We start from the raw sequence: 72,089 nt of genomic DNA on the forward strand, positions 1-72,089 counted from the left end.
CGTCTCTGGCCCAACGCAAGCTCTGTTATGTGAATCTGAAATTCAGCGCACTTCCCGAGTGTAGTAGGTGCGTTGCATTTCAAGTTCACTGTGTTACAGGTGCGCTAATCAGACTAGACATTGTTCTTCAGTTTTGGTTTCTGTGTTCATTCTTTTCAGTTCCATTCATGAGTTTTGCTGTTTGTAATCAGTATATCTCTGTTTGAAACCCCTTTCCTTGTTGATATTCCGCCTCCATTTTGAAAAAGAACTGTAAATGTTTTTGTGTATTTGTTGAGTCATTTTCAGTTCTCCTTTGCAAAAAGTAACGTAATTGTACTGTCCTTTCTTGATTTGGAAGTGTCGCAAGTGTCGTTTTCAGTCATAGGAGAGTGTTTGGTTGCTCTTGATAGTCGATTACCCTGTTACTATTGTATTTGGTCTGAATTTGTAGTTATTCTAGTGTCGAAAGAAAGTATTCATTTCCGAATTGTAAAGTGTTGTGATTGTCTTCATTTTTTATTTTAAAAAGAAACTTGTTAGTAATTGTCGCTTGAAGAGTAATTCAGATTTGCCCATTAGCTTTCTTTTTATCATTCACATACTAAGAAAGCCGAAAACAAATACATGCATGTGCATTTTCATTTAGACTGTTTGATTGGATTGATTTAGGACAGTGCATTTATTGTGTGCTCTTTGCTCTTTATGAAAGAATATTGTCTCTCTTTCCTTAGTAGCTAGGATTTTCATTGCACAAAGAAGATAAAACATTGTTTATCATCTTAGATTTCATTTTAGGAATTGTACATCTACATTTCGCGGTGAACCTGAAAGGAAAATTTCTTAAGAAAGATCAACTATAAAATAAATTTAATGAATCTAACAACGCTTTGGAACCTAACACACAACATCTAGAAGTCTAGGCTAGAGACGTATTCCGACGTCGTAAATCCTGGTAACTGTTGTTCTCACTGATGGTTGGGTGATTCCTCCACTTTGAGACGATAAGTGCCAGTACGGACTTGTGCTCCCATGTACCATCGAGTATATTTTGGGAGACCACAATAGGCGTAATACTTTATCCATAGGAAGCCGTGTCTGCCGCCCTATCGATCGCAATGCACTGAACACAACATTCAGGAAGATTGACTGTCGTACCGTAAAAAGTATTTTGTAGTTTTGCGATTGGTTTGGTAATCCATCTACCTAGATTTCCAGAGCAGTCCCTTTTGTTCCTTTTCAGACTCCTTAATGGAAAAGGTCCATCTGAGCACTTGTCACTTTAGGCTCATTATAAATCGAAGGCAACTAGAGTCATCTTTTGTTTTTTCTCAACTCTTTAAAATTGAAAAAACAAGTTGTGTCAAAGCGTCTAAAATTTATTTTAAACAGAATAATCATCACCCTTTCCTACGTTGATCTTAGGTTGAGAAAATGGAATCCACCAACTAAGGAATTCCCCTTGGAGGAAATCCTAGTCCCTTCTCCTCTTGGGGAGATGTTGGTGCACCCCATATGGCCACATTCTTGCTTCCAGGATTGACAATCGGCTTGCCCGTATGGCTCTTCTCAACCTTTGTCGTTCAGAACACCAAAATTCCTGAACAATCGAGTCAGCAACTAGACGAATCTAGAGTTACCCACCAACCTTCTACTTCCTCCAATTCTTCCTCTCCTCCTTCCTCTTCGCTTGATGGGGCTGGTAAAGCCAAAAATCAAGTACCTAAGAAGAAGAAGGAAAAGAAGAAGAAAGAGAAGAAGAAGAAGGAGGGAAAAGCGAAAGGGGGCAACCAAGCATCGTCTAGCGAAAATCCACACACTGCACTGACCAGGCCTAAAGCGCCATGTGCCATTTACAAAGGAGACCACTATCATAGAGATTGTCCCTACATCCCTGGGATCTTAAGGGACTGGTCTCCTCATTTGCGCAACCCGATGTCATCAACCTCTGATGATCATGTTGAAAACACACCGTCGACTAGTGAAATTGAAGCCCCAGGACAAAAAGGAAAATATAGATTTCCTTGTAAACTGTGCGAAGGCGATCATGCCATCCACTGTTGTCCCTTCTTAGACGAGGCTAAAAGAGTTTTGGACGATCGTCTGGTTTCACTGTTATGACTTCCTCCTGGATATAAAAAACTCTTGCCGAGTCCGTCACTAGTTGAAAATCTGACGGACCTGCCCAGGTGGTCAGCCGAAGCGTCTATCATTGAAGACAAACCATCTGAACCCATACCAGACGAAAGTCAAAAGGTCGAGGCGGCAGTTGACCCGGTCTTGCTTTCAGAGGTTCCATCTTCAGATGATACAGTCACAGAAGAGAATAAGGATGACACCGTCAAAATTCTTTTCGTAAGCACGGACTCCGATGAACATGGGGGAAATTTACCCATTCCTTTACCGCAGGAAGGAAGTTCATCAGAGTCATACCCGGTTGTCTATTTGGTCCCACCTCCAAGCAACCTAGTTGTCTCCTTTGACTGGAATCAATTAGGCAGACCCCATTTACCAGCTAGTGTACCATTCCGAATCATTGCTCAAATATATAGAATGGTTATGGCTGGTACCATCATATATGAAGGGGCTTCTGTGAGTATCCTTTCCTCGACTACTTGGAAAGCACTTGGTTCGCCATCGATTTTGCCTGAGATGAGAAATCTAACAGGCTTTGACAAAGGAACCAGTCGACCGTTAGGGATCCTTCCCAATGTGCCCATAACATTGAGAGGGAAAACTATTCATATGAACGTAATGGTAGTCCAAGGACCCCTGGATTATAATCTACTCCTTGGATGAGACTATATTTATTGCATGGGAGCCATTGTCTCATCACTCTTTAGAGTAATGTGTTTTCCGCACGAAGGAAGAGTGGTCAAGCTCGTAGACCAGCTTTCATTTCCTAGATCACGCATGGCAAATAGTCATATACCATCCCTAAATGGTCTTTTCACACAAGGAATGTCTCATCAATCTCCAGTCCGTCCACCTGATGAGCGCGAGTGATTCGGGGGACATGACTGAAATCCAGGGGGCATGCACCCTGGTCTGCTTTGGCAGGAAAACTTCGGGTATAGGGTAGGTTTCCACGAGAGATATATGACTAGTCCGTACTCCCGTCCATGATTGGAAAAGGGGGTTAGACTGGAATAAGATTCCCTCGTCAAAGTTATGTGAGTGGATTGTCTCACCTTTGTCTATTTCGGTAGACATCGCCGAAGAAGTTTTTTGTTTGCGGTGTGAATAGAACAATCTTTGGTAACCTGAAAGAGGTAGACCTTTCCTGATAAAAAAAATGTTTTGTCGGTAGAATGAAAGGTGACCTTGAAGCTTTATTTTATACCTGGGGGCATGCAAAACTTTTGGCGTGCAAGCGAAGAGCGATCATTTATCTGTTTTTTGGATTGGTCGTTTCCTAACTTGCATAAAGAAAGGATGTGGGGCAAAGTTTTGAAAAATTTCCGTTTTTAAATGAGACATTCTTATTATACGACTGGATTAATCGAGCAGTTTTAGCACATAGTTCAAGCTCGTTAAAAAATAAACATGAGTCATGAGCAAATGTTTCTCCCCACGTTTAGGCTCATTAAAACATGAACTATTTCCCGGTAAATAACCATCGTGAATGTAGTACTTCAGCCTTTAAAGCCTTGGTCGTGCTCTCATCATCACCTCCACTCTGTATTGGTCGATCATTCACCTCCATTTGATTGTTTACCCCTTTTGAGGAACAGCTGCGAAGAGTGATACCACTGGCCATCCTTGTAACACTGCCGTGATTGGAAAATTCCAAACCTTACCTGGAATCAGCTGCTACCCAATTTTATCACTCGTTCCTCAAAAGACGAGTCTCCTTTAAGCTCTTTTCAACTGACTCATAAAATATGAAAAGATTACCGAGCCATTGGCCTATCCAGCGCATTAAAGGGACCGGAAGTGCTATCCCTCCTTTAGATTTTAATCTTTTTGGACCTGAGGGATTATTACACAAAAAGATCGAGCTCTTGTTTTGTTCGGCTCGTTAAAAGTATCGAAAATTCATCCCTTCTGTATTGTCTTATACTTTTTCGGACTTAAGGGATTAGATGACGAAAAAGGAATTTTGGAGTTTCCTTTACATCCCTTTTCAGACTCTCTAAAATTGAAAAGGATCGAGTTATCTTTGTCGTTAAACTCGTTAAAACTTAATAGCGACAAACTTGTCCACAGCATACAAGAACGAGTTTCACTATCGCTAGGCTTGTTAAAACATAGCGATGGGTTTGCCCGAAGGGAAAATTATAGAACAAGCATATGTTATCCTCCTCAAGCTTGACAAAAATAAAGAGGTACTGGTCAGCAATGACTGGGGAAAAATTGGGAAGAAAACTTGAAGAAACTTTGTTGGTAGCAAGTCGCTCTTGAACATGACACTTTCACTCCGCATCCAAGTCGGGTTGGGTTGTTTCATTCACCGGTCACATCACCATGGTCCCATCACACCATCCACATTTGGGGTTAATGCTACCAAGCCATCATGTCAGTGTCGCCGATATGTTCAAGAGAAGTCATTCAGAGAATTCACCTATGTCTCACCCGTGACAATACATTTACACTCCATTCTTTCATGACTGCCACCCTGAACCTTATATCACTAGATCATTTTCACCTCCATTAAAATCATTTGCTCCATTCCGTGTCATTGATGTGGGATTCATTAAGGCACTCCTATGACGGATCGCTTCTTGTCGACATCAGCTCATTATCCAAGAAGTCGATCTAGGAACACCCCGTTCAGTACTTTGAAGCTTGCATGCCTCAATGGCAAGTTTCTCACTTCTGGCGACAGGTTTACATCAATGACCTTCGACCGAACGATTTTGCGTGGTGTTCGACGCCAAGTCCTTTATTCACACCACGTGAATTGTACTGCAGTACCTTGAGGGTCATTATCATTATCGGTGATTCCTCTCATGCCTGTTAGCAGCTTACATTATTGGCTGGTAATCAGGCGATGTCTTTCCATGTTCGACTCCAGAACATCTCTCACATGGATAGAATTATACTTTGAGTGAAGATCGAACGAGATTGAAGACCCCGGATCTAGTTTCATCCATCCGGGCTGCAAAATAAAGACATCAAATGTACATCATTGCTACACAGATAATCATCCAATCAAAGGGATGATGACTCTACCAGAATCATCAGTCTACACTCAGACGATTGTTTGTCCTATGTACATGAAAATGAATTTATAAAGCTGAGCATGGGAATGCCCGCCTCAGCTAGATCATGAAAATATTATGAAGATAATGTATTGTATTGTATCTTATTACAGGTCTCCTCCCAGCTTGAAAGAACTTCGGATCCTCATAATAAAGCATTTCACCCGACATCAAAAGATTAACGACCTCATGCTTTAGGGGGCAACTGTTATAGACATTTTTGGGCACTGCAACCCCAAGCATAAAATGTCCATAAACCAAGGGATCCTAAGTCCCTAAAAGTGTTGTTCTAACCCCTAAAGGAACAATGTCAATTGATTACAGCTTCTCCCAGAAGTTCTCCATCAAAAACTGCTCAGAACTGGTCAAAATAGGATCATTTCAGCTGCTCCATAGGCAAAGTGCATTGCATCTCACCTAAGTACACTTTGTGGGTGCGTTGAATTTCAAAAAGCCCTTCTATGGGGTGCGATGGGTGAGAAGTGACAAATGGCAGTGTCAATCCGCGAGGTGGAGAGGCATGGAATCTTCCAGAAACTTCTCCTGTGACACTTGCCTCTCTGAATTCGACCAAGGATGAGTAAGAGATCATCAATCTCCAAGTGGAAGCAAGAACTATCAGAGGGAAGACACTAATAAAATCAGAAGCTGACTCATCTCCCTTACAGATATCTATATATGGATCCCTCATCCCAGAGATCCAGAGGCTAGAATTTTGCATCTTGTAAGGAATTTCTGTTGGTTTCTTGAGACAACATCATAGTGTTGGGTGATCTAAGCTTTGTATGAGGTGAAGAAGGGCTTACTTGCTGAGAGGATGATTCTGGGTCAGAACAACTGGTTGTAACTCCCTTGGCTCTTTCTTGATTATCAATAAAAGCTATTCAAGTTTTCCTCCATACTCTTGTGTCATTTGTGTTTTATGCATTTGTATGGTCAATTTACATCTGATCCTAGATTGTTTATGATTATAGATCCATGTTCTCGTATAGTGTTATGCTACTTTGATTCTACAGGTACTCTATGAAGCTGGACGTACAATGAAGCAAGTAGCGAAGGACTATCAGGAGAGGGAGGCATCGAACTAGGAGATAAGCGCAAGACAGAGGTTGGTCTCCCTTTTTTCTTCTCTCATCTATATTTCATAAAGGAAAAACGAAAGTAGCTTTACTTTGTTTGTTTCTAAGGTAGCTACCACACCTTAGTGGGATAAGCAGTTCTGTGTAGACACTTTTCCTTGTAACACATGTCCAAGTAGTTAACCCTATATCCTCCTGCCCAACCACTGCTAGAACATGATCTACCTCTCTGGTTGGAGGAGGAGGATGAGGATGAAGTTTATTGTACACTACTTTGTGCATTAAAAATCGCAATGGGGGGGAACTGTGAGATGAGGATGATATGATTGAAAATTTGATTCATAATCCACCTCCCAGTGTATCACCATTAGAAGACATAGTAAGAGAAACCTAAAACGACCCCTCAACTAATCTCTATGTGGCCGACCCTACTTCTCCATGTGTCAAAAATATAGATTTCAGCCCAGAAAGAACATTGAAAATCAGTCCATCCCTATCTACTTCCCAGGAGAAGGAGCTATGCAGCCTACTGAGAAAGCATCCAGATGCCTTCGCCTGGAGTTATAAGGAGATGAAGGGAGTGCACCCTTCAATATGTACTCATCATATATACATCAAGGAAGATTGCAAACCAGTCATGCAGCCTCAAAGAAGGATGAATCCAACACTTAAAGATATTTTTAAGGAAGAACTGCAGAAATTGCTTGATGTAGGATTCATCTATCCCATCTCTGATAGTGAATGGGTCTCTCCTTTGGTGCTAGTTCCAAAGAAAAATGGTAAGTGGAGAATCTGTGTCAACTATCAGGAATTGAACAAAGCCACTAAAAAGGACCACTTTCCTTTACCTTTCATAGATCAAGTGTTAGACGGTCTGGTAGGGAAAAAGTTTTTCTCCTTCCTAGATGGGTTTAGCGGGTACAATCAAATTCAAATCATCTCGAAAGACCAATATAAGACCACTTTCACTTGGCCTTGGGCTACCTTTGCATACCAGGTCCTTCCTTTTGGTTTTTGCAACACTCCAACCACTTTCCAAAGAGCGGTATTGAGTATATTTTCTGAACTGGTTCATGATGTAGTAGAAATATACATGGATGATTTTACTCCTTATGGATCTGACTTTCAGGAAGCTTTACCTAACCTAGGAAAAGTTCTAGATAAGTGTATTGAGATGAACCTATCCCTCAGTCCAGAAAAATGTGAATTCTTGATGACTGAAGGGATCGTGCTAGGTCATGCAATATCTCAACAAGGACTACATGTGGACCCCAACAAAATTGCCATCATCCAAAGGGTCCCACCTCCTCAAAAGGTGGGAGATGTAAAAAGTTTCCTAAGCTTAGTCGGATATTACAGGAGATTCATTAAAGACTTCAACAAGATAGCATCTCCTTTGTTTGGCCTCTTAGGCAAAGCTGTTGAGTTCGTATGGTCGGAAAACTGTCAAGAAGCCTTAGATACCTTGAAGAGCAAGCTAGTGATTGCCCCAATTCTCAGAGGCCCAAACTGGGCCCTACCCTTTCAAATTCACACAGATGCCTCAAACAAAACAATAGGAGCATCCTTAGGACAAATTGATGAAAAGTTACCTTATGCCATATACTTTATAAGAAAAAACTTGTCAAAGGTAGAGTTAAACTATACAGTGACCGAGAAGGAACTCCTAGCTATCACGTATTCCTTAAACAAATTCAAACATTATATCACAGGCTATCAAACCTTTGTGCACACTGATCATGTTGCAATTAGATATTTAATGAAAAAACCAAATGTAAATGCTTGCATTATTAGATGGTTGCTTTTACTGCATCATTTTTATTTGACCATTATTGATAAGCCTGGTAAAAAGAATGTTGTTGCTGACTTTTTGTTTAGAGTAAATTTGCCTGCAGGTGAAGGAGGAATGGTGGATGACCAAATGCTAGACGAACACATATTTGCTATATCAATACTCTCTCCATGGTTTGCTGATATAGCAAACTACTTGGTTTCAGCATAGTTCCCACCACACCTGTCCTCAAAAGAGAAGAGCAGGATAGTAAGGAAAAGCGCCCCTTCCACATAGATTGGAGGCAATCTCTTAAAACTGGGCCCAGATCAGATCTTGAGAAGATGTGTGAGGGAGGAGGAAGTCTTTGACATCCTCTTGACCTGTCATGATGGGCCTTGTGGAGGTCATTTTGTAGCAAAAAGAACCGCCTTCAAGATATTGCAAGAAGGCTACTACTGACCCACTCTGCATTAGGATGTGAGGAGATACACGAGATAGTGTGATCAGTGTCTGAGGATGCGGAAACCCACACCAAAGGATGAAATTCCCATGCAACCTCAAGTGACCTTTGAGCCATTTGAGAAGTGGGGCTTGGACTTTGTGGGGCATATTAACCCCCCTTCGAAGCAGAAGCAGTACATCGTTGTGTGCACAGACTACCTGACAAAGTGGGCAGAGACAAAAGCAATCAAAGCAATGATAGAGGAAAAAGTAGCTGAGTTTTTGAGATAAAATATATTCTACAAGTTCGGGTATCTGAGAGAGTTAGTCATAGACCAAGGCAGTCAGTTCACTTCCAGCCTGATTGAAGACTTGCTCACACATCATAAGATCAAGCACAGGACTTCCACCCCTTACCATCCACAAGACAATGGGCAAGTGGAGGTCACTAAAAAATCATTGGAAGGGATCCTAATCAAGGTAGTGAGAAGCAACAGAAAATACTGGGTAGATAGATTAGTTGAGGCCACTTGGGCCTACAACACAACATGGAAGACGACCATCTGGTTCACACCCTATGAACTGGTCTATGTGAAGAAGGTTTCGCTGTCAATAGAGTTTCAATTTAATACCTTAAGGATGGCCACTCAGCTAGACCTAGACCTCAACCATGCACAAAAGGAGAGCTTACTTAATCTCAATGCATTGGATGAATACAGATTGCAAGCCCTTCTCCATACAGAGGTAGTTCAGATTCAGAGAAAGATATGGGATGACAAAAATATCAAGGAGAAGCAATTACAAGAGGGAGATTGGGCACTATTCTATGATTCAGGATACAAATATTTCAAAGGCAAGATGAGGACAAGATGGTTGGGACCCTACACTATGGAGAAATGCAATGACAATGGTTCAGTCTGATCAGAACCATTGATGATGAAGCCATCCCCAAGCTTGTCAATGGACATCAGTTGAAAGTTTACAAGAAACCCCTCTCCAAGCGAGAGTTTATTGAAGACTTGAATAAAACAATGATGGTAGTGGAGCATGTCTTAGCTTCCACCTCACCCACTCAATGAAGAAAAGGAAAATAAAAAAATAAGGACTCAAGTGAAAACCTCCACAAAAAGTCTTTTGAGGCGGCCCAGTGATGTCAAAAAAGGAGGAAAAAGAATAAGATCCCTGGGTGAGAACCTCCCTTGGAGGTGCCCAGGGTAGGAAATTAAGGTAAAAACCTCTCTGAGGCACCCTAGTTGTTTTCAAAAAAAAAAAGAGAGAAAAGAAAAATGAATTTTTATTGCATTGCAGGTTTGCAAGAGGACTACAGGGAGCAGAAGAAGGTGCCAAGGGAACCCTGACATTCAAACCAACATCCATCTCATCTTATCCACACCTTCCTCCATCATTTCTGCCATCTCTTTCACGTCACTATACCTTTTTCTTCCAAAACTGTGTTTTCTACAGGAGGCTCTGGGTTTTCTATAGGAGGCTCCTGTAGGAATTAAAAAGAGCCAAAAGTGTCGACAAAAGGCAGCTTGATGGACAAAAAATCTTCATGAGGAACCTATAATCCCTCCTACCATCTTCAAACCTCCTTGCCATCATTTCCACACTTGCATCACACCCCAAACATCATTATTTTTTCTTCCTGTCCAAGAAAAAAACACAGAAAAACAGTTTCTAGGTTTTGGAAAAACAAAAAAACAAAAATAAAAAGAGGAAAAGGCACCAATAACCTTACCTGAAGCTTACCTACCATCCGTCCATCATTCATGACACCTTTGGTATTACTCTTGAGCTCCAAGCACAGGGAAAAGATGAAGTTTCCAGGGGAGAAGCAGACACAAGAGGTCCTGTAGGAATTCCTGTAGTAGTTGATCCCATAGAAGTCCAGCACCAGTAGCAAGAGAGTGCACACATGAAGGTTGGAAAGGCACATGCAGCTCAACGCTAGCAAAGAAGAACCTACATAACCACACATCAGCAAGCAGAGACAGCATGCATAAAAGGAAATGAAGGCATGCAGCAAAGAAAGCCACAACACCTCACAGTAAATACACTTGGATCACAGGTAAGTAACTAAGTCAGTCCTCTATTTTCATTTGTGTAATTAGAGATCATACGAAGGCAACGAGATGGTTGAGATTGAATGAGGGAAAGGTGGCCAGTTAACTTGGCCACCTTCATTTATTTGACTCCACTTATCCGAGATGTCACCCACATGTGTGCACAGTGAACTCAAGCACAAGATGCCAAGGACAGGTAGTGGGAGGAAGTGTGGAATTCGATGCAATAATGAGGGATGATTACAAGGAGGGGCCATGATGAAAAAGCAGGTGCGGACCAACAATTCAAATATGGCCAATGTACACCTTGCCAGCTCAGCACTCATAACCGAAAATATCCATAAAGGGTAATGAGCACTCCTCCCCGTGTATTCTCACCACCTTTTCTTCATTCTCTCCTCGTAACTCAGCCACAACAATCTTCTTGTGCCCCCACAACCTTGTAACCACCATCCTCCATCATTTTACTCCACATCCTTGCTCTCGGCATTGTCTACAGGAGCACCTACAAGAAATCTACAAGAGGGACATCGGGCTTCTACAGGAGGGGTAGTGAGTCATTTTGAAGGGAGAAAACCCGATTTTTAGCCCGAATTTTAGTCTGGAGAGGTAGGGTTTATGCATGCTGCCTGTTTAATATCAATATATGAAAGAAGTTGTCGTAATTTGAAGATGAAATAAGTATTTAGGAGGGCAGAAAATACATTATAAAAAAAAAATTGTTTATTTAAAAAAAAACATAGTCTCCTCTGTTTTTATTTTTCTCAAAACTCTTTGTCTCCACCTCCATATTTGGGTTTTAAAAAAAGTACAGGCAGTATGACAGGAGGGTCTATGAGAAAGGATCCCACTAACTCCACTAGGATCCATGAACATCCTCAAGTGGTGGACATATTCATAAGGGCAAACTGGATGAATTTCTCTGAGAAATGTTGAGGTTTTGATGATGAAATTGCCCAATAATTTTCTCTCTCTCTAGTCCCTCACACAAGAAATCATGCTACTATAACCATTAGAGGCCTCTCCATGGAAATAACCCCTAATTTCATCAGTAGGGTCACTACCCTTCCTCTTGGGTTGCCTTGGAGTAAAGATGAGAAACCAATTGGCCAGGCTACTAAGAAGAAATTTTTCCAAAAGAATGAAACCCCTATTGAAGATAAAAATGGAATTAGAAGGGCTAGTATACCATATCCTTGGGATGAGGTTAGCTACCAAATAATCAAATACATCTCTTGTGATGGGAGGCACAACCTTGTCTATGGATATCATTTCAGAATCCTCCATGACTTGAGGTATGGCATGAATACTCCAACACCTCAAAAGCTCAGTATCCCTTACTTTCTCCTTTAGTCCCTCATTGACTCTAGCACAAAGGTAGAAGCAGGAAATTCAGGGCAACTAGCTCACCATGGTTTAATCAAAATCATAGTAGAGGAAGCCATCCATACCTTTACACTCCCTATAACATAGGAAGTTTTCCGAAATATGACAGTTGAGGATGACATAAAAGCATTAACCTATGATGTCAGTCCTACTAGTAGTGAGGAGGAAGAACAACAAGGAGGAGAAGATGAAGCTAGTGGTGACACAATAGAACAAGAAAGGAAGGAGGAAGGAAAAGAAATAGAGGAGGACAAAGTTGAAGAGATAGAGAGAGAGACAGAAGAAGGAGAAAAGGAGGCAGAGAAGGCAGAGCAAGGAGAAGAGTCCCCTGAGACTCTGGAAAGAGAAGCAACAGTTGTTGTCACTACCCTCAGTACACCAGTCAAGTCAAAGCAAAAGAGGAAAAGGCAGACCTCCATGTATTTTAGGGCAAGGAAGAGCACAAGAATTAAAACAGGCAAACCTCAGCCCTCTTCAAAAGTTCCCATTACCATTGAAGATTCGCCATCTGCCAAGGTGAGAGAATCTCCTTCTAAGACACCTATAACATATGAAAGGGGGACTCCAAGGTCTTCTACATGGAAGGGAAAGGTAGTACTACGGGACCCAAAACCAGACCTACTGAAGGTTGAAATAGTCCTATAGGAGACACTAGCCAAACTACAGGAGACCCAAAATCTTGAGAAAAAGGTAGGAGGACAGCTATAGATGAAAGAGGAAGCACAAGAGCTATAAGAACCTGACCCCGAGCCTAGTCTTGCCTCCTATTACAATCTACTTGAGGGAGGTAGGATAATCCCACACAAATTTGCAATTCCATTGTTTTTCGAAATTGAGAAAGAAAGAGTGAGAAGATATAGGTGGATGCAGATAGCCAAATCCAAAGGAGTTGAGGATGTTGGCCATATGGAAAACAAACTCAGGGAAATGGGTAGATAATTTAGTGCTCTTAGAGACAGAGAGGCCATTACAAGAATCCACCTTGAAAATGAGAATAAACTACTAAGGAGGTAGCTGCAAGAGAAAGAGACTCAGCTGGCATACATGGCCAGCTTATCCATGGAAGCATTACAATGCAGAACACCAGCCAAATCTTATGGCCTTTATCTGAAGGACCAATGGCTTCACTTCCAAATAAAGACATTGGCACAAAGAGGCACAATGCCTTTCCAGGACTACAGGTAGTTCATGGATCTGTGGGACCAAAGCACCTAAGAGGATAAATCAAAGATGGCAGAGTTCTACCTACACAATATGGCCCTCACAGACATGAATATGTGGGACCCCAATGCCAAGCTACGGGATCTGCAATTAATGGCCATGGCCTCATGGATGAACCATGAAGAATTGAGGGCAGAAGAAATGAAAAGATTGATGATAAAAGAGCAGAATGAGCCATTAATGATAAGAGCTAAGCCATCAGATCCTATGGCACTCATCAGCACACACAACCTACTTGCCAATGACCCTCAGGTTGCCCCTAGATATCTAGCCAATCAAGCACAAGAAATTGCACACTTTGAAGATATGCAAAGGCTAATTGGGGATGACTGTGTGCATGCCTGCATGAGAAGATGGAACACCCTACCCCACAGCTTGCAGATCAGATAATACTGTTCACCAATGAGGTTGAGGGAGGCATTGAAAAGAGTGCCAATGTACAAACACTCCATGCAAAGGCTGAAGGTCAACTGGATTTGCCTCAAACTGAGTCCTCCACTACTATTAGGCATGCTAGAAGGCAGAAGAGAAGGAACAATGGAAGGAAATAGACAGAACAACATGATTTTATGACAAACATGAGAAGACCACATCAGAAGCTTGGGATGTTAGGGAGAACACCAGGGCCATAAAAAAGGGGGAGATTGACTAAGTTGCTCAGAGGATGAGCAACACCTTCAGTAGGGGGTGATGATGAGCCTCATAAATGGTTAATTATATGGGCTCATTTTAACTCCTAACCTAGTCAAATCAACCATTCTCTTAGCTTATTGTATGATTTTCTAATTATATTAATGCGTATAGAGTGAGTTGAGTTAGTTATGATTCCATGTGGTCCAACATGTATTTAATGCATATTATTGATGGATTTCGAGGACAAAGTCAAGGATCCAGTGTGAAATGGCAACAAAAACTCGAAGTAGACAGAGGAGAGGATTTATAGGAGAGAATCCCCCTCATTTATTACTCCTCACTTCGAATTCCCCTTCATTCAGCTCAGAGTACAAGCAGTCGAATCATGCACTCGAAGGCACTCAAGCAAGTGGAATATGATTGAGAGTTGTCTCGAGTTTTGGGAGCCAAGCCTCCCTAATTTTAAGGAAGCTATTGGTAGCCTTAGATGTATAAGTAGAGGGGCCTAAGGCCTCACTAGGGTCAGATTTTTGGTTATGTAAACTCTGCTCAAATTTCAAGCTTATTATTTTGTGACAATTTCATGTAATATTGCTATTTTTTGATAATGAAGATGGAATCATTTTTGAGCCAGCACTGAGTTACCTCAGAGGGCTAAAGCTCTTGGGTTAGGGCCCAATCCAAGTAGCCAAGCTTCTCTTTACTTGTATTTGTATGCTTTACTTCAATTTGTAGATTAATTTGTTGTTAGATGTATTTTTCTTTTATGGTTAAGAATAGTTTGCTTTTGGTGATTTAGTAGTCTACTGTTAGATGTATTTTTCTTTTATGGTTAAGAATAGATTTCTTTTGGTGATTTAGTAGTCAAAAAGATAGAAATAGTGCCTTGGCCTCTCTTCCTCCCTTTGGGACCATGATTTGAGGCAAAGACTCTCTTGCTACCTCAAAAACACAGATTTTCCTCATTCATAGGACTTCTAGTGTTTGCAACTCTTTAGTAGGTTAATAGTCCAGTTTTGCTTTGTTTCAGATCTCCTATATCATGATCACTTCCTGATTTGCAATATTTCTCTTTCATTCTTTCCTTTCTTACAGAATTTCTCAACATTTCCTTTCATAGATCATAGTTTAGACCACTTTAATGCAAAACTCTGATTTTTCTAGATGCACTCATTTCATTGTTTTCTTGATCTTCTTGGTTGACTATCAATTTCTATGCAGCAGATCTCTTCTAGTAGCATGCCATCTTATCAAAAATCACATCCTCCATCTGATCCATGCCCTACAGTTCTCCCAAGCCTCACCTCAATTCTGCCTTAGTCTCCTTCATTTTTCATAGAACTTCTTCCTCTCTCCTTGAGCAAACCCAAACATCTTTCCCTCTCCTGGTGGTTCATGGTAGACCTAAGGAACCCTAACACCTCATTCCAACCTCCATCCACCTTTTTGACCCACTATCACACCCTCAAAATAGCAGAAATTTCTCTCGTCCTCCTCCTGTAGGCCTCCTGTAGTTTCCTTGTTTTCCTCCTGTAGTTTCCCCGTGTCATCCTGTAGTTTTTCCTATAGGCTCCCTTTTTGAAGGCCGAGTGTGGGAAAAACCTCCAGAAGGCCACCTAAGACCTCCTAGGAACCATACAAACCATCTTCTATCCTCCCAAGATCCAAAACCACCCTCTAACGCCACCTGTTCACTACCACACTCACACACAATAAATTCGATGCATGTCAAATTCACATAAAAAACACATAAAAATCCAAAAATATGTTTTTTGCTTATTTACTTCCAGAAATAGCATGGCTAGTTGTTGTTTACTTTCTTGAGTAGGTAATGGCATTGCTTTCATGGTTTTCATAGTGTTTTTGGCAAAAGTAGAATTAGCTTGTTAATTAGGGTTTACTAGGTCTTGCTTCACATTCCAGTCTTTTTCTTTTCTGCAATTAGAATAGCTTCTGTAGAGTAATCTTTCTTTCTTTCATCACACAGAGAGATTCTTCTTAAATATATAGAAGTTGGCTTGAGCTCCTAGTGATCTCGTGTCAGCTAACCAAGTGATAACCTATAGTGAGAACTAGTACTTGTGCATACAACGCCGACGTTTCCAAGTTTGTTACAAACTACCAGGTTGATAAAAGTAAAGTTGGCAGCCTAGGAGTTGCAACATTCTTGCTGCAATACTGACGCTCATCAACCAGATCATCTGTCGTGCATTGAAATAGGAGAGGAGCCTACCAATTTGGAGGAAGGGTTGCATGACACGTAGGTCTTTGCGGTTCACATGGTAGACAACCATTTTGCATAAATTATCCACTTTCTAACTACAAGAACAAACTCCAGAAGGATACACTAGTCAATATAAGAAGGAATTGGTGGTGTGCATGACATATTTTTTTGTTATTGCAGGACACTTATATAAAATGGGATTGGATGAGATACTATGACGCTATGTGCCTAATTTTGAATGAAGCAGTATCTTGGCTGAAGCTCACGGAGGTGATGTGGGAGGCCATTATGAAGAAAAAGAAACATCGCAGAAGATTTTATGCATTGGGTTGTGGTGGCCGACATTGCATAAGGATTCCCAAGCATATTGTAGGGTGTGTGATGCAAATCAAAGGATGAGCAGGCCATCATGAAGGGATGAGCTACCCCTAAATCCACAAGTGTCATTGCAGCAATTTGAAAAGTGGGCAATTGATTTTGTAGGACCAATTTAGCCTCCAGGAAAGAAGACGGGTGCACGGTATATCATCACCAGGACTTAGTATTTGACTAGATGGGAGGAGGCACAACCCATGAAGGATTGTACAGGGGAAACAACAACGAAGTTCCTATTTGAATCTGTGTTGACTAGGTTCGTTTGCCCAAATATTTTTATTAGTGATCATGGTATGCACTTCTTTAATGAAACGATTAGCGCGCTGACGGAAGAGTTCAAAGGTTATGATCAAAAGAGCATGCCATATCATCCTCAAGCCAATGAAATGGTGGAAGTGTTTATTATGATATTGGAGAATGCGCTAACAAAGGTTTGCAATGTATAAAGGAATGATTGGGACGTGTGCATACCCGTTGTGTTATGGGCTTATAAAACTACCTATAAGAAGCTTACTGGTCGACGCCTTTCAGGCTGGTCTATGGCATAGAGGTTGTGATGCCTATGGAGTATATCATACCTAGTGTTATCACAAAATCAACCCCTAATAGGCTACTGATCAGGTAGAACTTGAGTAACTCTTTCAAGCCAACTTTTGGCTGAGGCTTAGCCTCCCCAACCTAAGAGGGCTCTCTCTCAAGATTAAAGATTTTTGATAATGAATTAGATGGCTAACTCTATGAAACAAGTGAAGAAATGTGAATGGTTGAACATGATCAGTAAGCATCCATTGGGCTTATGGAGTCAAGAAATGCTTCAGTATGACAATAAAATTAGCTTTACATGGAAGTCAGCGCATCTAGAGTTCAACATATGAAGGGTACATTAGTAGCATAAAGGAAACCACAGTCTACAAATGTATGAAGGAAGTTAGAGCATAACCAATGAATTCTAAGTATCATACATTCATACTAATGAAAATAAGGATATAAAGAAAAACATAAACAAACCACCATTGCACCATTGAACTCTTTATGAATCCTGAGAAGTAAAGCCAAAGTCTGCATTCATAAAAACATAATCTTCTACAATGGCACAATATGAGTCTTTCTCTGAAAATTTCCAACCCTTTGTGCATCAAATCTTCTCCAATATATAGAGTTCATTTCATGACTTATATTCCTCCTCTAGCATGAGGGGAATTCGAATTTTCAATCAGTGACACCTATTCTAACCATAAAACAAACCTTTAAATGCATTTGACAACTAACTAGCAGTCCTAGAGACCTAATACAACTAGGAGTGTAACTCCTTATTATGATTACAAAAACCTTATCTAAACATTTAAATGCATTCTTTGACATCTTCAACCTCATGAAGTCGAATTTGATGAAGCCTCCCACGTTGTCACCTGACTGCTGATGACAAACCCTAGAAATTAGGGAACATGTTTCCCTATTTTTAGGCTTAAGATCCTTGAAAATGTCACGTGGGACAAAGCCCTTATCTTATCACTCATGAAATATTTTATAAAACTGAAGGAGGCTTTTGTATTCCATGTTGTCTAGAACAAAAACCTCTCTTGGTTTTTTAAAACACTTCTCCAGCTGTCCAGAATATATCCTTGAAACGCACATGTCAAACAGGAAAAATCCGTTCTCTGAATTTTGGGTTTCAAAGAAAGCTTATTATCTCCCAACGGAAAACACTTATGAAGAAATTGAGATAGTTTATTGTATCTGGAGAGTTTATGAAGAGAAACCTCCTTCAAAATTCCAAAATACATTTTCATGTGACCATAAACTGATCTTGAAAAAGACTGCTAAAACCAAAAGACCAAGCTTGACTTTCAGTAGTTTCGTAGCACAAGTTTAACCATACATTCCTCCCACCTCAGAATGAATTTGAAGAAAATGAAAGAGGATTTTGTATTTTGGTATGTCAGGAAGAAAATCCTCTTTCATTTTTCAAAATTGAGTTCTCAGATGCTCAGGACCCCTTCTGGAAGTTGACTAGTAAACGCAGAAAGCAGAGTTTTTTATGCTGAAACAGGCTTTTTTCAGGGATTTCGTAGCGCGCTACGAAAACTCGTAGTTCAGTGATTTCGTAGATAGTTTCAAAATTTCTCTAAAATGATGTGAGATATGACTTCCAAACACCTGGGAAGGCTTCTACAACATGGAATGAGGCTGTCAAACATTATTTGGAAAAGAGATATGACCTTAAAAGACTTCTAACCTTATGACCTAACCCTTAAAGCATGAAATGACCTAGAGACCCTTTAACACCATGACTAGAATAAGGCTCTGTAAATGAGAATGACACTAATTGTGATGAAATGACTCAAAACTTATAAGACTATGACTAGAAAAAGGCAACTTTCCAAAGCTTAGAGACAAATATTTTAGGGTGATAACAGTGGCTCCACTGGGGATAGTGTACCCTTCTGGTATACTAAGAACCTGTAGCTCCAGTGCCGCTATCCATCCTCTAGAATAAAACTCTGAACCTCTGCCCAATTTTCTCCTCAAGCCTTTAATAATTTCTGAACGAAGAATTCAAACTGCACCTACTGAAACAGATGCTTAGTCAACCTACCCTGAGCTTATTTGCAATTTCCTACCTACCTACCCTATCAGCTGCAATCTCCACTTGTAGCTCAAGGAACATGAAATTTCCAATGAAGCCAGTCATCGATGTGGTCTGACACTCAAATCTCTTGACTGCATTCAACCTCAAAATAACCATGATAGTGAGATGACCAAATCAACTTATAATGTATATGATTTTCATAATGCAAATGAAAATGAAACACTGATGTGCAAAATTTTGCCATGTATTCATTTATAGGGTCAAAGAGAACATGGTTATTTTGATAATCATCATAACATTCTATCTCTTCAGACAATTGATCCTCAGCCACACAAAATTCCTTTAATGTGCTATCCAACTGCCTTTCTGCATGATTCCCATAGACAATATAATTTTCCTCACTATTGTGATCATTCTTTGAAGTAATCTACTGCAAGGAATTACATAAATGATCAACCTTTTCCTCTACCTGAGGGTTATAAAAATTTTCTTCCAGTATTTCTTCTTGTTGTGTGTAATCATTTTCATCTTCATTATGATTCGAAGACTGAGAAGTCTACTGCATCTCTACATCAATATCAGAGGATTGAACATGGTTTTCATAAGTAAACCCCTGCTGATTTTCATGTTGAATTTCATGGGATGTTATACTTTCTTCTTGGTGTTGAAATGTATTGTTATGAAGAGCCTCTAAAATTTCTTCATCCATAAATTCATCATCATCATAACAGTCCTCCAAATATTGAATAAGACTCAAAGAATGTTTACAACAATCTTGGACCAACAACAAGGAGGGATGACACTCTTTATACATCTCATAGAATTCATCATGAAAATTAGCAAGCAAATATTTTGAACCATTTTCCAAACTTGTATACCAAGACCATGCTTTTCCTTCTAAAGTGGTCATAAACTTCCTCATGAGACAATCTTCAGGGAACTGAACCTTAAGACTACATACATGCATATGAAACCTAACCAAATGAAGAGCAGCATTGTCTTTCTTTTCATCTTTGAATATTGGAAGATCCTCTAACCAATCAACCTTTGGCATAGGATTTGGAAAACTAGGGATATGAAACCAATTCATAGGAGCATACCTGTCATTCATTCTTGTAGTGGAACTAATATTGTAACTTCATCAAACTACTGATCTTCTAGCAGTGGAGTCACCTTCCAATTTGTTATTCGATGTGTGGAGTCACCAAGGTAGTTTTGCAGCCTCAAAAAAGATGTCTAAGCTCCTGCTACCTTCAGAAGTTCAGCTTCTTAATTTCGGGAATGAATAGACTTCAGGCTCCCAGTAAACGCACCAAAATTTTATCACAAAATAAACCCCTGATAGGCTGCTGATCAGGTAGACCTTGAGTAACTCTTTCAAACCAACTTTTGGCTGAGGCTTAGCCTCCCCAACCTGAGAGGGCTCTCTCACAAGATTAAAGATTTTTGATAATGAATTAGATGGCTAACTCTATGAAACAAGTGAAGAAATGTGAATGGTTGAACATGATCAGTAAGCATCCATTGGGCTTATGGAGTCAAGAAATGCTTCAGTATGACAATAAAATTTAAGTCAGGGCATCTACAATTCAACATATGAAGGGTACATCAGTAGCATAAAGGAAAACACAGTCTACAAATGTATGAAGGAAGTTAGAGCATAACCAATGAATTCTAAGTATCATACATTCATACTAATGAAAATAAGGAGATAAATACAAACATAAAAAAGCCACCATTGCACCATTGAACTCTTTATGAATCCTAAGAAGTAAAGCCAAAGTCTGCATTCATAAAAACATAATCTTCTACAATGGCACAATATGAGTCTTTCTCTGAAAATTTCCAACCCTTTGTGCATCACATCTTCTCCAATATATACAGTTCATTTCATGACTTAGATTCCTCCTCCAGCATGAGGGGAATTCGAATTTTCCATCAGTGACACCTATTCTAACCATAAAACAGACCTTTAAATGCATTTGACAACTAACTAGCAGTCCTAGAGACCTAATACAACTAAGAGTGTAAGTCCTTATTATGATTACAACAACCTTATATAAAAATTTAAATGCATTGTTTGACAGATACAACCTCATGAAGTCGAATTTGATGAAGCCTCCCACGTTGTCACCTGACTGCTGATGACAAACCCTAGAAATTAGGGAACATGTTTCCCTATTTTTAGGCTTAAGATCATTGAAAATGGCACGTGGGACAGAGCCCTTATCTTCTCACTCATGACATATTTTACAAAACTGAAGGAGGTTTTTGTATTCCATGCTGTCTAGAAAAAAACCTCTCTTGGTTTTTTAAAAAACTTCTCCAGCTGTCCAGAATCTATCCTTGAAACACATGTGTCAAACAGGAAAAATCTGTTCTATGAATTTTGGGTTTCAAAGAAAGCTTATTATTTCCCAACTGAAAACACTTATGAAGAAATTGAGATAGGTTATTGTAACTGGAGATTTTAGGAAGAGAAACCTCCTTCATAATTCTGAAATACCTTTTCATGTGACCATAAAATGATCTTGAAAAAGACTGCTAAAACCAGAAGACCAAGCTTGACTTTCCGCAGTTTCGTAGTGAAAGTTTAACCATAAATTCCTCCCACCTAATAACGAATTTGAAGAAACTGAAAGAGGTTTTTGTATTTTGGTATGTGAGGAAGAAAACCCTCTTTCAGTTTTCAAAATTGAGTTCTCAGCTGCTCAGGAACCCTTATGGAATTTGACAAGTAAACGCAAAAAGCAGAGTTTTTTATGCTGAAACAGGCATTTTCAGGGATTTCGTAGCGCGCTATGAAAACTCCTAGTTCAGTGATTTCGTAGCTAGTTTCAAAATTTATCCAAAATGATGTGAGATATTACTTATAAACACTTGGTAAGGCTTATAGAACATGGAATGAGGCTATCAAACATTATTTGGAAAAGAGATATGACCTTAAAACACTTCTAACCTTATGAGCTAACCCTTCAAGCATGAAATGACCTAGAGACCCTTTAACACCATGAATAGAAGAAGGGTTTGTAAATGAGAATGACACTAATTGTGATGAGATTACTCAAACTTATAAGGCTATGACTAGAAACAAGGCAACTTTCCAAAGCTTAGAGACAAAGATTTTAGGGTGATAACACCTAGTCTATGCATAGTAGCATTCACAGGGATGGTGGACCATGGAGCCTTAGAAGAAAGGCTCACACAGCTAACAGAGCTCGAGGAAGATAAATTTTTGGCTGGATTCCATCAACAAGTTCATAAGCAGTGCGAAAAGGCATGGCATGATCAGCACATAAAAATCCACACCTTCAAGGTAAATGATTTAGTTTTATTATATGATAGAAAGTTTGATAAATTTCCAGGAAAAATTCAGACGCATTGGTTCGGGCCATATGTGATCAAGGATATTACAGATGGTGGAGTAGTTCAGCTTGTGAAATTGAATAGAGATCCATTTTCGGGAAAGTTCAATGGCAGTCGATTGAAGCCATACACCAGAGATCCAGCCAAATGACTATATGACGTTAGCATAGTCTTAGCACTCCAAAAAGCTGCAAGGAGGTGCGGGACTATAGACTACACTGCCCGAGTTGTAGAGCTACGCGACGAAGGGTCTGTGTGGAACAGAAGGGTGTCACAATAACAGGAAAAGTGCGAAGGGAGTTGCGCTATAGGGATGGAGATCACCTAGCGCAAGAAAAAAGTAACCGTCACTGTCACTATTCATGAATTGACTTCTAGAATACAGTTAAAAGGAGCAGTAGGGGGGGTGGCATTTAAGGCTGAAATCAAATGTGAAATATTTGGAAATCTACCACCAATCTCGCATTTATGGATAGATTTTGGTGGGAATCGTCATATTTGAATTCAAATTTTCCTATAAGTTACAGGTGGCCATCCAGCGAGAAACACTTTGCATTCTGAGAATTTATGAGTTGTGTTGTCTATTGCATGAGATATTTGAGAATTTTCTTGCAAGTCTCGTGTCTGATCAGTATCCTGAGTCCGATCAGAATCCCATTGACAGCTTCGTGTCTGCACCAGCTGAGACAACAAGTACCGGGGATGTTGTCACCTATGAGGAAGATGCCCCTAAGGTTGTGAGTATGGAGGCTCCTGTAGTAGTGCCTAAGGCACCGAGGTCGCCTAGGCTAAAGCCTACACCAACAAGAGAGGTTCCCAAGCCTAGAAAGGATAAAAAAAAGAAACCAATGTCATTGCCTGAGTCACCGAGGAAGCACATGGCCACACAGGGTCAGCGAAAAGAAAAGCTGAGTACAAAGGAGAAGGGAAAAGTGGTAGAACTAGAGGCCGAGGAGGGTGCAAAAGACATAGATATTGAGGACCTAGACCCTTTTTCCAAGTTGTCAGGGTATATCCCTCTGTGCCAACGCAAGCTGAAGGTCCTGAAGGACTTAGATGAGGGATAGTTCCTCCTTAACACACCCCTGCTGCTAGAAAACATAACTTTTGAAGGTCCGCGCTTGGCGCGGATCCTGCATCTAAAGCTTGAAGATTTGGATTTGGGGGACATCGAGCAGTTCCCCCACCTCGCTACTGATACCTTCATGAAGTGAGTTTTCTACAAGGAGTCTAGTGTCACCACGTTGGATCCGGTTAAATGGATTCATGGGTTAAACAAGGTAGGGTTTTTGAACTTGCTATGGGGGCCTCACTACCAACGGACCCCTATAAATTTGATAGCCATTAAGTAGTTTTTGTGCCTTGTGCATGAGGGGTGCTTGTGGTTGAGTGAGTCGATACCCATCAATAATATGCCAATACATCAGATCACATTGTTACCTCATTCTGGACTGAATCCGGCAAAGGCATTTGCCAGAAAGACAGGAGAGCACGACCTCACCGAGAAGATGAAGGACAAGTTCAAACTTGTCAAGAAGCTGTGCAGGTATTCCATTTCCAGTATTACTGACCTCACAGTGAAGGTTGCCACTCAAATCTTGGTTGGCAAAGTGAAGAGAAAGTGCGACACGGACGAGGTGTCAACACTAGTGGTTTCATTAGTGGCTCAGTGCACGGAGGGTTTACAGTTCAACTAGGCGCACTACCTATGCAACGAGTTCCTCGTGAACTGCAGGGAGCCACAGGACCACAACAAAACATTTCATTATTCATGGCTATTACTCTCGATTGTGCTGGTTGCGTGGGAGTTGCCGGAGGACAGCCAATTTCCTCTTATCAAGATGGATTTGCCTGAAGCCACAAAGTTTTCATCTTTATGGGTCACCAAGGACGCTAACTGAGTCAGGGAAAGAAAAATGTTTTGGGTACTGACGGAGGCAAGCATCCACACAGCCATCAATAAAAAGCCATAGTTGTCACCAACTGTCTTTGAGCAAAAATTTGGCTACCCACAGTTCAAAGCAGACTTTTATCATGTTTACATCTGGGAGCAGAAGGATCCGGATCAGAAGTGGTATGATCTTCCCTACTTGGTTACGGATGCTGCCATTGCAGAGGTCCTCAAGCGTTGGCCAACCAATTGGCACACAACATCGAATTTGGCTGTCGGGACTAGCAACAAAGCAAAAAAGTAGAGATAGGAAGCAACCTAACTGAAGGTTCAACAGTTGGCAGAAAAGAGGAAGAAGGAGACTGAGGAGAAGGCCCGAGCAGAAGTGGAGCGTGCCACAAAGGAACAAGTTGAGTAGGAAGAGCATGACTCTAACAGAAGTCAGAAATCTCCTTCACCCCAAAATGAGAAAGAAGAGTGGTTAGAATAGGGCAGCGGCGGTCAAGAGAGCATTCCCTTCCACATAAAGTGACATAGGGAATAGGAGGGACAACGAAAGAATACCAAAGCCTCCAAGTTATCACTCGATCCAATTACCTTGACAGAAGGCGACTTAGATGATATTGGAGATAAGGTAAGGGATACGACAGTAGAACTACTGTAGCAGTTTGAGCAGCAAAAAAAGAAGGCACTAAGTGCCATACAGACGTGCTTGTGTGAGCTGCAGATCCAAACAACTAACCTCCAGGCAGGTGTAGGACAGGGTAACACGACATCAACTAGTTTGGAGTTGGGGACCACTCAAGCAGTAGTGTTGGCTCGATCCTTGGATCTTCGAGTAATCACACTACCTAATGGAGCTCTGAGCACGAAAGTGGATGCTGACAATGCTGCTGTCAGTGCTTTGAGGAATATTGGTCTGAACTTGGCCGCGCTCCCCAGTGAATTCCTTCACACACTACAAGCAAGTGTGATTACAGAGATTTAGGCCCGAGAGTAACGCGCTCTAACATGATCAGCGAATATAAGGTCAAAAACAAATAGGTGTTCATTGAGAAGACAACAACACTAGAAGCATGGAAGAAGGTTCAGGAGCAGAATGAGTGAACTGCAGCTGTGATAGCTGAAGCATGCAGAACATTTCTAGAACTGCATATACCAGAAAAAGCGTCATTGGAGGCCAATATTAGGAAGTTGGCTGCAAGTGTGCACAATGCAAAGACAAAATTTTCCAACGTTCAGTTTGAATATAACCTTAAAATCACAAAGCTTGAGTTGAAGTCACAGCCTTCAACTCCACTAGAGGTTAGACCGCAGTGTGAATCCGTTGTAAAGGATGGAGTCACTGTAGTAGATGTCGCGGTGGTGGAGTGCATTGCGCTCTTCAAACAATCTATGGAAGTACTTACGGCTCCGCAGGAAGATCCTAACTTGTAGAGGTTAAACACAAAGATCTGTGAATTGCAGCAACAATATGATGAAGCAAGGGCGACGACGCGCACCATCGTTATAACACAAAGATTGGAAAAGTTGTAGGAGGCAAAACAACTGCTCGAACAGGTGGAAGCAGCACAGCAGAAAGAGGCATTCCTCAAGGCTAGATTGGGGCCTTGGCTGGATGAGGCCAATGTTATCTTTGCCGCCAATGGGGAGAAGTTGGCAAGCTTGCAGCAGATGCATCAGAAGATCTAGGAAGATAGTGCAGGACCAACAACAGAGCATCTAGTGGAGCAGGTCAAGCAAGCAGCCACGCAGAGCACGACTGAGGTAGTAGTGGTGCAAGTCAAGCTGGGAGGTCTCCGCAGTAAGATCTTTGCATTAGTAGAGTGACTTGAGGGCGAGTCATGATATTTGTGTTGGGGGCATGTTGGGAGAGGGTCCCTTGTGGTCATGTTTGGGGTGAAAGCCCAAGTTTGGGGCAGAAAGCCCAAGAATTTGTTATGTAAATTGTAAATTCTCCACAAAGTTGTGGTCGCGAAGTGCGTAGATAGTAAAGTGTCATAAAGGGATTTTCGCTCCTTCTATGTAAGTTGTGTCAGCTTTAGTAGATCTACCCATGGTCCACAGACATGGGATTGTATAAAAAAGAGAGTCTTAGAGATTCTAAGGTAGTTAAGTTAATGATATTGATGAAGACAAATGTAATGGGTCAGTAGAAGTGAAGAGCGAAGAGTCTTAGAGTAGAAGAGAGGCTATGCAGTTGTGTGCACAAAGGCCTAGAGTAGAGTCTACAGCTGAGTGCATGGACCCCTGCAGTGGAGTGCACAAGAAAGTGTTGAGTATGTAAGAAGAACTGAAGTATCAATAAAGAGATTATTCTGGAAATATCTGTGTTTTGTGTATTTTCTCCTGTTATGAATGAATGTGCTATGATGCTATAATGAATAATGGGTTTATGATTTAATACTGTATTGATGTACGATTCTGCATTGTTTACATTTTTATATGAACATAAGTACTAATATCTGTTTACGCGAATAATATCTTAATGCATGTTAAAGATATCAGATACTTAGGCCGATCTGGTTAAGTACAAAACTAAGGATAATTAGAGAGGCATGTAAGTGCTTGATTCACCTATTTAGGGTCCACAAAAGATAGTCGTAGAACTTCGCAGAGGTATAGGATCTGATTAAGAGAAGTTATATCAATAAGCCCTTAGGGCTTATCGATCTACGCGAAGGAATGTTTAGGGCATAAAACGACATCACACTCATCTCTGGGTGTGGAAACGTGGTTCCATCATCCCCCCATACTACTTCGGGTGAGACTTCAGTTCGCGCTCCACGGGTTGATGCAGAAAGGGCCATTAGTGTAGGGATTTGTTTGGCAAACTTAACTCTGAACCTGGGTCAGGACCCATTAAGCCAACATAAGGTGCAAAGAATTTTGAACTATTTGATATGCTAGTCATATGAGGATATTGTTTCCTAAAAAAATCAACTAAAAAAATCAACCATAGTGTCAGCCTCTCCAACCCTTATCAAAATGAGCTTGAATCACGTGCTTTTCTAATTTTAAGTCAGTGAGATGTTTCACTCACATGGGAAATATTGAATAAGAATCCCATGACATAATTTTCCTCTTGGAAGATTCATATTTAATGGCTTTAATGTGATGAGTTTTAGATGCCTTTATATCCCATGTAGGACTTGAAATCCTTAAAGGAATTTGGGAAACTATATGCCTAGGTAGAATTGGAATAAGCCAACAAAAAACTTGCAAATCTTTAATGAAATACTATAATTCTACAAGTTTTCTTATTATGAGTATTGTCACTTGCCCCTAATCACATAGTTTAGTAGGGAATCTGACCATGCGCCTAGAAAAAAGGGGCTAATCGATAAGATTTCACAATAAGTGTATGTACCAGATATCTAGATATCCAAACACTTGAGACCCTTAGTAGTGTGCGAAATCTAGAGAGATGTGGATCTTGTAGATATCCAAATATCCAAACATCTAATACTTTTTGATAGTGTAGAAATCTAATAGATATAATATGTTCCAGATATCAAGACATATATAAATTTATTTACTTATTTATAATTTGGGTTTTGAAAATCTCAGATGCTAATATGGAAAAGCACATGGGGGATGTGTGGTGCCATGTAGGATGAACCCCCATCTAAAGAAGCAACCAAGAGTGGGCATGGACACTAATGCAACATATAATTAGGTTTTTGATGTGTCACTAGTTAAGTGGAATGATGATGTGGTAGTGTGGATAGGTTTGGATGATGTGGCATGTTAACATGGCACATCAACATGCCATGTTGGCATGGTACGAAGGTGCTACAAAGTTAATGTGGTGGCTAATGTGATTCCTATCATTGTAGTTGACATGGATACTGAATGTTTCAAAAGAAAAATTATCTAAAAATATCCTTTTTGGGTTTTCCAAATATTGAAGAGTCAAAATATCTAAGAATGTAGATATTCAGAACTGTAAATGTTTGATGATATTAACAATTCTCATGTGGCATGATGATTTTCATGAAAGATGTGGCACCAACGGCTTGACAATTTGAAGGTGTAGGCTAGGTGGAAGATGGCATGGAATGATGAAGTGGGATTTCCAAAAGTGGATGATATAGGAATCTAGAGATTAATCTCTTTGGAATAAGGGAGATTTTATGGCTTTTCTAGATGAAAAAATTCTAGATATTGGAAAAATCTAGATATATGAATCTTTCTCTTTTATTTATGTGTATTTTATGAAACATCTAGATTGTAGATGTTCTAGATATCAAGAACTTAAAATATCCATAGTTTTTATTTGATCTAAATGAGTAAAGAAAGGTCAATAATCTAGGAATATGGAATGAACAAGAATACTTGAAGTGGAGGAAAAATGATAATGATTTGGATGTCAAATTGGTAGGCCACATGTATAACATGTAGATGTGGCATAATACAATGGTGACATGTGGGCGTAAGACTACCATGTGTGAGCCATGTGTTAGATGACAAGGCATAATATTATGTTGAGATATTTGGGCACATGACTTGCATGCATTTTCCATGTTTGAGTGGTATAAATTGCTAACATGGTATAGAAACAATGAATGCTATGAGGATGATAAATATTTTTTATAGAGATTAATATGAAGCATAATCATATCAATCTACAACACTTAATTGTTTTCTAATACACACAAAACAATATCAATCTCTACAAAACAATGAATCTTATGAGGGTGATTACACTATTTGTGGAGATTAGAACGAAGCATAATTTATACTTTATACTCCTAATTGATGACTATAAAAGAATGGAATGTGTTTCTTTTCTTAAAGATAAATATGAATCTTTTGAGTGTTGTAGTTGAAGTCACACATCCACAAGGAATTGTTGCTCTATGATACTTGCCCAAGGATCACCATACAAATGTGTGTGCAATAATGCGAAGATATTCCAAAACAATTCCCAAATCATGCAATCCCTAATATAGCATGCAAGAAGAGGATGAGAGGCCACACCTTTAAAATGAGGTTATAACTATTAGTTGATGTAACCAACTTGGGAGATCCCAAATCTCCTAGTGTCTAAGATCTTTCACATATATAGCTAACAAACAACACCCAACATCCTTCTTGCAATATCATGTTAGCATGATAATCATTGATAAGACAACATCAAAATAACATCAAAAAAATGTAAATACCATGAGTACCAACAATATAAAGGAAAGGGAATCAATATTGAATTATAGAAAAATGGAGTATATGAATGATATACTCCAATAATACATGAAGATCCTCTCCTTCTGCCTAGCAACCTGGTCTCCTTTAGCCTCTCAAGATGATAAAGCTCTCTAACTATAATATTGACACTAGATATCATATTCTAACTAGCCTGACCCTTTGATGTGACAAGTATATATAGGCCTTTAGGCCTCCCTAAGAGGATGAATTTGGACGCTTATGGGGAAGAGAAGTTAATAAACTTCTATAATAATTTTCCCCTAGCCAAGTCATAAAGGTAATCCATTGAACTAATCTCCTAGGGAATGACTAATTCTAGAAACAACTTGAAGGAAGTGGATTAGACCAAGACAAAAATCTTTTGCAACCTAGATTGTACATTGGGAACTAGGGGAGGAAGCATAGTAAATGAGGCTAACCAACATCTATGCTCTAGAAATCTCAAAAACATGGGTACAAGTTGTGAAAAAGGGTCAATAGTATAAATATGACTACAACTGACTCAAATGTGAGAAAATAGGTTGATAACAAATGCCCCCTAATGCATCAGGTCAGAAGTGTAACTGATGGTTGAAATGCATTACAATACAAGTGAGAGGTCAAAAATGGAGGGATGAGCTAGGATTACAAATCTCAATCAAAGGAATTCAAATGTTGAAGTATCAAACATATTGATATCATCCCCTAGTCGGGCATACCAACGCTCAATCATAAATAGAAACTGAACATGGCTAATAACTATACACTGTGGATGCATGACATGAAATGCTAGAACATGGGCATGAAAATACACAGTGGATCCATGTGACAAATAAAAAATATCATAGAGACTAGGAAATAGAGTGTGGATTTATGTCATAGTATGCATTAGTAGGACTATGGGCACATAAAAGAAAAAGGTTCCTAAGAGTAGTTCTCAAAGTACATAAATGATACATAACTCCAATGTAACTTGGGTAGGGTGCCATATAAGAGTGAAATATCCTTGACCTAGTGTCTTCTACATAAATTTGATGGTACAAATATACAACATGGGAATATATGTGTTGATGCAAAGCATGGTAGAAGCCACCTAATTACTGGTCAATAAGGTGTACCATCAACAAATGAGAGGGGGGCCATCAGTGAAGAAAATGGAACCCAAGGTACCTGTAATAGTCCACTAAGTGTGAATAAATGAGTTGAATTCGAACACTTTCATACTTTACTAATAAAAAATAATGATGTAGACCCACTATCGATGACAAGGAATCCTTCCATTGAGGATTGCAGGCTCCAGGGTACTATTGATTTCTAGGTCAAGCTAATGAGTTAAAGGCAATAGGAGAAGATCCATAGAAGGAGGGCCTTGATGTATCCCCCATCAATCAACATAGAACATATGGAGAGATTGTGTGAATGGATGAATTCATGAAAGTATGAAGCACAACTGACATAGGGATGGTTGACACAAAAAAGTCAACAAGGAATGTAGATGGTCGACTTAAGCTGAGACTTCCCTTGAACACATAACGACATGACACAAAAGTGGCTTGACAACATTGACTAATGAACACGACCCGATATCACGTAATGACATAGGAGGAATTGAAGCACACTCTATAGTGACTAGAAGACTAACCAACCAAAGGGGTAAATATAATCATATGTATGGTATGACTCTTAGGAAAGCTAAAACCCAACTATAAGGAAATGATGCAAATAGGTTCCATGTTCAAGGAAATGAAGGAAGAATTCCTCGAGGCACAAGGAGATGTCCATAAAAGGCCAGTAGGGTTATACTTAACTTAACTACAGTATGATATATATTCTTATTAAAGATCTAAACCATGATCTGAGAAAAAAAATGATGTCAAACATTATAAAAATAGACACTGAGGGATCCACCCCTTCGACAATGGTCGACAAGGCTTTGCATTGCGTGGGAAAACTCTAAAAAACCTCTAAATCATACATGGCACATGGTGCTTGGGCTAAGTCCTTAACAATACAGTAATGAAGGGAAGCTTGTGCATTTGGATTTTTTGTCGACTTTCAAACAACACCCTTAGGTGGGTGATATATTGGTTCCACAGGCTTATCTAGTTTGATAGGTCCAGTGGATGCAACAGGGGTGGTCGATTCCTTATAGGTAGAACTTGACTTAGGATGTTCATAAGATTCCAATCTCGTTTAAAAGTTAACTTACTCATTAATCATGCAAATAGACACATTGTTTCCAATGGGATAATTATGTTCCCCCCATTTCCCCCAGGTGAAGGTTGAGGAGCTTGTGCAACCATTGATTATTGTGGTTGGGCGGGGAATGAATGAGTCAAAACTATCGACTATTGGGTGGTTTTCAGTGACACAAGAATGTGATGGAATTTTTCCATATGAGGGCACTCATGAGTTAAGTGTTCTCCCTAATAAATCTTACAAGGAAATTTAATCTTTTGATGACACTCATTTGTGCCCCCGCCCTGATTTGGTTGGTTTTGAGTATTCTCCTGAGCAGGTTTAGTATTGTTATTTTTTTTTTCATTTTGTCACCAGGTTGCTAAGGATTCTTAGTGTTTTTGGAATTCGCTGTGAGAACCTTGGGGGATTTCTCAAAAGAAGGTGTTTGCTTAGAGCCAGATACAGTTGTTGGGGCTTGATATGTGACAATCATTTGTCCTGGATGAGTAGCTAATTAGCTCATAGGATCATAAGAAACAAAATTTCTAAAAACATTAGAGTGTGGTCTCGTCTTGGATCATTGTTGGTTTTTGGAAGGTTAAGGAGCATTAGGAATAATCTCATACAATTTTCCCGACTAAGAGTAGATTAGATCAAGGTGTTGAGCATGTAAGATTGTTTTCTCCTTAGTAGTTTCCCCAATCATAGTGAAATCCTTAGCTATAGGTGGAAAAAGGGATCGAGTGAGCTAGTCTCTAATAACATCATTAGGAATACTAGTTTCTACTAACCTCTTGCTTCTATGCCACTCATGAATATGGTTAGAGATATGAGTAGCATATTCTTGTTTGAAATTTGAAAAAAAGTCATTCCTAAGACCCTTCCTAGAAGGAAGTTGAAAATGCTCCAAGAAAGTATGGGCCAATGAAGAAAAGTCACTATAGGATGCCTTATTGAGTTTGATACCATTTTTTGGCATCCCCGGTTAGGTTTCATTGGAAGAGTTTCAACCTCACAAAATCATCCACCAAGATCCTAGTGTAGCTAGCTCCTGATCATGGTGTCTAATCATGATGTGCTTAACGATTAACACTTGAGGGGTAATACCCATTAGCATATTAGCATTTCCCCATTTTATTATAAAGGTAGAGGAAGAAGTGCGGATAAAACTTGAACATCCAAAGACTTCTTCAAGGGATGTTCAAAAAAGTCATCCAAAAAATAAAGTTTCTGGTGATCAATATTTAGCATTTCAGAATAGGAGATTGATAAGTTCATGATAGCATGAAAATTTTTCCTTGTTATCCAAAATTTAAGCCAAGAATTTATCACAAGTTGATAAATATGATATTTGGTTCAATATTATGGATGAAGAGCTAAATCCGATTGAGAAAAATGAAACATGGGAACTTGTTCTTAGACCAAAATATAACAATGTAAGTCGAAAAAAGTGGGTCTCCATAACCAAATTGAATGAGTATGAAAAGTTAGTGAGAAATAAGGATATATTTGTTTTCAAAGGATACACACAAGTGGAAGGTGTTGATTTTCAAGAAAAAATTCTCTAGTTTCCAGACTAGAAGCGATCAAAATGTTCTTAGCATTTGCTTCTTTTAAAAAATTAAGATTTATCAAATGGATGTCATAATCCTTCCTAAATGGAAACTTCGAAGAGGAGGTATATGTTTAACAACTAGAGGGATTAGACCTATCAGAAAATGAAGACTATATATGCAAGTTGAAGAAATTGTTTATGGTCTTAAGAAACATCCTTGGGCTTGGTACTCAAGAATTGATAATATTCATAATAGCAAGGATTCAAAAAGGGAGCAGTAAATGGAAACCTATACATAAAAGCAAATAAAAAATACTATTAACCATTGTAGTCTATGTGGATGATATCATATTTATAAGTGATGTTGACACAAGAAGCCAAAGGTTTGCGGTAGAAATGCATAATTATTTTGAAAAGTACATGTTGTGAGGATTATCATTCTTACTAGGATTGCAGGTTGTTCACTCAAATAAAGGAATATTCATCTCCCAAACCAAATATCTTAAAAAATATTGAATTTTGGAATGGAAAATTGTGCAATTGTTAGCACTCTTGTTGTTATAGGATGCAAATTCAACAAAGATGATGAATCACTAGATGAAAATGAAACTGTGTACAAATCAATGAATAACATCGTGTTGTATATGACAAAATTAAGACCATATATCATGCAAGTTGTGGGATTGATTACAAGGTTTCTATATGCACTAAAGGAGAATAATGTGCATGTAGTGAAGATAATCTTTAGATATTTAAAGGGAACTATGGAATTTGGCTTACCATACTCAAGATGCAATTATTTTACCTTAACATCATATACAAATGTAGGCTTTTGTTGGAAGTGTTTATTACAAGAAAATAATTAGTAGAGGAGCATTATTTTTGGAAAATTGTTTGGTTTCATGGTTGAGCAAGAAACATCCCTCAATCTCTCTATCCATATTTGAAGCTAAGGACATTTTAGGAGTAGCATGTCACACTCAAGTTCTCCATATGAAGAAGACTCTCAAGGACATTAAAATAGAATATCAATTATATGAGATAAGAAAAGTTCAATCAATATCTCAAAGAACCATGTTATTCTTTCAAAGACAAAACACAATCCTATCAAATATCATTTCCTAAGAGAACGTGTAGCTTATAAAAATTTTAAGTTGGAATATATTGTTACAAAAGAGTATATTGTAGATATATTTATTAAACCCATTCCTAGAGAGACATTTGAATATTTAAAACAAAATATGGGAGTGATACCTATCCCATGTCATTAGTAAAAGGTAACACAACTTCAGGTGGATCAGTATCCTACTCTTTATTTATGAAAAGGGGTAGGATTATAGATGAGGAAAAGCAATATTTTAGGGGAGAAGCCCCTTTCCATTGAAACCAAAGGGGGATAAGTTATAAAAAAATGAGGAATTTGAATTCAACAAGAAAGTTACATACATGGGGAGGTTGCAGATTGGGGAAGCCCCTCGGTATTTTTCCAAATTTGTTTGAGGGTTTCCATTAATGAAAAAGGGAGATATTGTTACATAATGTGTTGTCATTGATGTCAAATGTAGGGGTGACATATGAGACCCTTTTTGGATACATATTAAAGTTAGTAGGAAATCCATAATATGGATAATATTGGTCTTAGAAACTTTTATGTATGTTTTCCCAAACATATCAATAAGTCAGCCACATGCTAAGGAAACACTTCAAACCACATCAAATGATTATAAACAATATTACTAACAAGCACATTATAGTATGAATTGGATCAAAGTGATGTTCTTTGTAGTGATATTGAAGGTGTGACCTAAGGGGTACAATAGAGGATTAAATAGGTGAGGAAAAGGAAATGAAGGTATTATTGAAGGAAAAAATGGCCAAGATGTCAGCTCGAACTGTGAAATAATCAGTAAGAAACTTTTTTGAAAGAACCTAACATTTTACTATAACCTGGTGATGGATCCCTGTTGCGATTTGAAATGTTGACGAATATGGTTATTACTATGGGTTCTCTGGAAACTAACTCAAAATATATAAACCAAAAATGTCTAAAATCTAGAAACATATATTTTCTTGAATATCACTTTATTTCAACCACCCTTGATTAGTTAATGGGTAGAAGAATCATTGGTAGTATATGTTTTGTCTATAAGTCCCTTGGCATATTGGCATTTTTATCAAATGTGCAAATTTGCCAAATCACCAATATCTTGTAATAACTAGCTCTCGACCATAGCGCCTAGTCATGATGTGCTTAAGGATTAACATTTGAGGGGTAATCCCCCTTATCATATCAACATATGCATATTCTATTAGAAAGGTAGAGCTCCTACATAATCTTTGAGATCCTAGTATACAAGATAGAATCCTATGTTACTTTCTTGTGCAAGAACCTCGTGTACCTTGTGGCACTTGTCTCAATTCGGTGATCAATCTCATAATAGGATCTAGAGTAAATTGGTTGGATCACAAGGATAGAGCCCTGTACCACTTTATTAGGAAATAATATTATGCAACATGTTGGCACTTGTCCCAACATTCTTTTCCTGCCAAATTTTGTATAAATTAAAAAATTAGAAACTAATTCCTAGCATATGATGTGCCTTATACTTGACAAGTTTACCAACTCGGATTGATAAATTAAATGTAATGAAATTCTAGTGCTTTAAATTGACTAGAATCCCTTGTGGTTTCTTAATAGGTCTTAACATTATCCTCTTTATAAATATGGTGGGTGCATGTATCCAGATGTATGCCTTTCATATTTGTTTAATTCTAGGTGAATGCTTTATAATACTTTTGTAAAAATGAATTAATTGTTCTTCTTGAAATTTTTCTAAAATAGAACCAATGTCTAAATTGACACTTCCCAAGATATATTTCAATGTTCTTTCTATGAGAAACTTACATTGAGTTTCTAGATTTATATATTGAAATAAAGATTGCAAAGAATTCATTGTACAAGTTTGTTGAAAATTTTACTCCAAAAAATGATTAGTGGAAATTTCTTGTAAAGATTCTAATTGTTGTACAAAATTTGCATTAGAAATAAAATGATTAAGAATATCTACATCTTTTCCTTCCTCAAAATTCATAGATTGAAAAAAAGTTAAGACATTTAAGATTCACCAAGGTTTCTAAACTTTAAAATAAGTTTTCATCCTTGAATTTTTCCTTTGTTAAATATAGGAATGAAATTCCAATTAAAGCTACAATTCAGAGAAATTTAAATACTAAACTACTACTATGAAAAACATAAAGACAATGTAAACTTCAAATAAAGCAAGATTGAATCTTTCAATCTAAGGTTTCCATAGATTCATTGGTGGAAAATGAGGTTGCAAAGTTTAATTGCCTCAAAGGGTAAATGGCTCTCACAATAACACTTTATTCACTATGTAGTTTGATGATTGAAAGGAATTTTAACACACATTCATCAAATAAATGCTATTTTAAGTAAATCAGATGAAAATATGTTTGTTCAAGTTTAACTTTCTAACTATCACTCACTGTGGTCCGTAATGATAAAATCATAAGCTATAATGTGTCTTTTCAACTCAATGTCTGAAAAAATATTATAACAATACTTTTATGATCATTAAATACTTACTAAGAAATAGATTTAAAATTGATTAGAAGTAAATGTACAATTAATTAAATGAAATGTAATAGAAAATCTAAAGAACAAAGAGAGGATATATAACAAAACTTGAGAGGAATAAAAAGCTTTATTGTAGTGGAAGTATCCATTGTGGAAACATAGATGTTATGTACACATAACACCAATGCATGTCTATAGTTTTGGAGCCATCTAGACTTGGCTTATGCACAGTGAAAATCACTAACTATTAGAACTTAGAGATATTGGTTAAGATGGTTAAAAAAACCTTAATTAAAAGTTTTTATATATAACATTGATCTTCTAGATTCAATTTTCTATAGGTATTTATAATAGTTAAAATAAAACAAATTAAGATTTGATTTTTGTCGTGTAATAAATGCATATAACTGTAACCTCTAAAATAGATAAATTGACCTGCTCAAAATGTTGATCAATAATTTCTATTTTTATTTCTATAAATCTTAACAAAACCACATTATATTATGAAACTATATCTTTTATTTTGTTGGATATATTTACAACCAACTAAATAATAAATAAAGAAGAAGAATTATTAGAATGTGTTTTTCCTTATTTAAAAATAATAATAATAATAATAAACCAAATTAATACGTTAATTACTCAAAATTAAAACAAAATAATAAAAATATTTCATATGATTTTTTCATTAGTTCCCCATATAATCAAAATATTTTGTCATTTTTATTAATGACAAATGGCATCAAAATATGTAAAGATGAGACCCAAAAAAATAATAATAATTAAGACCAATATAGAAGAGGCTTGGGTGCTCTTTGAATGTAAAATAATTACTAACACCCACTCAGGCTCTATAATTATTGACATCATGAAATGTAGTTGAAAACATATATTTTTATAAACTCTCAACCATTATATTATTCGATACAAAACAATTCCATTTATCACTTTTATTCCAGAGGTGGTTGATCACTGTACATCTCATCTTCTATCAATTTTGTACTTACATTACATCATTCGGCATCAACTAACTAATTGATATGTGTTGATGCCCATGCCCCTATATTGTTTGGCATATCACATCAAGGAACTATGCATGAGCAATATATTTACCACGTTTACATTTATGACATGCTATGAAAAAACATATAATTAATTGCAAGTACACTTTTTTTTTTCAGAGAGAAAATCAACATGTATATTATGTTAAGGAAATATAATGAGCTGTAATATGAAAGGCCATATTAAACCAGCCGCAACTGTTCCTAATGACAATAGAGGGGTTGCCTCTGAGCCTATAATAAGACAAAAATTATAACCAAAAGAGGTCGCAGACCATACAAAAAATCATAAACATGTTCACAATGGCCATCCAAAAATTTTACCAAAGGGAAGAAAACCACATAGATTTAAGCAGGATCGAATAGAAGAAAAAACATGTCACTCCGAAGTAGCCAGAGCAGATATGAAGACCAGCATAGAATCAATTGGAGCGTTTGACTCCTGGAAAATGCGAGCATTTGTCCACTTCCAGAGAAACCAACAGATAAGGATAAATATCGATCTCCAAGCTGAAACCTGATCACTCCACCACTTGAAAGCGTCCTCTGCGGGTACAAAATGTAAGATCCATACTCATGATGTTATCGTATCGTATTAGATATTATTAAATTCTAAGATCATACGTACAAATTTGTAATATTAAATAATAATTATAAGGTTTATACTGTTCACAATTATAAACTTATAATATTAAATATTGTTAGATAGGACGGCTGGGGCGGTTGGCTTTTGCAGCCCTCAGCCGTGATCGAGTCCTGCGGCAGCCCCTTGCTGGGCGATTTCTAACGGCTATGCCGTATTCTGCTGGCTTCGGCCATATTGATTGTAAAAAATATCTGTAGGCTTCGGCCATATGTGGATTTTCTCTCTGAAAAAAAAAATAATATTAAATATTGTTAGATATTTTATAACAAGAGTTATGTAGTGGTATGTTATTGAGTTTTTGTATAGCTAAATTTAGGTCAATTATCATTAAATATATCAAAATAAAGTATTGCAATATAATTTTATTATTTTATTTATTTATAAAATTTATTAATTTAGTAAAATTTACCAGGGGTCTTTTTAAATAAATGTCAATTTAGCCTATAAATCTAAAATCAAGTATGAGAAAATTGGGAAAAATCTGGAAAATATAAAGTAGAGTTTGATCCATTATGAATAGGTAATTAAACTCACTCAAACAAACTGGGTCAACCACAAGATCCTTTCCTACCCAAATCGAAGTAAGGAGATCCACTCTTCCTCCTCTCCTCATTATGCATTGATGTAAGGAGATCCACTCTTCCTCCTCATTATCGTTGTCTTTGTCGTTGTCGTTGTGTGCGATGAAGAACAAAAATGAGTCAAAGGTAAGATGTGCTTCCTGTTTCTATAGATGGTAGCATCACTCTTTTTCAGCAAGCAAAGTTGGGAGACAAAGTCTGAGAGCCGAGATAGAGCAATTTCACATGGCACATTTTAGTCTTGAAAAAAGGAAATAAAAGAACCACTCTTGTTTTCGATATCATAATATATTGGAACCCAACCAAATGAATCTAGATCTCTTAAATCAAACTATAAATCATTTTTAATTTCAAAGCCATTAAGTAGAAAAAACTTCCATGGTGACATAATAATCTATTAATAATTTTTATAAATTATATATTAATTATAATATATCATAGTTATATTATAATATATATCTATATATATATATATATAATATTAATATATATATATATATATATATATATATATATATATATATATATATATATATATATATATTATTTGTTTATAGTTTTATATGGCTAGTTCTATTTAAGGTATACAAAATTATTTTCGAAAATAAAATTATCTTAAGGGTAGAAAGCTATAAAAAAAATTTAAATGCTAAGCTATGTTTATGAGATATCATTCAACTATGGACCACCTTCTTACTCCTAGTATCAATGTGGAATAGTGCCACAAAATAAAACCAATTTCCTATGTTGTTTCTTTAGAAAATATTTTGACAACATTCCTAAGATTTTTGAAGAGGGTGGAAGAGGTCAAGGTTCCTTTTGATAGAAGGGTTGTTGTGACAATGTTGTATGAGAACATTATTGGAAAGTTTAGGATCAATGGCAGATATTCGTAATAACTTAACTACATTATGGGAGTCAAGTAAGGGTGTCCCTACCCTTTTTTCATATACATAGATACGTTAGAAGAGTGTTTGGAAGAAGTAGGTTGTGTTGACCTAACTCTCACCAGTATAGTCATCACTCTTCTTCTTTATGTTGATGATATTGTTCTTTTAGTGACTAGTCCTTATGATCTTGACCATAAACTATGAATCATCCAATATTTCTATTCCAAGATTGGTATGACTATTAATACTAACAAAATAAAAATCATGATAATTAAATCCAAAATGGTCACATATGATACTTTATATATGACAAAAACAATTTGGTGGAAGATCTTTCATATGAAGATCTAAGGTTTGATATCCATAAAGATTACAAGTTGAATTATAGAATTGAGATAAGGATAAATGGAGGGTGGAAAGCCTCTTATGGGCTTGAAAATAATTGTAAATTAGTAGATCTTTAGATATGGATAAAAAAAAATATCCTTTTTGATATTTCCATTAGCCTTGTTATTTTATATAGATGCGAGATTTGGTAGACATGTGTGTTTTCATTGATGTCAAAGGATGTGAAAGGAAGACATGGATTGACCAAGATCAGTTGTGCACCGACAGATTAATGAAACAATGTTTTTTGGAGAAGCAAATTCAAATCCATTTTTTCCTTAGTAAATTAGCTTAGAAACTCTTGAAAATGGTGCAATTCGATAGTGATCGAAAAATGCTTTCCAATTGTATATTGAAGTCTGAAAATGGCTTCCTAGATCAAAAGTTATAACACGTCAAAATTATTAGGTCAAAAATCAAAATTTTGGCATTCTAGCCATGGGCCCCGCAACATAGTCAGCTTACAAGTGGAAAGAGAAGCCACATGGGCGTGAAGGTGGAACAAATCATAAGCTCATGAGGGAATGCACATGGTCCCACAAGGGACATGTAACCTTGGAGGGTTTCTCCTTGGAAGTTTTTAAAGGAGACCCAAGAATATATCTCTGGGGTGATGGAGGAGCGAATGAGGTGGCCAAAGGAAGCAGGTGATTGGTGCAAGTCATCCGAGTAGGGGACCTCACAAACACATACTCCGATGATTTCACCTCAGTGGTTTCCATTGGAATCATAACATTTATTTTTGGGTAGAAAACTCTGAGGAGACAAAAATATGTTCGTCGGTTGCAACGTGGACTTCTCATCCCAGCCCTTAATTTTTTTTCCTGACCTATTATATTTTTATAAATAAAAACCATGGAAAAAGAAATCCCTTGGACTCCCTCGCCACCATACGATTACATGGAGCCTTGACATCGTGGACCTATCATAAGAGGATGCATGGCATGATATTATTAGATAAAGGAGCCACAACAGTTGAATGACATCAGCATGATGAATGCAGCTAAAGGTCCGAGATGACAAGAACATGACGTCAACTTTTGAATGTCCCAAGACACATGGCACTCTAGGATGATGTCATGTGGCATTCAAATTTGTTATTTTCATATGGCCAAATAGGTTGAAAATAGGTGACACATGGCAGATATCAGTGACTCACATGTGGAAATTATGTGCAGTGTGCAGATAATTTGGAAAATAGGTTATAGAAGGTGTAATGCAGGATGAACACATAACCTGAATGATTTTATACATAGTGGTGGCATCATGGTGGAAAACATGTCACCCTAGAAATTTTTTATTGACCCATGGGTGCAGTAGCTAGTCCCACAGGGACACATCACGCTGATGAATTAACCCCGATGACTTCTAAAGGAGGTAGAAGTATTATTTCTAGGGTGACGAAGCACAGGGATGAGGTGGCAAGTGAAATGGTTGAAGAATCCACATGGACCAATGACAAGCTTAGGAGGGATTGTGCAACAAAAGCATGGTGGTCCCACCTTGACACATCACATTCGTGGATACATCCTTGAAGATATTGAACATGATCCACTCTAAAAAGATGGGGGCTTAAGGCTCCTCTTGGAATCGACTTGATCCAGGTGGATATTGGTGGCCACCTGCCTATTCCAACTAGACCCCCTAGTCAGTTTCATCTATTTCCTTGTTCATTTCAGCATTTACTATTTTTAGCAGTTTTTTTGGTCCTAAACTTCTGGAGTAGTTTTGACCCCCTAAACGACATTTTTTGGGGGTCATTAGTAGACTTGTAGCTGTACGCAGGGGCTTGCGGTGAAACCTATCGTACTCAGTGATACCTTTCCAACAAGGTATCGTACGTGTCAAACATAGATAATATGACAATGTTACTACCCTGGGAAGTTGACTGCACAACTAACCCCAATGGGGCCCACAAATTCTTGGTGTTACATCTCTTGAGGTTAGGATTTTGGTTGTTTAGGGTTTTCTCATGTTTTCCAATAATAAATAGGCCCTTGAGCCTCATTGTAACATAGTTCAGAGGCATGTAGCTACCACATCGCTTCTCAGAGATAAACTACCATCGCCTAAGCTACCTTATTGCCATTCTATTAATAAAATGAAGTTTTTTTTTGTTGCATATCTATGTTTATGATTATATCTGTAAGTTGTTGCGTTCCTATTTAAGTTCGAATCAATGGTATCAGAGCAGTCTACTCTTTCTTTATTTTTCTTTGCATGTCTCGAACGAGGTTAGGGTATAAGGAGTTAGGGCTTGATCTGGTTGAACCATTGCAAGATCAGCCTCGCAAAACTAGACAACCTCCCATGACAGAAGAAAAGAAAGATGAGGGGGTGGGATATCCTTTCAAAATGTTGCTCGACGAATCCCTCGAGTGATAGAGGGATGCAATGATTTATACCTTTTCCCATATCCTTCGACGACTGCCCACAAGCGATGCATCTTTATGCAACAACCACTCTAGAGGTGCTACTCCTTTTAAGTTACAAGTTAACTTCGATATTACCATATTCAAAGGCATGATAGATGCAGACACCTTAGATAAATGGTTAAATCTATTGGAAGGATATTTTTCAGTTCGTGACTTTTCCAATTGGGAAAATATTACTTTTTCACTTCTTAAAGCCACCCCACATGTCAAGGACTGGTGGGAAACCTACTCTGAATAAAAGGACAAGAGTGAACCCTCGTTGTTTTCAGCCACACCCACTTGAAATTATTTTTGATATGCCATCAAGGAACAATATTACCCTGTCAGGAGCTATGAAGACAAATACATAAAGTGGACCACGCTATGGTAGGGAAGGGAGCAAGATGTGTCAGAGCTCACAAATATTTTTCATACCCTTTGCATGAAGCTAGGTATCAAGGATACTGAGTGACATTTGTTGCTCAAGTATCGCGGTTGTCTACACAAGTACATCCAGGACGAGATGGAGTTCCTAGACATTTCCTCACTCGACATGACGTATCGGTACGTTGTCAAGATTGAGCAGAATTTTAAACAAAAGAAGGGGGACTTTGGATATGCAAATCCAAAGCAAGGAAAAGGCACCCCCAAACCACAAAACAAACGACCAAGCCAAGGTGGGGCTACCAATGACAACCTAGCAAAGCGGCACGCAAAGAACAACACCATGAAGATGAAGAAGGACAGGGAAAATAGTGTGAGTTCCATACGAGCTCCACTCACAATACAAGTGAGTGTTGGGCCAAGCAGTCTTTGGTGGTCGAGCTGAAGGCTTCCGAATTAGACGTAGGTTCTGACTCTGAAATAGAACCCGATAAGGGAATTGAGAAATGGAATCATATCATTGGTGCAGAGCCCAGTGCCACCGTGGCCACCACCGAGATCCATAAGATTGAGCCTGAATATCCAGAGGAGGGGGAATGCCTCTTCCACTCACAGATGTGGGTGAAGGGTTCTCCACTGCAATTCATTGTCGACAACGAGAGCCAAATGAAGCTCATTTCAGTAGAGGTCGTGAAGTGGACGGGCCTAAATACTACAACACATCCACATTTGTACACCATCGGGTGGCTTCACCAAGGACGAGATCTTCGCGTCAACTAAAAATGCCTCCTTCCCTACAACTTCAAGCCCTTCACGAATGAGGTACTGTGTGACATTGCTCGAAGTTTGTGATGTATTGTTAGGACAACCATACTTGTGGAAGCAACATGATGTATATGATTCTATACCTCGCTCTGTGATTATTACTTTGGCTAATAAGTTCTACAGGATACTGGAGGTAGCCCCACCTAGCGTCATCTCTTTGAATATTACAAAGAAATGTAGTAAGATCATTTCCAAAACCAGGAAATTTTGTTTCCCTATTATTCGCAACCAGGGCAAGAAGAAGGTTGTGGCCATAGATTCTAGGCAGGGCTCCTCTACACAACAACAACATATGGATAAGGTCGTGGAGGATTACAGGGATATTTTTTCCTCACCCACAGGGTATCTCTACACTGTCAGGTCAAGCACTCCATCGATCTGACCCCGGCCGTGTCGCTGCCTAATGGACTGATCTATCAATGCTCTATTCTAGAGAATGATGAGATCGAGAGGCAAATTCAAGAACTATTGTATAAAGGGCACATTAGGCCAATCTCATCATCTTGTGGGAGGTTGATTGTATTGGTACAGAAGAAGAATGGGACCTAGAGCCTCTGTATTGACTATGGGGCACTGAACAAGATCACTGTCCAGAATAGGTACCCAATTCCGCAGATTGATGATCTTCTGGACCAGCTCAAAGGGGAAAAATATTTCAACAAGATTGACTTGAAGTCATGTTATCACCAGGTGCCTATCAAACCCTCCGATGTGTGGAAGACTGCCCTCAAATCAAAGGAGGGCCTTTGATTTGACTTCATTCGGATTGAAGAATGCCGCTGCAACCTTCTTGCAAATGATGGATGACATCTTGTGACCCTTCACCATTGCATTCATGGTGGTGTATTTATATGACATCTTGATCTTCAGCTAGAGTTGGGAAGAGCACCTCCACCATATTCGACAGGTCCTTCAAACCCTGCAACAATACAAGTTGTGTGCTAACATGGAGAAATGCACCTTTGGCCTGACCTTGGTTCAATATCTGGGATACATCATTGATGAGCACAATTTACATGTGGAACCATCCAAGATACAAGTCATTCGAGATTGGCCAACCCCAACCACTCTAACATAACTTTGCAGCTTTTAGGGTCTTGCCAATTTCTACCATAGGTTCATGTTGGGGTTCTCTCATATCACTTGGCCTTTAAGTCAGGTCACCAAGGGTGGAGGGAAAGAATTTTTTTTGGGTTAGAAACCCAAAAAAATCATTCTCCGAGTTGAAGCGTTTCCTCTATTTTACACCATTTCTCACATTACTAGACTTGCAACAACCTTTTCAGATTGACACAGATGCCTCCAACTATGCTATTGGTGTAGTTCTTACTCAGCATAGGCATCCATTGGCTTACCATAGTGAGACACTTTTTGACGTAGTCCGAAAGTACCGCACTTATGACAAAGAAATGTATTCCATTGTACAAGCCTGCCATCAATGAAAGCATTACATTCTGGGGAAGGAAACAATCATCCACATAGACCATCGACCTCTATAGTTCATACAAACACAAGGGAAGTTTCAGAATGATCACCATCAGAAATGGTCCACCTATCTTCAACATTTCCATTTGAACATTAAGTATAAGAAGGGAAACACCAATAACGTCATTGATTTCCTCACCCGACCACCTGTCATGGTGCTAATCACTGTGCTCGACTCGTATGAGCATGAGACATCGGGTTGGCCGCATATTTACAAGAGTGATCCAAAATTCAACGACATATACCAGAGACTACTGAAAGGGAAGCATGTTCCATATTTTCACCTTTAGGATGCACTGTTATGCCACCTGGGACACATCTTTATTCCGTCAAGTGAGCATGCCAAGATGATTTGGGAGGTGCATTACAGTCGGGTCACTAGACATTTCAGAGTAGAGAAAATAGTGGCAGTATTGCAGAAGTATTTTTATTGGAGAAAAAATCATCAGGATGTTGGGAAGTACATTAGATCCTGCACCACCCCTGTGTCATTTTCAAACCAACCATCAAGAAGCATGGCCTGTATACTCCTCTACCTACTCCTAGCTAGCCTTGCGAATCTGTCTCCATGGATTACATGTCGGGCCTTCCTTCTATTAAGGATGGCAACGATTTCATTTTTGTGGTCATCGAAAGATTCTCTAAGATGGCCATCATGGCAGCCTGCAAGAAGAGTATCACAACAGAGGCCATTGCTAAGCTCTTATTTGAGTGAGTGTGGGTACACTTTGGGATCCCACATTCGATTGTCTTAGATCATGACAACATATTCTTGAGTGCATTTTGGTCAAGTCTCTGGTCGATGATGGATACAAAACTTACTAAGTCCACGACTTTCCATCCCCAAACTGATGGCCAAACAGAGGTTGTCAACAAGATGATCATACGCATTCTACGCATGTAGAATTCAAAGCATCCACGTACGTGGGATGAAATTCTCCCCCATGTCCAACATAGCTACAACAGAGCTCTCCACAACTCAACAGGCCATAACCCCTTTCAGGTAGGGCTGGGATTTCAACCATTATGCTCCATTCATGTGGCCATACCATTTGTAGCCACTCAGGTAGATTTAAATCACGTTTATTCTGAAGCTAAAAGGGATAATGAATTCATTAAGAACATTCAACACATCTGCCAACAGGTCCATGATATATTGAACATAGCCAATCCTAAGTACAAGTAGCACCATGATCAACATCGAGTGCCGCACAAGTTCCAAGTGGGCGACAAAGTTTGACTATATTTGCAAAAGGAGCACCTTGCCAGACCCTACTGCAACCTTCGCCCTCTCTGATCTGGATCATACACCATCACCAAGGTCATCAATGACAATGCCTTCAAGCTCAGAATCCCACTATTTCCTGGCCTACACCTAGTTTTCAATGTAGATCAACTTAGACCATACTTTCCACCATTGTTGGACACATCTGACATTGTAGAACATCTCACAAAAACAGAGCTCAACACAGACTGCATGGAACATGCCACAACTGATCAGATCATGGACACACAGATCAAGAAAAATTACAACAGAGGATACAATTATATTGAGTTGTCAAAGCAGGCCAACTCCTTCATCAGGGAAAGTGGTTCACCAGGGACCATGTTCAACAGAAATTTCCTTACCTCATGGAGGCTTTGTATGCAATGGGGACCATTGCTTCCTAAGAGGGGAGGAATGATCGAGGTGGATATTTGTGGCCACCTACCTGTTCCACCTAGACCTCCCAGTCAGTTTCATCGACATCCTTGTTCATTTCAGCATTTACTATTTTTAGCAGTTTTTTCGAGTCCTGAACTTCCAGAGAAATTTTGACCCCCTAAACGGTGTTTTTTTGGGGTCATCGACAAGCCCATAGTGATTGGTAGGGGTTTGCGGCGAAATATGTAGTACTCGGTGAGACATTTCCAACAAGGTATCGTACGTGTCAAATAGAGATAATATCACCAAGTTACGACCCTGGGAAGTTGGCTACCCAACTAACCTCAACGGGGCCCACAAACTCCTCATGTTACATCTCCTTGGGTTAGGGTTTTGGTTTTTTAGGGTTTTCTCATGTTTTCCAATAATAAATAGGCCATTGAACCTCATTTTAACATAGTTCAGAGGCATGTAGATGCCACATCTCTTCTTAAAGATAAACTACCATTGTCCGAACTATCTTATTTCCATTCTAATTGTAAGCATAGTTCAATATTTTTCTATTAATGAAATGAAGTGTTTTTTTGCTACATCTTTGTCTTTATGATTATATCTGTAGGTTGATTCATTCCCGTTTAAGTTCATATCATGATTATATGCAAAGGTTTTGTAACCGAGGGATTATTACAAATGCCTACGGTGTGAGACCCCTGGTTTGTTTTTGTTAGAAACCAAGACACTACTAAGACAGGGGCTGAATCAGTAGTGTGACCAAATTATACAACTATTGACAAATAAATATTTTCAAACAATTTAACAACCATTGATGTAGGAGAAATAATCATTATATGATAGACATATCTGCATAATCATTATCATACACATATACAACATGTAAAGACACAAATATTATTCTTCATTCCTTCATCTAAGGCAAGCTACAATTAGCTTTTACCTCACTTTCCTACAAACTTCTACTTGTAGGTTTCTCGGGATTTCACCTAAAGAAGCTAACACTCGCCAATTTATCAACTATCACTGAAAGGAGCTACTACCCCTGGTTTTATCAGCTACCATTGCATGGAAGCTCTTGCTCCCCAATTTATCAGTTTCTACTGAATGAAGCTACTACCCTTGGTTTTATCAACTTATGTTGATAGGTTCCTTGACCCCTGAATGTTTTCCATCCACTATTGGAAGGAGATACAACCCCTGAAATGCAAGCTACCACTTGCAGCCATGTTGATCCATCTTTCATTCATTTTGAAACTGAGATCAATAAGACTTTCTTATTTCAAACAAACTTTGTCTTACTAGTATACCTCAATCCCTTCCTTGCATAGATAAACTCTTTTTTGTTCTTCTAAAACACCACTTTGTTGTATACATACCTTAACCACCTTAAATCACCTTTCTCAACACATCATCCACCATAAGGACACCTTCAACAAATATTATTCACTAATTTTTAACCTCTGCTGCATACACCAAAAACACCATTAAAAACAATATCACCAATGCATTCTTTGCATCTCTAAAACATCTTTTAGATACCAATTTTTTGTCTTTGATTCACCCTTGATGCATACTAACATTATACATCTCGCTACACCAACAACCACCAACTTGGTTGTTTGATTATGCTTATATAGAATTGGGACTGAATTTTTATTTTTTAGAACTTTAGTGTCCTATGAGGACCCACCATGCCACTTGCACACTTATGATTGGTCTGATGCTTACGCTATGTGCCACCCTGTCCTCTAGCATGTCCTAATGCCTCATTAGCCTAGAGAAACTACATGTCGCTCACTTAGGAACCTCAAGGGTCCCTATTCTTCTAGGATTTGATATTGTGTGACCCTATGGGACCACCACCATGCACATGGACCTATCACAAAATTGTCGAAGTGAGTTGTCCTTGCCACCTCGATGCCACAGTGTCCTAGAACTATTTCCTCAAAAATTTCTACTTTTTCACCCTCCAAATATTCTAGGGTTATGCCTCTGGGGTTATGTGTCTTCCAACCTATTTTCCACCTCTGTAAGGGTTCCATGTGTCACTCCATGAGTGGTGCCACATGTCATTGATTTTAAGCCCACTTGGGTACCTAAAAATGCCAAATCTACATGTCACACATCACACACTCCTTGGTGCCACATAATGCCGATGTCATCATGCTACTATATCTTCATCATAGCTCCATGTCACTCCTGTCATCCAATAAAAATGTGCCATGTATCATCCTTCTATTTGTCCACGTTCTAAACTCTTATGGCAGAAGTGGGACCCAAGGGATGTGTTTTTCAACAATTTCCTTTATAAAATTTTAAGGACTCCCTTTGATTTTTTGTGGAAGGACCTTTGGGGCGATGTCTATTATGGGTTCCTCCCTGTAGCATCAACAATAGTAAAATTTTTATGCTACTATGCAAAGTAGATGCCACATCCTCTTGGCACCACGTCATCCTGGCTTCGTGTCTTCGAATCTTATGGGAACAAACCTTCTGGGTGATTTTTTAAATGAGGTCCTTTGTTGCATGATCATGATTAGTCCACGACTCTTCCACTATGACATGTTACATAGCCACGTTGTCCCATCTCCCCTGCCCTTGGAACTTTTTTCCTGCACTCCCTTTTAAATTTTCATGGAGGACATTTCGAAGTGATTTGGTTGTAAGGACCTTCGTTATTGTGTGCCTCTGCCAATTAAAACTCGCCACTCAACCACTTGTTCACCACGTGACTTTCACACTTCCATCACTCCACTATAACCATTTACCACCAATGGTTTAACATACCCTCCTTATGTGGTTTAGTGGTAAATGGGGGAGGGCTTTTTGTTAGCTTAGGGGGTCCTGACCCAGGTTCAGAGTTAGTTGTGCCAACCAAAAAATCCATAGACTACTGGCCCTTTCGGAAAAAACCTGCATAGAGTAGGCTGCAGTCTCACTTGAAGAAGTATGGGGGGATGTAAGAACCAAGTTTCTGTATCCAGAGACTAGTGTGATGTCTCTTAGCACCTCAGATCTGCCTTCGCACAGATCTCTACACCCTTAGGGCACACTTCTGCAGCTCTGTCAAAATGGCCTATAGACCTTCACGAAGGTCTACAATCATTCTTTGCGGACCTTTAATAATCAATCTATATACTTACATGCATCAGAAAGCAATCCTAAATTAGGGTTCGTGCAGATTTACATAAGTATTATTAAACGTCAGAGAATTCCTCAGAGTCTTCACGAACATACATAAACATGCTTTACGTACATCATTAACAATTATTCAACCGAATCACGCAACATTCAATCAATAATCCATAAAACACATTACTCATAGACATCATATAGCATTAATGGAAACAAAGATAAAACATATATACATAGGTATTATTCGGTAACTATCTTTATTGGTCTTCAATTTAGATTTACAGACTCAAAACTACCATGCGGACTCAGCCACAGGGGTCCACGCACTTAACTACAGAATCTACCTAGGCCTCTACACACTCAGTTGTAGAGCCTTTCCTCTCCTATCTGACCCACTTCTCTTCTATTGACCCATTGCTTATCTATCTATTCAAAACATGCCTTAGACTCTCTAAGACACACCTATTTATAGCCTTTATCATACAATGCCATGGTCTGGGACCATGGGTGGATCTCAAAGATGACTCATATTTTATATAAAACAAGGGGCTAAACCTTTTTGACTCTTAATCATCTACATGCTCCACATCCACAAATCGCAGAGACTTTACATTAGTTGCAAAAACGTATCAAAACTTGGGTTATATTAACCCCAAAACTAACCCAGCGGACCCCATCCCAACAGGCCCCTAACACAAAGATCATGACTCGCCCTTGAGTCACTCAACTGGCACTACGATCTTGCTACGAAGAGCCCCCATCTCTACCTGGATCACTACGACTTTGACAACGATCTGAGTTGCTTCCTGCTTGACTTCCTCAACGAGTTTTTCTGTAGTTGGTCCTTCGCCTACCAGCCTCATCATTTGCTCTATCTGCTGCAACCCTTTTAGCTTATCCTATATAGTGGTCGTGACATGATAAGCTTCTTCCAACCATGGTTGTAGCTTAGCCTTCAGTAAGGCCTCCTTTTTCTACGCTTCCTCCACCTGTGCTAGGAGTTTCTTTCCTTCCTGCAGTTTAGCAAGGCGTTGTGCTAGTGCTATGGAGTGTGTGGTCACCCTGACTTCATCATATTGTTGTTGCAGCTCCCTAAACTTAGTGTTCAATGTCTGCAAGTTCAGATCCTCCTACAGTTTGGTCACTAACTCCATTGATTGCTCAAACAATGTCGTGCAGTCAGCGACTATGGCATCTAGGGTGGCCATTCCTTCCTTTATCGCGGCTCAACACTGCTCCCGTACCTTAGGTGGAGTTGTGTGCTACAACTTTAACTGCATCTCTGTGGTCTTCATATTGAGCTCAACCTGAACTCAGCCAACCTCGGCTTTAGCTTCGCACACACCAGTAGCTAATTTTTTTATCTTTGCTTCTGGCGGTGCATCCTCCGGGATGTGAAGATTAAACATTGTCTTGCATGCCTTTGCTACTACTGACTCTAGTCGTGAACTATGCACCTACAACGTCTCCTTTTCCTTCAAAGCCTATGTCTTTTCAGTGAAGATATGCTCATTGTTCACGTTGTACTCACTGATAAGGTTGAAGGTGCACTGCTCACGGGCTCTCTATTCATCTGCCACCCCTGCATGCAGTGCATGGAGGGTCTCGTTGGAGAGTGCTGCTATATTTAGCCTGATGTTCTTGATTGTGCTCAGGATAATACGATCATCGGCTAACTCTATGTGAAGGGATCCATATGGCAATGCTATAGTTCTAAGGTCTAGGGTCCTTACTAATTTCGCTGCTTGGCTGATCCCAGGTGCTAGGCTTGCTTGCTCCGCGATCGCTTGTCTAGTGCCCCCATGTATCCTGCATGCCTGAATCTGTATCTCACGCATATCCTTTTGGATGCTCCCCAATGTCTGCATGTACTAGTGCTCAAACTGCTGCAGTACCTCAGTTGCGGTATCCCTGATTTTATCCCCGATCTCACTGATATCGCCTTTTGTTAAGACCATGGGATCCACATGTGACGTATCTAATTTCCACTTTTTCCTTGGACCTTCCTGTTTCTCCTTGCCATGTTTCTTCAAAAAGAATGGCCTACTCTGCCCCTCATCTCCTTTACTACATTTCCTTGAAATTTCTTCCTCCTCTGTCTCCAGCGAAGGGGACTTGTCACCATTTTGTGACTCACACTTCTCCTGTTCTTCCTACTCTTTGGCAGCACACTATTGCTCCACTCGAGCCTTCTCTGCGACTTCATTATTTTTCTACGTAGCCAGGTTATGCACAACCCACTTAGCTGCTTCCTTCCTTTGATGTGCAACATAACTCTCTGCACCCATGCTCGGCCCCGCAGCTAAGTCTGATGAGGCACGCCACTCTACAGGCCACTTCGCGATGACCTCCTACACATCTGTTTCTATGACCAAATATGGCAAGTCATGCCACTTCTACGCTGGATCCTTCGGTGCCTAGATATACACCCTATCGATGTCAGCCTTGAATGTTGCATAGGTTGACAACAACGTGAATAAGGTTGGGGACAACCTTGGACGTTGGTTAATGGCCATGCAGAGACTCGATTCAATAAGGACCCAAAATATCTTCATTTTGTAATTCGCGTGGGATCCTTTATAGCCCATAAGGAAATTGTGTTGCCTTCGACAATTCTTCCTCAAGCAGAGGAAATTCATTGTCCTCTAACAATTCCCTTGCAACTAACATAATCGACAACAACAACCAAGCATAGTGGAACGACTTGGTTTCATCTTGGGCCTCTCGGCACTTCGTTAGGAACTCCTGACAAAGGTATCTTGACCAGTTAAATTGTACACCCTTCACACTCTGTATAGCTAGGGAAACTACGAGCATCAGAGCTTCATTTGCACAACATTCCCTCATCACCTTCCCTACTAAGATCTGGGTGGCTATTTGAACTGTGGGGTTTGATATAGACAGAATTGAATACCCTCGCGACTTCTTCACGAGGTCGTAATATTTCTTCATTCTTTCTACAAGGTCCTTTTCCCCTGTTTTTCTGCCAAACTCCTTGGCCGGGTTCGCACCCTTATAAGGGAGGTGCATGATTCTGTGGATGAGGATATCTATGATGGGTATATGCCCTCCTAGAAATAGGCACCCATCGTGCACTAATGTCAATAGTTGGGGCACATATATTGTGTTAATGAGGGTGTGGTGGTAATCGGGTACCCACAACAAATTGAGTAACCCTGAGTGCTCCACACCCTGGATCCATTCCTCCCTCTCTAATGCAGTCACACCTGATTCAGCATAATAAACCCTTATCGTATACTTATCTGTGACCAAGTGGGGAAACTTAGCGTAATTTGCGAGGTCCCAATCCTGCATTTTTAATAGTGGGATTTGCACGAGCCACAGACCTTCAAAAGGAACCTGCTTAGGTAGCAAGGGCGTGGAAATGGTGAATTTCTCAGAGTTTGGGTTATTCGTGACCTTCGTCTTTCCCTTCCTCAAAGGGATATACTCAGGTAGCCTAGTTATGGGTTCAATTCCTTCGGCATCAGTGTCCTCTGTTCCCTACCCTTTTTCCACCTCTAGGTGGACTACCTTCTATTACTTCTTATCTTTCCTCTGTTTGTGGGTTTCAATATGATTCCTAGGGGAAGCGGGGATTGGCACCGCTTCTTCTTCTTGTCCTTCTTTGATTTGGTTGTTTGTGTTTATTAATTTATGGTATGTTCTATGCTTAGAGCAGTTTACTTATCTTTCTTATTATTATCCACAGATTAGCAATCACATGTACAGTAAGTAAAGTGTAGATAGAAAATTAAACCATCGACAGAAAACAAGCCAAGACATGAGACACCAAATGTGGCGGCTAGCAAGGGACAAACTCCAATATGGGGAAACCCTTTAATCAAATCTTCTTTTATCTTCAATAATTCAACAAAGAGAAATAGTACAAAAGTATGATTTATATAACAACATCAAACCCTAGATCAGCAGCATCAGTATCAGCGGCATCAGCATCACTGGCATCACCGACATCAGTATCCTCGGCATCACTGGCATCCTCGGCATCACTGGCATCACCGGAATCATTGGCATCACCGGCATCACCGGCATCACTGGCATCACCGGCATCACTGGCATCACTGGCATCATCAGCATCACCGGCATCACCGACATCATCGGCATCACTGGCATCACCAGCATCATCTGCATCATCGGCATCACCGGCATCACCGGCATCATCGACATCATCAGCATCAGCAGCATCATCAACATCAGCATCATCGGCATCATTGACATGACCGGCATCATCGGCATCACCGACATCATCGACATCACCGACATCATTTGCATCATCGGCATCACCGGCATCATCAGCATCATCGGCATCATCGGCATCACTGGCATCACCAGCATCACCGACATCACTGGCATCATCGGCATCAGCATCATTGGCATCATTGCCATCATCAACATCATCGGCATTAGCATCATTGGCATCATTGCCATCATCAACATCATTGGCATCAGCAGTATCAGCAGCATCATTGGCATCACCGGCATGATCGGCATCACCAGCATCACCGCATCATCGGCATCATCGGCATCATCGACATCATTCCTTCCACACGTGTGAGAGAAGAGTCCCTTTCTGCGCAGTAGGAGAAGAGCCTCTTTTCTGTGTAGGAGAGAGAGAGATGTGATGAGATGTGTGTCAAAATGAGGAAAATACCTCCTATATTTATACACAAATGTTGATGATTGAATAGATGTGACTGTTGGGCTTTTGAGCCTACATGAGTTGCTAGTCGGCTTGATAATTATTCCATAATCAAAATAAATTCATATCTCCATAAATACTTATCGGAATCAGATGATCTTTAGATCAATACTACACCTCTCGATGAGAGGAATCTAATAAAAATATTATTATCCATGAATAAGATGACCCACATGGAGTTTGGCCCTAGTTGATAATTTTAACACTTCCTCTCAACTAGGGAGAACTCCATCTGCAATTTGTTTGCCAGTCGCTACTATTCATCCCTCAAATGCACTGCCTTGTACAGCTTGACCCCTGCTCTGCTCTGCTCTATCATGCCTACTCTGCTCTGCTCTATTCTGCTTTGTCCGAATTATGAAGAAGAAGAAATGATTGAGGATGTATCATACTGATTCAAAGTCAGTCTAAGAGTGTGTACCACTGGTCCCAAACCAGTCCTCAACTGACTCGAAGTTAGCGTCATAGTGGGTACAACTCCTACCACTAGTCCTGGACCAGTATCATCCTCCACTAGCTCAAAGTTAGTCTCACAGTGTGTACCACTAGTCCTAGACCAATCCTCAACCGATCCGAAGTTAGTGTCATAGTGGGTACAACTCCTACCACTAGTCCCAGACCAGTCCTCCACTGAACCGAAGTCAGTCTTAGAGTATGTGCCACTAGTCCCAGACCAGTCTCAACTGACCTGAAGTCAGCGTCATAGTGGGTACAACTCCTACAACTGGTCCCAGACCCATATCATTTATCCCAGATCAATGAAGGTCATCCTAGCATAGGGAGTACGGTAGATACAACAATGCGTCCATCGGTACTACTATGGTCCCTATCCTCATTTCCCTACTCATTGATCAGATGAGAGGTACTTCCCATGAGTCCTAGATTGAATGGGTAGGATGCCTTGATAGGAGAACTAATCATCCTATCCACAGGAGAGCGAATCATCCTGTCTAGTGGATGCCACAGAGAACTAATCATCCTAGCCCACAGGAGAGCGAATCACCCTGTTCCACAATCGCCATGCAGAACACATCATCCAGGCCTCACAGGAGAACTAATCATACTGCTACACAATCATCATGGAGAAACATCATCCAAACCTTACAGGAGAACTAATCATCCTGCTACACAAGAGAGCGAATCATCTTGTCCACAAGAGAGTGAATCATCATATCCACAGGAGAGTGAATCATCCTATCTCACAAGAGAGTGAATCATCTTGTCCCAGTGCACACCACCAAGGGAGGTGAGTCACCCTGTGGTCGTATGTTGCTCCAATAAGAGCTGAAAGCTCCCAGAGCTCCCAGAGCTCAATGTATGCAATATGCAGGACCCTTTTACAAGGGTCTCTTGATGACTCCAAGTCATTCAGGAAAATCACAGATTTTATCTTTCCCCGGGGCTTTGTCAAAATGTCAGCGACCTGTACATTAGTCTCAATGTGATGGAGCCTCCTTGCTCATCGACTTACCATATCCCAGATAAGGCAGCATCTAATGTTTATCAGTTGGAGCAATCATCGAATACGAGATTCCTCTATAATCGAATCCCACCTCTGGTTGCCATAGAGAATCACAGTGGCATTCATCATGTGTACAAACAGCTCACTGAAGAGCTTCCACAACCAGACTACCTCATAGGAGGCCATGCTAGCAGCAATGTATTCTGCCTTGGCAATGCTCAGAGTCATCGACTTCTACTTCCTACTCATCCAAGATATCAAGGCAGATTCCAAAGAGAACCAACACTGAGAAGTGCTCTCCACACTGCCTGCTCACTCAGCATTCAAATAATCATGCAGTTTCATATTTCCGGCAGTGTATCTCAATCCATGAGAGATTGTGCCCTGAAGACATCCCAGAAGATTGTTGGCATCAATCCAGTGAGACTCAACTAAATATGAGCTCACCATGCTAACTGCAAAACATATTTCCGGACATAGGTTCACCAAGAACATCAACATGAATGAGTTTATGAAACTCAGAGGCATTTCCCAAATCTGGTCTGACATCACTACCATATAACTTCTAAAAGTTAAGATTCTCGAGGTAGTCATAGGCTTGCAGTCCACCATACCGAATATTTCCAATATCTTCACCACATATTTTCCTTGAGATAGGAAAATTTCCCTTGGCTTCTGTCAGACTTCAAGTCCTAGGACATAGTGCATCAATCCTAGGTCCCTCATTTCAAATTCAGAAGCCAACTGCCTCTTCCATTTGTGAATGAGAGGGTCTGCACCTGTTAGAAAGAGGTCATCCACATACAGCATCAGTATGAGAGGTTTGTCATCTTCAACCTTAGAAAGGTTAAGATTAGCTTCACTCCTAGTGAATCCCAGCTTCATCAAGTAGCTATCGATCCTCTCATACTAAGCTTAGGGTGTTTGATTCAGCCCATAGAGAGCCTTCTTCAACCTGCATATATGATATTTTCCATCATAAATCTCAAATTATTCGGGTTGCTCCACGTAGACCTCTTCTTTGATCGAACCATGCAAGAACACGGTCTTGACATCCATTTGATGTAGGTTCCATCCTTGTGAAGTATCAAGGGCTATAATCAAGTGGATGGTGGTATACCTGGCAACAGGTGCAAATATCTCATCATACTCTTTTTCTTTTGGTTCCCTGGTGTCAGCTTCTAGAGAGCTCCTCGCTGTAGGAAGATTGTTCACCTAGCTGAGAGCCATATCTTCGTCAAAGGTGACAGCATGAATAATCACGACTTCCCTTTGATCAACTACATAGATTCTATAGCCCTTAGTATTTTGAATATAGCCCATGAAGATTCCTTTCTTTCTAGATGCACCCAATTTATTCCTTTTCTCTTTCAGCACATGAAAATATACAGGGCTTCCAAAAATTATAAATTGAGATATATCAGATTTCTTACCGATGAACATTTCTTCAGGAGTCTTGGAACCCAATGCTTGATGAGGGCATTAGTTATTGTACATATACAACGGCGTTGCAGCTTCAGCCCATAGAAACTTCGTAGGTCTTTGATCATGGAGCATGGCACAGACAGCTTCCACAATCATACGGTTCTTCCTTTCTGCCACACCATTCTGTTCAGGAGTATATGGTGTAGTAGTCTCCCTCTTAATCCCAGCCTCTTGCCATCACTAAAGGTCACCTTGTAGCCTTTGTCTTCCATTGCCGATATGGACACTAGGTTCTTTTTGAGGTCAGGTACATATAATACATCCTGCAATTTCTAGCCTTCTTGAATGGAGCCACCAAACGCTTGTTGATAGAGTCCTTGATGATCTTCTTTGTTTTGACTTCACTGGTTTTCCATTTGTTTCTGGCAGTAGCGGGTGCATTTGATGGAGGCTCAACAATATTTCTTCTCACATGGCCCAACACTCCTTGATCTTATAAGGTTAGATCGAGATACATCTTCCATCCATGATAGTCAGACTTCTCATAGAGCTTGTCTTCAGTGGGAAAGAGTGTTGAGGACCCCATAGTTATTTTAGGATAGCCTTGCCAATATTATCTTCGGTGATTACTCTTGCTCCTGCTTGGGCTTTGTCTTCACCTCAGCTCAAATACCATGTTAATTTATGGTATTTTCTATGCTTAGAGAAGTTTACTTATCTTTCTTATTATTATCCACAGATTAGCAATCACATGTATAGTAAGTAAAGTGTAGATAGAACATTAAATGATCGATAGAAAAAAAGCCAAGACACGAGACACCAGATGTGGCGGCTAGCCAGGGACAAACCCCAATATGGGGAAACCCTTTGATCAAATCTTCTTTTATCTTTAATAATTCAGTGGAGAGAAATAGTATGAAAATTTGATTTATAGCAGCAACAAGAAACCCTAGATCAGCAGCATCAGCATTAACAGCATCACTGGCATCAGTATCATCAGCATCACCTGCATCGTTGACATCACCAGCATCATTGCCATCATCAGCATCACCAGCATCACTGGCATCACCGGCATCATTGGCATCATTGGCATCACCGGCATCACCGACATCATCAGCATCACCAGCATCACCAGCATCATCGGCATCACCAGCATCATTGGCATCACCGACATTAGTATCATCAACATCACCGGCATCACCGGCATCATCAGAATAATCGGAATCACTGGCATCACCGACATAAACGGCATCATCGGCATCACCAGCATCACCGGCATCATCGGCATCACTGGCATCACTGGCATCACCGGCATCATCGGCATCACCAGCATCACTGCCATCATCGGCATCATCGACATCATCGGCATCACCAGCATCACCAACATCATCGGCATCACCGACATCACCTGCATCATCGGCATCACCAGCATCACCAGCATCATCGGCATCACCGGCATCACTGACATCATTGGCGTCAGAATCATTAGCATCATCGGCATCACTGGCATCACCAGCATCATCGGCATCATCAGCATCACCGGCATCACCATCATCATTGGCATCACCGGCATCATCAGCATCATTCCTTCCACACATGTGAGAGAAGAGTCCCTTTCTGTGCAGTAGGAGAAGAGCCTCCTTTTTGTGCAGGAGAGAGAGAGATGTGATGAGATGTGTGTCGAAATGAGGAAAAGACCTCCTGTATTTATACACAAATGTTGATGATTGAATAGATGCGACTGTTGGGCTTTTGAGCCTACATGATTTGTTGGTCGGCTTGATAATTATTCCATAATAAAAATAAATTCATATCTCCATAAACAATTATCGGAATCGGATGATCTTTAGATCAATCCTACACCTCTCGACGAGAGGAATCTAAAAAAATATTATCAGCCATGAATAAGATGACCCACATGGAGTTTGGCCCTAGTTGGTAATTTTAACAATGTTTCTCTGGTAGGGGTAGGCTTCAGCCTAGGCGACCTTGGCTCCGTAGGAATAGGAGATGGAGCTTCCATACCTAAGACTTCCAGGGCAGCTCCCTCAAAGGAAACATCACCCATATTCATATTTTTAACAGGACTTGGACCAAGCATTTTCTCTAGGATAAATTTCTGGTTCAGCTCAGACAAGTTAGCAAATGTGGGGTTCACGACTAAATCTTTCTAATACGATTGGTTCATAGGTGACGGACAACAAACCTCACTAACAATTTTGAGAGTGGAAAGTGTTATCTATTGGACCGGCACATGTAATTTATAGTAGTTTTTTAATTCAAATCCGACCATTCCCCCCAATTTTTGACAATTAATTTTGTTTTGGTAGTAGATCTTAAAATATTTTAGCCTTAAATGGCACCAGCGTACTCCTATTAACCGTCTTTTGGCTATCAAGTCATGAGCAGTGACTCCAACGATCACCTTTCTGCTGTGCCACGCAAAACCTCCCTCCATGGCGCAGCTTCTTATGTGCAACTTCCTAGGTTAAAACTTCATTATTTTCCATGCATCCCGCCTGCTGCGTAGTCCTCTAAACATGGAAATGTAGTTTATAGTCACACACTCCCTTGCAACTGCCTGGAGCACTAAGACTATCCTGTCACCATATATTCATTGCGCAGGATCCCCCGTATACAACTTCAATCTTCTACCATTCACTCTTCCTAGAAAAGGTTCTCCATTCAGCTTCTTGAGCTTAACTGCGCCTCCATCTATAATTTATTTGATAATATATGGCCCTAGCCGATGCATCTGGAATTTTCCCGGAAATTTGGTGAATTTACTATTGTATTAAAAGACAAGATCATTTACCTTGAACATGCGAAGCTTGATGTGGTGATTGTGCCATGATGTTTCACGTTCCTTTTGTACTTGTTGATGAAATCTAGCCAAAAATTGATCCTCTTCTAGCTCCAACAGCTGCGTGAGCCATTCTTCCAAGGCCTCGCGATTTTCCATTCCTGTGACAGATGTTATGCGCAGACTAGGCACAATATACTCCATCGACATTATAACTTCGACACCATATACCAATCTGAACGGTGTTTTCCCTATCAGCATCTTGCAAGTAGTCCTATAAGCCCATAGTACTGTGGGTATGCGCACATCCCAGTCATTTCATTGCACATTATAGATCTTTTTCAGTGTGTTCTCCAAAATATTGTTGAAGGCTTCAACAGTTCCATTAGCATGTTGGTGATAAGGTGTACTCTTCTGATAGTATACATGCAATTCTTCAGTCAAGGCACTGATCCTCTCCTTCAGAAAGTGCATACCTGTTACAGGGAAAAGTGTCTATATAGAACTGCTCTATCCCACTAAGGTGTGGCAGCTGCCTTAGAAACAAACAGAGAAAAACTACTTTTTTTTTTCCTTTATGAATTATAGATAGAGAGGAACACAAAGACCAACCTCTATCTTGCGCTAATCCTTCGATTCGATCCCTCTCTTCTTTGATAGTCCTCAGCTACCTGCTCCCTTGCACGCCCAGCTTCACAAAGTACCTGTAAGATCACAGAAGCATAGCACTATACAAAGACATGGATCTATATTCATAAACAATCTAGGATCAAATGTAAATTGACCATACAAATGTAACAAGCATCAATGATACAAAAGCATGGAGGAAAACTCAAATAGTTTTTATTGATAAACAAGAAAAGATCCAGGAGGAGTTACAACCAGTTGTTCTGACCCAGCATCAACCTCCCAGCAAAGAAGCCCCTCTTCACCTCAAACAAAGCTTAGATCACCCAACAATCTGATGTTTGTCTCTAGAAACCAACAACAATTCCTTACAATATGCAAAATTCCAGCCTCCAGATCTCTGGGATGAGGGATCCATATATAGATATCTGTAAGGGGGATGAGTCAGCTTGTGATTTGATTAGTGTCTTCTCTCTAATAGTTCTTGCTTCCACTTGGAGACTGAGGGCCTCTTACTCATCCTTGGTCGAATTCAGTGAGGCAAGTGTCACAGGAGAAGATTCTGGAAGCTTCCATTGTCTCTCCACCTCGCGGAATGACATTGCCATTTGTCATTTCTCGCCCATCGCACCCCACAGAAGGGATTTTGAAATGCAGCGCACCCTCACAGTGTATTTAGGTGAGATGCAATGCACTTATCCAGTGGAGCAGCTGCAATGATCCTGTTTTGACCAATTCTGAGCAGTTTCTCATGGAGAACTTCTGGGAGAAGCTGTAATCTGTTGACCTTTTTTCTTTAGGGGTTAGAACAACACTTTTAGGGACTTAGGAGCCCTTGGTTTATGGACATTTCATGCTTGTGGTTGTAGGGCACAAAAATGTCTATAACAGTTTCCCCCTAAAGTATGAGGCCGTTAACCTTTTGGTGTCGGGTGAAATGCTTTATTATGAGGATCCGAAGTTCTTTCAATGCTGGGAGGAGACCTGTAATAAGATACAATACGATACATTATCTTCATACTATTTTCATGATCTAGATGAGGCGGGCATTCCCATGCTCAGCTTTATAAATTCATTTTCATGTACATAGGACAGACAATCGTCTGAGTGTAGACTGATGATTCTGATAGAGCCATCATCCTTTTGAGTGGATGATTATCTATGCAGCAATGATGTACATTTAATGTCTTTATTTCCCTGAATATATATCGCAGCCTGGATGGATGGAACTAGATCCAGGGTCTTCAATCTCGTCCTATCTTCACTCGAAGTACAAGTCGATCCATGTGATAAATGTTCTGAAGTCGAACATGGAAAGACATCGCTTGATTACCAGTCAATGATGTAAACTGTTAACAAGCGCGAGAGGAATCACCGATAATGATAATGACCCTCAAGGTACTGCAGTACAATTCACGTGGTGTGAATAAAGGACTTGGCGTCGAACACCACGCAAAATCTTTCGGTCGAAGGCCATTGATGTAAACCTTTCGCCGGAAGTGAGAAACTTTCCATTGAGGCATGCAAGCTTCAAAGTACTGAATGGGGTGTTCCTAGATCAACTTCTTGGATAATGAGCTGATGTCGACAAGAAGTGATCCGTCACAGGAGGGCCTTAATGAGTCCCACATCAATGACACGGAATGGAGCAAATGATTTTAATGGAGGTGAAAATGGTCTGGTGATATAAGGTTCAGGGTGGTAGTCATGAAAGAATGGAGTATAATGTATGGTAGTGGGTGAGACACAGGTGAATTCACTGAATGACTTCTCTTGAACATATCGGCGACACTGATGTGATGGATTGGTAGCATTAACCCCAAATGTGGATGGTATGGCGTGACCATGGTGATGTGACCGGTGAATGAAACAACCCAACCCGACTCGGACACGGAGTGGAAGTGTCATGTTCAAGAGCGACTTGCTACCAACAAATTTTCTTCCCAATTTTCCCCAGTCATTGCTGACCAGTACCTCTTTATTTTTGTCAAGCTTGAGGAGGATAACATATGCTTGTTCTATAATTTTCCCTTCGAGCAAACCCATTGCTATGTTTTAACGAGCCTAGCGATAGTGAAACTCGTACTCGTCTATAGACAAGTTTGTCGCTATTAATATTTTTAACGAGTTTAACGACAAAGATAACTCAGTCCTTTTCAATTTTAGAGAGTCTAAAAAGGAACGTCAAGGTAACTCCAAAATTCCTTTTTCGTCATCTAATCCCTTAAGTCCGAAAAAGTATAAAACAATACAGAAGGGATGAATTTTTGATACTTTCAACGAGCCGAACAAAACAAGCACTCGATCTTTTTGTGTAATAATCCCTCAGGTCCAAAAAGATTAAAATCTAGAGGAGGGATAGCACTTCCTGTCCCTTTAACGAGCTGGAGAGGCCAATGGCTCAGCAATCTTTTCATATTTTACGAGTCAGTTGAAAAGAGCTTAAAGGAGACTCGTCTTTTGAGGAACGAGTGATAAAATGGGTAGCAGCTGATTCCAGGTAAGGTTTGGAATTTTCCAATCACAGCAGTGTCACAAGGATGGCTAGTGAAATCACTCTTCGCAGCTGTTCCTCAAAATGGGTAAACAATCAAATGGAGGTGAATGATCGACCAATGAAAAAGTGGAGGTGACGGTGCAAACACGACCAAGGCTTTAATGGTTGAAGTACTACATTCACGATGGTTATTTACCAGGGAATAGTTCATTTTTTAATGAGCTTAAACGCGGGTGGAAACATTTGCTCATGTCTTATGTTTATTTTTTAACGAGCTTGAACTATGTGCTAAAACTGCTCGATTGAATGGTCCCTTTTTGATTTTACCGTAAATAGTTTTGTCCTTTCAAAGATTGTACTGTATTTTCAATTGCTTCATCAAACTAGTCAAAAATGAACAATATATGCTTGAAAACGAGTTAGAACACCAATATTTTACTTTGAACTATGTAAAAAGTAATGAAAAAGTGTTTTTACCTCTCATTTTACCATTTCTTTTGAACTTTGGTTTGTTGGAGCTTTGGAGGTGCTTTCCCCACTTGATTTTCATCAGCTGATTTTGGGAGATTCTGTGGATGATTCTCGGCGCCGTCTGGACCAGGTAGGAGCTAAACCTGAGCTCTTTCATTTCATGGTTTCCATTTTGCCTTTTGAGCTTGATTCCTAGCTTTTTTGGGCCCCTGGGGTTTGAAAAGTGTGTTCTGCCTTCAGCGCACCCTCTGTGTATCGAAAGGTGTGTTGAATGTTGGCCATTGTGAAGGCCATCTGACATGCAACGCACCCAGAGTACTGTTGTAGGTGTGATGGGCGCAGAGAAGGAATTCTGTGCACAATTTTTGATGGAAATTTTGCCTGTTTCTTGCCAAAATCAGGATCTAACTCTTCTCTTGTTTGTTTTTCAGAGATATTTGGAGCAAGATGACCATTACATGGCGAGAACATGAGCATGAAGAAGAGGACATGCTTGCCCTACATGATCCAGTTATAGTAAACGCACTGCGGAACTGTGGCTTGCTGAAGTTTTTCCGCATTTCTAGCATGAGACAACAGATCAAATTACTGCAGTATTTGCTCGATGCTTGGGATCCTACCAACCAGGTTTACCAGATCAGGGGAAAATCTATCCCCTTGACTGTAGTAGACATCTATTTCTTGACTGGCTTGTCGAGGCGGGGTGCCCCCATCTCTTTATCAGGTTCGGCCCGAGGAGGTGACTCGGTGAGAGATTATGTTCGCCGGTACTGCAGAGAAGGATCTCAGCTGAGTAAAGACGACAAGATCATCATCCGTGATGTCACTGACAGGTCCCTTAGGACTATTCTGTTTACTTTTGGTAGGATTTCCGGTGGTGCGGCTCTTCATGTAGCCAACCGATCTTATATGCAGTATGCCTTGGAATGCCTCCAACCGAAGGTGTTCAACTGGTGCGACGCAGTACTTCTTGTGATGAAAGAACAGTTAAACAAGATAAAGAGCGGGAGGTTGAAGAACTTTGGGTATGGTTCTATTTTGACCGCCTTTGCCTTGGAGAAGATACCACTGATGCAGCTGCAGTACATTGCACTCGATTTACCTTCTCCTACTGAACCACGTATGCAGAGATGGGTTGACCATATGTCTAGGCATGCTGGCCAGTCTCAGATTTCATTTTATGATACCTTATTTAGGTGGTTTGATCGTCAAGAGATGGTTTATTCTGAGTATCCATACGTTGGCATGGACTTCCGGGGTGATCCAGATTTGGTACTGCCGGATGGTGAACAATGGGGTGCTATTGGTAAAATTTTTGACCATATTCCTGTTTATCGTTTTTTGTTTATAATGTCCTTGTGCTTTATTCTATCAAGACTTTAATCAAACTCATGTGTACATGCAGATGCTGGTCCTATTCGTCCAGCAGTTCACCTGAGAGTAACAGTTGCTGCCCCAGCATGAGAGGTCATCGGAAGGGCTATCCTTCGTGACCTCGACGTGGCCGAGACTCTCACAGCATTACAGGAGCAGGTTGAGGACCTCACTCTTGGTATTCCAGATGTGAGGACTGACGAGCTACCTTTGAGGTTACAGCGGCATACTACTGGTGTGCCCAAACGATGGACTCGTCTCTTACGCATGATCACATAGGCTGTGACTAGCTATCACGAGCATCATTAGACTAGGGTGCCCCCTAGCATTTTGAGTTTTTTGGTCATTTAACCGATTTTGTCTTGGTTACAGAACATTATGTGTAAACCATAAACAGTTATATATATTTTTGATTTTCGTAGTTTTATTTTGGTTAAGTTACATGATCCAATTGTAAACATTGATGGTATGTTTCTTTTTATAAATGTTGTAAATGTCTATCTAACACATAATTTGCTAATGAGTCTATTAATGTGTTTAAGTTTCTGGAAATGTGTTGATATTGAATAAAATCAAATTGTCTTTCCAAAATCTTAACCCTTAGGAACATGCGATAAATAGCTGGATTTCGGACAGAATAGATACCAATGATTTGTAGTATTACGAGTTGTGAGTCTAGCCTAACAATTAGTCGGCGTATACCATGTGTGATGGCATCAGAGAGAAGTTCTATCAACACGCTATATTCAGCGATGTTATTTGTTGATCGACCAATACATACCCCTCTGAAACTTACTAACTCGCCGCTTGGATAAAAAATAGCCCAGGCTGCGGAAGATAGGTTCCGCGAACTACGACTCGCTCCGTCAGCATATCCAACACATGACTCCAATAGGTTTGACATCTGCAACAAATGTAAAAAGTGGATTACTTGACCAAAATAAATACTTTAGCGAAAACAAAAACATAACAAAAGCATACAGGTTACCATTACGCATAGTAACGCTTGAGGTACAACCCATTACGAGGTTGCGCTAGTGGAATTCCGTCATAATCCATTAACTTGTAGGCTCCTTTTGCTAACACTCGTTTAATAATATAGGGGCCCATCCATAAAGACTTAAATTTACCTGCTCCCAATTTATCGGATTCTTGGTCATAAAGTAAGACCAAGTCACCTTCTGAGAAGACACGGGGTTTGACATTTTTTTCGAACTGCGCCTTGACTCGTTTCTTATGGGCTTCGTTAGCCAAAGCGGCATAACGATGGGTTTCATCCAATTGGATTAATTCCAAGAAACGAGCTTCTTCTTCTGAAGTTCCGGGGAGGAGATTAATTGCGAGTTTGAGAGACGAGATTTCACACTGGATTGGTAAGACTGCTTCCAGGCCATAAACCAGTTGGAAAGGTGTGAACCCGGTTGCATTCCTTACCGATGTTCGGTAAGCCCACAAAGCTGAGTACAGGATTAGGTGCCATCTTCTTTTGTGAACTCCAATCATCCTTTGCAGCATGCGTTTCAGGACCTTGTTGATTGCTTCAACTTATCCGTTGGCTTGTGGATAATATGGAGTAGAGCTGTCGTGAGACAACCCTAATTTGGCAGCTAATTCGACCATCATGTGATTGAGAAAATGTGATCCATGATCTGTGACTATAGCCTGTGGCACGCTGAATCTGGCGACTACATGATTAAAATAAAAGAGGGCAACTGTTTCACCAGTATTATCTAATGTAGGCATCGCCTCGTCCCATTTGGTAAAATAGTTAACTGGGACTATGATATACCCATGCCCCCCAGTTGAGGTGGGGTGACATGTCATAAAATCAATGCCCCATTTGGCGAATGGCCCAACAGCAACTATTGGCTGCAGAGGTGCGGGTGGTCTTCTGGTTTTGCTATTGAAAATTTGACAAGCATGGCAACTTCTGACTGTGGTTATGCAATCTTTGAACATTGTTGGCCAGAAGTATCCTGCTCGTAAGATTTTTTTGCGCTGTAGCATATCCAGATTGATGCCCCCCACACGCGCCTGAATGAAAATCATTCAAGACTTTTTCGGCCTCCTCATGGGTGAGGCACCTTCTTAGAACCGTATCGATACCACGACGGTAAAGTGTATCACCGACGATCATGTAGTCTTTTGCTTGGTATCGAATACGTTTTTGTTCGGAGTGGGAGGTGTTTGGCCTATATTTTTGGGTTTGGAGATAAATGATTATATCCCCATACCACTCATTGCTTGTCGATATCAGAAACAAATTTTCGTCCACGATTGTTTCTTCGGATGTTTCATCGTTGGACGACGATGGGAGATCGCACAATAATTCTGCGAAAACTAGAGCTTTCTTCGACTTGGATTTTACAAATTCCAGATCAAACTCTTGTAGGATTGCTATCCATTTTGAATACTTTCCCCCCAGCAACTGTCGCGACAATATATAAGTCATGGGGTTGCAATCTGACAGAATGGTAGTTTTTCGAAAGAGGACATAGTGTCGAAATCTCTGTATCGCTTGAACAGCTGCGAGTGCTAGCTTTTCAACGTAAGAATATTTGATTTCTGTATCATTTAAGTTTTTACTTAAATAATATATAGGATGTTCAATTCCATCGACCTCTTGAACTAAAACCATTGCGATGGTTGTATCTGCTGCAGCCAGATACAGGTTAAAATCTTTTTGATAATCAGGAGCGTACATTAATGATGCTTTCATTAGGGATTTTTTTAAAGCATCAAAGGAAGCTTGCGCAACCTGATCCCAGACAAAGGGTACTTCCTTTTTCAAAAGACATGTATAACCTTTAGCAAGTTCAGTGTAATTTGGAATGAACCTCCTCAGAAAGTTTGCTTTCCCTTGGAGTTTCTGAATCTGAAGCAAATTCGAAGGTGGAGGCAAATTTATGATTGCCTGGACCTTACATGGCTCGAGACGAATCCCGTCCTTTGAGACTACAAAGCCAAGAAAACGACCAGAACTGACGCAAAATACACATTTGTGTGGATTGAGTCGTATCTTGTAGTGTCGACAGCGTAGAAATATCGCTCTTAAATGCTGTGGGTGATCAGTCTGCTTTCGCGAATGAGCCGGAAGGTCGTCGAGGTATGGTTGAACGATGTTTTTGATGTCATGGAAGGCATAATTCATTGCCCTCTGAAACGTCGCCCCTGCATTCTTTAAACCAAAGGGTAATTTTCGATATGCGAATGTGCCCCACGGACAAATAAATGCAGTCTTTGACTGGTCCTGTGGGCGGATATTTATTTGATTATACCCGAAGAATCCATCCATGAATGAAAAGATTTCGCATCCGGTGCATTCATCAATTATCTTGTCGATGAAGGGTGTAGGGTAGTTGTCTTTTGGACAAGCTCGATTTACATCCCTATAATCGACGCACACTCTAATTGTTCCTTGTTTTTTCATAACAGGGACAATATTCGATACCCAATCGGTTAGAGGAACCGGGTAGATGAATTAGCATGGAGAAGTTTTTCAACTTCTGTCTTAATGGCAGTGGCTTTCTTGGGGTGCACCTGCCTTAGCCATTGTCGTACTGGTTTGACATCTGGATACATCTTAATTTCGTGTTCAACGATACTCGATTCAATGCCTGGAATTTCACTGTATGACCAGGCAAAGACATCTCTGAATTCGCGAAAAAGAGCATTATATATTTCCAGTTCTGAAGGAGAACAACATTTGCCAACATAAATATTCTCTACAACATCTGTTTTGGTCGAGACATTTATGGCTATAGTCTCTTCAATGTTGGACAAGTTTCGTTCGGAATCCACCGTGTTTACAGTATTTGATAGGAAATCAAAGACTGAAGGATGATAAAGGTCATCTTGAGTATCTTCTCCACAATCCGGGAGAAGGGAACGATGATGGGAATCATTCCATGGTGCCCCTTCAATTACCATTGATTGGACAATTCCTTCGTCGGTGACATGCACTTGCGACCAAGGATCTGAAGGGGTACCATATTCTTTAGACCTGTCTATCCAAATGCTTGATGAGCATTGATTTGGGTTTGCCTCCCATGCTAGGAACATTGATTGCTACAATATTTCCGTTGGGCTTGGGGGCAAAACCATTGCATGATCCATGTCGATATCATTTTCTGAGATCTTTTTAGAAGATATCATGTTGTGGGTTCCTATCGACGCTACTTCTGCCAGGTTGATTGGAGGTGGAAGGGCGAAAGTTCCCATTAGTATAGGATCTTTTAATAGGCCTACTCCGATATTTTGAAGCGAATAGGGGCTTCCATTGATCATGGGAATGCTTCCTGTAACTTGAGAACCATTGGGGAGGAAGTTTTGTTGATCGACGATTGTAATCCCTCCTTGGAAGGGGAATGCAATCTTCCTAAGATAGGTGGACACAACAGCCGCCATAGCATATATCCATGGACTTCCTAGTAGGATGTTGTAATCAAGATTTCCATCGATTACTTCAAGATCTATTTCTACCGTTTTACCTCCTAGTTCAACTTTCAAGTTACTTAGAATACCATATGGGGTATATGTCCTTCCGTCGAATGCTTTTAATGTCGTCGAAGATCGCGACAAGGTTGGAGATCCTAAAGTTTTCCAGCAACTCATCGACCTAATGCATGTAGATGCCCCCTCATCAATAATTGTTCGATGAACAGTTTTGTTGAGGGCTTTCACTTGAACAAGGAAAGCTAGTTGAGCCGGTAATTGAGGATCGTATCCTTTATGATCGAAGGATACAAGATTGGAATCCTTTGGGTCTATCCCACCAATGGCTGATAATAAAGCCTGCTTTTGGGATGGGCAATTTTGTAGTACTTCAAGAGTCGACATAGCGGATGGCGATTGTGCCAAATCTTCCACTATATTATAATGTTGTGCCACTCTAGCGCGGGGATTAAACGTCGAATTTTGTACTACTCCATTTGGCGGTTTTATTGTCAATTCAGGAATGATGGGTGGTGCAACTTCTATCGAACTTGTTGTCGAACTACTAGGTTGATCTTTATCCTTGTTGTTTGACATCTGTGGATTCCCATAATCTTTGTTCCTTGTCGATATCAAAGCATCATTTCGTTGTTTTGAAACCGACATCATTAGCACTTGAGATGGGGAAGCATTTTCACTTTCAACCAGATTTGTTCCTGGATTTGGAAACAGATCAGTTAACACTGCAGAGGTTTTTGAATTCTTGAAGAATTTTTTAACCTCAGCTCTGTGTGGACAACTTGCGGTCCAATGATCTTCATCACATATGAGACATGGATTTTTTGGTTTACTACCTCCAGGAGGGTTTGAAGAAGATTTTCCAGGTGATGACTCCTCCTGTTTCTTCTTCTTCCCTTTGCCTTTCTTCTTGCTCCCTGGTTGTTTGGTTTCTTTGCCTTTATCTGTCGATACAACATTTACTTCCGAAGCAAGAAGTTCATCTTTTGAATTTTGACTTGAAATCTTACGGGCCTTTTTGGATGTAGCCTTTGTCGATTTCGTGTCTGTTGTGCCAATCACGCCATCATCGACATGAGAGTCATTGTTCAATTTAGGAGGAGGAGGAATTGAGAATTCCGGTCTAGGGGCGTCAAGTATTTTATCGTAGAGCGTGCCGGACTGAGTGTAAATCAAGTCCAGATATTGCGCACGAGCGATAACTTGGTCTTATGTTACGACTCCCCCCTTTGCCACATCTTCCATGATGGAAGGCAGTAATGACTTGATAAACCATTTAGCTAAGAGCTAATCGGGGACATAGGTTTTTACCATCCTACGACGACGTCGCCACTCATGTATATGATCAGATATGTGAGTGGCCGTTGTCTGCTTGAAGTTGGTAAGAAAATCTATTCCCGTTTCGTACCTTATTGGTAACTGAAAATGGGTTAAAAAGGTTGTGGCTAGGGTACTGAAGTTGTTGAACGAAGCTCTAGGCAATTCGATGTACCATTTTTCCGCCGGACCCGTTAACGTCCTCTGAAAGAGGCGAAGTCTTATCGAATAATCATTTATGGTGTTCGATGAACACCATAGATGAAAGGTCATCACGTGATTCGATGGATATTCACCCGGATTTCCATTAACTTTAGGAATATCTGATGGAAGTTTATGCGGAATCGTTGGCCACCAAGGGGTGTAAGCGATTGGATCATTTGTTAATCGATTTAAATCAGGTAACTCTAAAGTTGCCACAAAGGGTAACTGTTGATTCAGGTTAGGTGAAGCATACCCAGGATAAAATGGTATTGCCTGAGCAGTTGGTCTTTGCATACCGGCATAATGCATTTGATGCTGGTATGTTTGGTAAGGTTGGTGGGCATGACCATTGTAAAATGGTTGATTTTGACCGTTTTGAATGTACAGCTATCCACTATTAGCAAAGATTTGTTGCTCAGAACATTGGTATACTTGCTAGAATTGCAGTTGTTGGTATTGTACTAGCCATGGTTGTGAAGCCATGTGCTGTTGACCGATACTAACAGTTTGACCAAGATG

The sequence above is a fragment of the Pinus tabuliformis genome, chromosome Q, assembly GCF_031772625.1.
Source record: "Pinus tabuliformis cultivar Carrire ecotype Pingquan chromosome Q, CPIR1, whole genome shotgun sequence".
In the NCBI taxonomy this organism is placed as follows: domain Eukaryota; kingdom Viridiplantae; phylum Streptophyta; class Pinopsida; order Pinales; family Pinaceae; genus Pinus; species Pinus tabuliformis.